The 71,548-nt window shown below is 48.6% G+C and overlaps 1 long non-coding RNA gene across 1 annotated transcript; it reads left to right on the forward strand.

Annotated features, from left to right (window-relative positions):
* Nucleotides 1–7,617: 7,617 nt before the first annotated feature.
* Nucleotides 7,618–11,052, forward strand: LOC125121228 (uncharacterized). Its single transcript, XR_007133408.1, has 3 exons — nucleotides 7,618–8,017; nucleotides 9,256–9,389; nucleotides 10,824–11,052. It is a non-coding gene; the product is annotated as an uncharacterized LOC125121228 (long non-coding RNA).
* The last annotated feature ends 60,496 nt before the right edge of the window (nucleotides 11,053–71,548 follow it).

Raw genomic sequence — 71,548 nt, forward strand, 5'->3', positions numbered from 1 at the left:
AGAACACCTCACTCACAGACAGATCAGATACTAATTTGGAGAGTGGAGAGAGAATGATGGAGATGATGCAGAGATGAATCTCCCTAAGCCATCCCTTGATGACACCCCTGACCCAGCCACCTCCCGTGTCTTGGCATTATCAGCTCCATCCATGTTATTGGCTGAGTAAGTCATTTGCCTGCTGTTACTGCCAGCATGTCATTGTTTTCCCAGTTCCTGGTGGAGCTGAAGATAGGTTATCAGGAGAACTTGCAGAAATTGTCTTGTCTCCTGTCCAATCTTTATAGCTCCACATCTTAGGCAATCTTGGCCCACAGCCTGTCAGGGGATGGGGCACTGAAGGTCCCTGAGCTCACAGTGAGAGCAGGTGATGGCAAAGGCTGGGGTGATATTCACAGCTTCCTTTGTTCTTGTGTTTGCCCGGCCTTGAGCAAACAAGTCACAATAAACTACATGACATTTGGAAATGGAGAAAGCAAAGAGAAAGTGTCTCAAGAACAATAAAGGAATCACAGCTGAGGTGGCAGTGCAGGAGGAGATTACATTGTCTAATTCCCCTCAAAGGCACAGGTGGTTTGGTTTCCCAAACAGGAAATGGTTATCTGAAGCCTGGGGGAGAGAGCCTAAGGTCAGAGTTTCCTTCTCACAACATTGACTTTATTTGACTGCGTGCTGACTTAGATGTAGGCACAGGCACCCCTTTTTGCTAAGCCCCGTGAGTGATACAAGAAGCTGCCAGGTCTCAGACGTACCAGCCTCACTGGGAAGGAAAATCAGGCAAATCAAAGCAGCCGGGGAACAATAAAGCCCTGAACCAAGCCACAGTGGCTCCAGGAGCTTGGACACCTCTTCCAGGAAGCCTCTGTCTGTCCCCCAATCAGTTGCTTCTTCCTTCCCCTCTGCCGCCCACAGCGCTTGGTTAGCACTTCTGCCATTGCGCAGAATGGGTTTCACCTTCGCCTGGTGAATTCTTTATGTGTCTGTCTCGGTCATTAGGCTGGGTGTCGGCACACCAGAGCCCACGTGGTTTTTGTCAACGAACGTTTACTGGAAGCTGGCCGCACTCCTTCATTTGTCTGTTGTCTCCGGCTGCTTTTGTGCTAGAAGGGCCCAGTTGGGTTCCTGCCACAGGGATGGTCTGCAGAGGTGGAAATAGTTACTCTCTGGACCTTTGCAGAAAAAGGTCACCAAGTCCTGATTAGACAGCAGGCTGGTGGAGGGCAGGGATAGGGTCTTATTCATATTTATTCCCCTGGGCACAGCGCTTGGCACAAGCTGGATTTCTCTTAATGCTTAATTAAGGGAAAAAGCAGGAAAGAAGGAAGAGCATCAAGGGGAAACAGTTCAATTACGGAAGAGTAGGAGTCTTTTTCAAGAATTTGAAAAGCCCTCAATTCCATATACAGAGTTGAGATGCTAACTGCACAACAATCTTGTCCTAACATTAAAGCAGCCCCTCAGGCCTCGTCAGAGACTCCTTGTTAACCCAGTTCAAGGAAACCTGCTGATGCCCAACACCAAAAATTCCATTTCGGAGTTCCTGTCGTCGTGGCTCAGAGGAAACAAATCTGACTAGGAACCATGAGGACGTAGGTTTGATCCCTGGCCTTGCTCAGTGGGTTAAGGATCCGGTGTTGTCATGAGCTGTGGTGTAGGTTGCAGATGTGGCTCGGATCCAGCATGGCTGTGGCTGTGGCATAGGCTGGTGGCTAACAGCTATGATTTGACCTCTAGCCTGGGAACCTCCATATGCCACGGGGCAGCCCTAAAAAAGACAAAAAAAAAAGTTCAATTTCTGTAATCCAGCCTCCTCTCTCCTCACCCCTCCAATCTCTCTCTAGTATGAATTAGACGTAGATAGGTCTTTCCTCTGAACCAGAAATGACTACGAAAATAATCTACCACTGCATTTCTCAAACTGCCCAGGCTGGTAAGCACAGCACCATTTATCCATTGTGTATTATAGGCCTGGTACTCGGGGCCCGCCAGCTTCCCCAGGGCCTAAGAAAATGACTGCCATGTAGGAATGTAAAACAAAAAAATGTTGCTTCCAAAATTAACATTCCTTGCCACCGAGCAAAACCAATATGAAAGTATGTTTAATTAAAAGTCTACTAAGCAAATGACATTGTGCGGTCTCCGACACAACTCCTAGAGTTATTTATAAATCACATCCAGTGGGAGGATGTGGTGCATTTTAAGAGCCTTGGCATAATGGAGGGGTGGGGCCTCCAGATATGGGAACAGGTACAGAGGAGGGTGCACATTTCGTGGGGTCCAAAGCCTGTGCAATTTTCGAGGTGCTCTTTAAGAATATAGCTATAGCACGGGGAGTTCCCTTCGTGGCTCAGTGGTTAACGAATCCGACTAGGAACCATGAGGTTGTGGGTTCAATCCCTGGCCTTGCTCAGTGGGTTAAGGATCCGGTGTTGCCATGAGCTGTGGTGTAAGTCACAGACGTGGCTTGGATCTGGTGTTGCTGTGGCTGTGGTGTAGGTTGGCAGCTGTAGCTCTGATTAGACCCCCTAGCCTGGGACCCTCCATGTGCCGCAAGTGCGGCCCTGGAAAAGATGAAAAAAAAAAAAGAAAAAAAAAGAATATAGCTATAGCAAGAGCTGACTTCTTCAAAGTTTTCTCGAGCATATAACAGGATCAACACTTTGATGGGGTCCTTCTAGAACCTTGGAATGACCTGGGCAGGCCAGGGACTCTGAAGTTTAAGTTCCGAGAGCCTGAGAGTAAATCCTCCCCTAAGTGGATGGGTGGTGGCTTGATGTCGTCAAATAAGCTTGGGAAGTGCTGTCAGCATTGTTCGTGGAGAATCACAGATGCTGGTAACTCTCTAAAGGTTCTGAGAAGTCTGGCAGTTCCAAACATTTGCTTCATTTGGCCTAGAGTTTTTGCTATCGAGATACTGGATGAATACTTTTGAACAACCGAGAGGCAGGCTGGGAAAGGCTGACTCTCTTGGACCTCAATTTGCAGATACCACAGGTCACTACGGTGCTTTTCGGACAGCAGCTGGTTGAGGAGAGCAGGTTCAGCTTGCAGGACAGGGTCAGACCTACTCATTAGGAATTTCTAATGTGATAAAACCCATTCTTCAACAAAAAGATTCTTCAGCTCAGATGTGCTCTTGCTCAAAATTCTACTTTATTTGTTTTTTGCTGCACCTGTGGCATGGAGAAGTGCCTGAGCCAGGAATCGAACCTGTGACAGCAGCAACCTGATTCTCAGCAGTGACAACACCAGATCCTTAACCCTGCTGAGCTAATGGGAAACTCCTCAGAATTTTAAAAGAATAGAGCGTTTTGATTTAAATGAGGGCAAAGGGGCTTGAGGTATGGGTTCCCATGTTTCACTTCCTATTTGTGTTTTGTTTTTTCTTAAAAAGAGTTTGGGGTAAGACGGGTGACGTCATTTGCAGGTCCCTATGCAAAGTGAAAATGCTGGGGGCCCCTGCTCAAAAAATTATTAAGTATGTCAGGAGAGTGATGGCAGAGCTTTAAACCACATGGGGGGCCCTTCAGAGCTTGGACCCTGAGTGGCTGTGCAGGTCAAAGACCCATGTCCCACGAGGCCAGTCCTGGTTCAGTGCATATTTGTGTTTACTGATTTCAAAGTTCAAAGTTCCGAAGCTATATAGAGTCAGTGTGGACGGTCCAGTGGTTTAAGAAAGGACTGTGATTTTAGTATAATGGACCAGAGCTGGGCACCTGGCCGTGGAGATGCGTTTCCACAGAGGTGGATCATTAATTGAACATTCTCAGCATCATGCGGCCTTTTCAATGATTCATCAGCTGTGCTGCTGCTGCTGCTGCGTAGTTCACATTACGGTTGTAATTAGCTGGGGCTTCTCAAGTGAAAACCCTCCTCTACCCTGGGTGTTTTCAAAAGTAGTGCTGGTGACTATGTATCCAGGTAGATGAGGGTCAGTTTGCAATAAGTCCCTCTTTTCCTGGCTTGTTATAATTAACCCCTTCTATCAGGGGATTCAGTCTCATTGCCTTGGCTGTAAACAGTTGGTAATTATGAGTACACCGACGAGGGGCGAGAGTGGGGATGGCGGAAGGGAGTCGTGCCTGTTTCCAGGTCTGCATCCCTGGCAGCATCAGAAATGCAGCTTGTGCCTGGAGATGTGGCAGCAGCAGAATCAGGGGCCAAACCTTTCCCTGCCTCCTGAGTTAGGCTTTCAGAGGGGGCGGTCCCTGCAGGTGAGGCAAAGCAGACCCTGTGCCCCAGTGTGGGTGGAGGAGGGGCTGGCAACCTACTCCATCGCCTCCACCTTCTTAATCCGCTCTGGGCTGAAGCCCCCCAGAAACCCGTCCCACATGCATGTTTGCAGGGCTTCTGCCTCCAGCTGTCTGCCTGGGGGATGCCTGGTCCAATGGCGGAGGCACCCTCTTGTGCCCCCAAACAGAATCTCCTCCAGGTCTGCAGAATTGCCAGTACCTCCCCATCCAAGAAAAGAGGACTTTGCCCAAGAGAAGTGACAGGAAGGTCTGGAGCTGCCAGGGACTGCAGAGATGGTGGGTGTGTTCCCTCTTTTCCTACCTCCGGGCTAGTGAGGGCATGCTTCCTGGACCCTTGAGCAAGCAATCCTTACACTGGACAAGTGTCCCCCTTTTCACTGTTAACCGTGTCATGGTCCTTGAAGAAGCTGAAGGGCGAGACGGGAGGGAGGGGAAGCTGGGGTCTGATTGGGGCCTGGGACCTTGCAGCCTCTGTCTGGACTCTGGGGCCCATATTGCAGTGGGGGCAACTGAGGCCCCGGAGGCGGGCCGGTTGCGGTGGTGGTGGTGGGCTTCGGTAAAATGCGTGAACTTGGCTGAGAGTTTCTTCCACTCAAGGAGGGAGACCCTTCCGCACTTATCCAGAAGCCAGGCTGCGCAGATTTGGGAAACCTTGTTCTCTACTCACCCCTGTGTTAGTGTGTCCTGCGTTCACTTGCTTGTCGCCAGAGCACGTGGTTGTGAGACAGCCTTTGTGGAGACAGATGTGTCACTGAGGGCAGATTGGTCACTAGGCTGAGAGCAGGAGTGTCAGCACGGGGGCAGTTTGTTTCTAATTGCAACCGAGGATCCCTAATTGATTAAGAAGATTCTGGTGATGGGGATGAATTAGGTCACCATCCACTCCTCTTGGAAGGTCAGCTTTAGCTTTTCCCTGATAAGCTGTTAGTACTTCTGCTTCCAAAGACCCAGTCTAATCACTCATTTCCTTATTGTCATAAGCAACTTGCTGGGCAGCTGACCTTCTCTCTGACCTTGGGCAAGATCCTCCCTTTCTTTGGGCTTCCTCTGTCCCATCTTTAATCAGAGGGTGACAGAGAAGCCCGATTCTCTCGGGGACCCTTTGTCTCCATTGCATGCAGACCTCTGCTGCCTGGAGCCCAGGCAAGGCTGAGGGTGTAGAAGCAGGAGGGCTTGGGGTGCCCCTTTGGGGAGGCTGTCCCTCTGAAAAACTCTTGGGCTGTGCTCCTAGAAACTTAGCACCTTTCCCTACTTGCCTGGTAAAATCTCTGTGCTGACTCCAGGCTGACAGTTTTCTAGGCAAGACTGATGTGCCTAGGAACAGGGCATCCTCCAACAGTTGCATATGGACAGTGACAGTGTGTTCTCACTAGGGTCCACCATGCCCCTTGTCATAGACATAATGAGAAATAATACTATTTCCTGAAGGGTTACAAGGTGAGGGGCTGCACTGAGGGGCCAAGTAGCCCATTTGATCCTCATTGCAATCCTTTCAGAGTATATGAGTATTGCCATTTTACAGAGGAGTGTGAAGTTCAGAGAAGTTAGGTAACTTGCCTAAGGCCACACAGCTAGTGAGTGGCAGAGATGAGATTCTACCCCGGGCCCTTGGCTCTGAAGCCCACACACACGCTCATAACTGCTTTGCCTACATCTTTTCATTAAGAGCCTAGTTAGAGATCTATTGACAGAACACTGTAAATCAACTATAATAATAAAAAAAGTCAATTAAAACTAGAAATGTCCCCCTTCTCTGAGGCACAGCATCCTTTGATTCATCTTATCACTGCAAGACTGAACAGCAAAAGTCAGAGATGGCCAAAGTGGTTTAAAATCTCCTTTTGCTCTTATAAAAAGTAGTGCAGAGTAATACCTTGGGTTTACCCACAGTGCTCAAGGCCTCCCTTGAAGGTAGGGGTCAGTCTTCTAACAGGATAAGACCCAGCATGAGTTTGCCCCCTCCTTGTTTGGGGGGGGCATGGCTGAAGTATGCCCAGCTTCTGGAGGGCCAGGCCAGTCTGGGGTTGGAGGTAGAGGGCAAGGTTTTATTCTTTCTCTGGCTTTTCTCAGGAGAAGTTGTGGACCAACAGTGGCCTCTGATCACAGCCCTCTTACATCATTGGGCCACCAGGGAGCAAGTATTTTCCACTCACTTCTTTTCCAGAAATATTAAAAGATAAGCAAACATGGTTTTTAGATTTTTCAAGGAATTTGCAAGCCTCACGCATTCCTTCCCTCCTGTCCAGCTTCTAGGAGAGGACACCCAGATCCAAGTAGCCATTTGTCTACTACAACAGATGATAGACATGGCTGTGGTCCATCCCACTGCCACCTGGTGAGGTCAGAGGGTCTCGGGCCCAGGAAGGGCCTCCCCCAGGGTCTCACAGCAAATAGCCCAACTCCTTATACGGAGGCAGTGTTTTCTGGCAAGTGTATCTTCCCACCCAAGTGGGCCTGTCTGGATGGAACTTTTGTGTATGTCTGGCAGGGTCTGCTTCCTCCCCTTGGGAGATGCAGAAGCTGAGGCCTCAGGAGGTGATGTTGGAAGGTCCAGCCGGGTGGAGCCAGCAGCTGTGGCAAGCCCTGGGTTCTTGGCGCTGATCCCAGGATTTTTTCCATCTGACCAGCTCTCATGCATGGCATGCAGGGGTCAGAGAAAGCCCTTTTATTTCTGGATTTCCCCCTCTCCAGGAGCCTTCTGACTCATATTCAGAAGCTCTGCCTTTTCATAGCTTGGAACTTGCATCTAGAAAGTTTCCGTGCAAGGCTGCTCCCTCTAAGAAGAATAGCAAGTCCCAGTTGGGCTTATGAAAAATGAAATCAGTCCCCAGCTCTGATCTCTCTGAAAAGTTGTTATTAAATTCTGTGCGTGGCCCTGACCTGGATTTAAAGATTTGCAAGAAGACAAATTCCAAACAGATGCCCATTAGGGCCCTGACAGCCGCAGCTTAAAGATAACATTTACATTCTGCCGGGGTTTGTATCTCTCTGTTCCCTGCTCAGCCCCTCTCTGGCCTCCAGTGGGATCAATACCTCGGCTGAGGTTACGTGGAGGTGGCCACATTCTTTTAAGCTGTTTGCTTAGCGTTTGGTTTGCTCTGCTAACATGCCAGGCACTTCTTCCAACAGGCCTGTTTGCCCAGTATTAGGGCTGTTTGCCCAAACACCTACCCCAATCCGAGGGGGGCTCAGCTTTCCAAACAGTTGGTCCCTGCATCTGTCAATCAATAACACCAATCGGGTTCCTGATACCGACAGCAAGTGTGGCCAAGTCCAATATTTGCCCAAACACCGCCCCCACCCCCCACCCCTGACTCTCCCGGGTTTGACAAGACGGACATTTGCCAACCGCATGGGATGCTGGGAAGAGGCAATGGTGGCAGACAGGGAGCCGATTCCAGGAAAGAAGGGCGCTTCGAGCAAACACGAGAGTGCCTTTATGAGAGGTAATTTACTGAAATACACAGCGATGGCCTGCTCAGCCAGCCCTGGTGTAATTAAAAATGGCAGGCCTGGGGCTCTGGCTTCCCCAGTGCTGGCCAAGGAAACTGGGCTTCATCTTGTGACGCTTGAGGTTGGATCCAGGGATTGGCTTGGAGTCAGAGGTGATCAGAGGGACCTCAGGATATTATCAAGCCCTGGAAATCAACTCCTGAGAAGAACAAAACAATAGCAAGAGAAAATAGACCCTGAAAAGAGGGGCATGTGTAATGGGTCTAGGCTTTTCCTGTTTTGGAACTTGATGGAGGTTGGTTCGCAACATGGTAAGTGCCCTATATGCCACTGAAGCTGTCACTTTAGAATGGGTACTTTTATGTTATGTGACTTTCACCTCAGTTGGGAAAATTAAAGGGTGAATCCCAATGAGCCCAGGACGTTTACATTGGAGCGGGCTCTACTGCTTAACTCAGGCTTTGGCTCTGAGTAAACGCTTAATAAATGTTTATTGAAAGAACAACCTAACATTTGCACAGTCAACAAAGTGCTTTGTTATACATGAGCTCACTTTGTCCTTAAAGAGAGAGCCCTATGAGGTGGGCAGGGGTAAGTGCCCTCACGCCGTAAATGAGAAACTGAGGCTTAGAGAGGACGCATAGCTAGTGGTGATGGTGCTGGGATTTGAATGCCGAAGTCTCTGGCTTTAATGTCTGTGCATGTAAAGCTACCATTGTGTCTCCCTCATGGCTTCCAGGACGGGAGAGAGTCTCGCATAGGTCACCACCCCTTCTTCTAGGGCATTTATTACTAAAAGTATTTTAAAACTGGACCATCCAATGAAGCTGCTCATTCTCCCCCACAGTTGCTAGCACAGTCTTGATAAATATTTGCTGATTTATTCAGCAGCCAAGACCCACCCCTGGTTGCTGTGGCGACCGTCCAGAGCAAAGCTCAGCAGCTTAGGGTATCAATGACACCAAAGCACTCTGGCTGCTAAGAGCCCAGGAGGAGGAGCTGGGGTCTCTGCATGGGGCCTCCTAGAAGCCTTTGCTGGTGCAAGGTGTTCCATGCACACTGGGAGCAGGGAAGTCTGGGGGTGGCTGTGCTATCTCACTATTGTTACTTGACAGCCTAGGTGAGGGTGGTGTGACCTCTTGTTCAGAAATTAGGACTTTCAAGATGGCAACAGCAGAGCATTAAACCCAGCACACATCCCTCTGAGGACAGGGCTTGAGAGGCTGCATGGCTTGCTGGTCATGCAGTGGGTCCTGGGACGGGCACTGCTGGGCCTCCCTGTGGGCATTTCTGCAGGAACTGTGTGTAGAGCCAGCAAGTGCTGGGGGGCAGGAGGGATAAAATTTGCCTCTTCCCTAGGGTGTCCCCCCTGCTGCCTGGGAGAGAATTCTAGTCCACCTCCGCCCTCACCCCATGATCCGAGCAGGCTTCGGACCCAGTTTCCATCTTGTCCCTGCTATCAAGAAGCTGTGTAACTTGGGATGGGCATTCAACTCCTCAGAGCCTCGACTCCTCGGTTATAAAACGGTGCCAATGCTTTTCTCAACAGGTTACTGAGGGGTTAAATGAGAAGATGCAGAAGAGCCTGGCCCGGTGCCAGATACACACTGACCCTCTTCCCAGATGCCAGCGTGTCTCGCACCAGATCAAGCTGGACTGAGTTCCCTCTCCACTCCACAAAGGGTATGAGTTGGCTTACAAGAATCTATAAATAAGAAAAAACACACATGGGTTGCCAACGCAAAGGCTTTCAGAGGCTAAGCAGAGAAGGATATGAAAGAGAGAGCCTGCCAGGCAGTGCCTAGGGTCTTGTGGGGACTGCTGTGAACCAGAGGTTGTGTGCCCTCCCTAAAGCCACCGAAATGCACACGGAAAAGTTTAAACAGAAGGATTCTGCAAGTTAGGCTGCATGTGAAGTCATTTTGAAAACCGTGAAACAAGCTGAATATTGGGACCAGCAAGGTATACATTAGGTGAACACCAAGGGGAGAAATGAAAATGCTGTAAGATCCTACAAGGCGAGTCATAAATTTGGCTCTGAGCTTCTTGGGACCAAAGCAGTAAGGCCAACATAATCAGTCATATGCTTTTCATTGTCTATGAAGGAAAAATTACATAGCATCTCCTGCTAACCAGCTCTGAAAGACACCTATGAGGGCTTCATTTAGGGCGTCTCGGCCTGTGTACTAAGCCTGGGGCACTGGGTACCATCATTTAGTGCAGACAATAAGCGATTGCAGAATAGTTTTAAAAAAGACACATTTGACTAAAATTTGGTCTGCTTTTATTGCCACTGAACACTGGCAATTGTACCAGTGTCAGTGATTAAATTCTCCTTCATGAAAAATCCTTCATTGGCCCAAGATGTAAACAGTTGTATTCGTAACATGGAGTTTAATAATAATAATAATAATAATATGCTTTACATTAGGACAATTTTATTAGGTATCCTATACGAGATGTTTTTATTGTACACAGAAGTTATTTAGAGAACTCCTAGTTACAGAATTGGCTCTCCAACCATGGACCAACCCAAGTGCATTTGTTTTTAGAGTCAGGCTTCAGAATTGTTTGCTAAAAAAAAAAAAAAAAAAAGAATTGTTTGCTTTCTCTTTGGGTACAGTTTGTGTCTCCAAACTGCTGTGGTATTGTGCATTCTTTGTACTTAAAACGAACAATGATAGTGCAGTGATTGTCAAGAAGGAAAAAGGTAACTTGAGTTCTCTTATTCAGTCATTCCAGGTAACCACTGGAGCTTATTTTTGTCTAAAATTTAAAGCGGTACAAGAGTATGAGCTGTGAGGTGTCATATTTTTGTTTAGGAAGTACATATTTTAGTTCATGCTGGAGATATTTTACTGAGTTTGAATAGCAGTTTTAAAATTGAAGCTTATAATTGTTTTAAAATGACAGAACAAAATCCAGAAAGCAGATTTATCAATAAACTGTACCTTTTGCTGACATTTTAGTTTTATTAAAATCCTCTTATTTGCTACTGGATAATTATTTACATAAATTATTACTATTATGTCAGATGGTAACCAAAAGACCAAAGTCTGAACTGGTAGGCATATGTAAAAACCATTGTGTAAATGGTTGTGCCTTTTTGTCCCATAGGAATTTGGAGTAACTTGCAATGTCTTGCATTACTGTGAAAACGGCAACTAACTCATCATTTTTCTGAAAGTCTAAAGAAATTTCAAGTGGGAAACTTGTGCCATCAGGAAATGACAGGAATTCAGTGGAGCTCAACTAAGTAAAATGAAAAGAGGAGGGAATCGAAATGTCTGGAGGTATTAAAATTATGCCCTGGAGTTCCCGTCATGGCCCAGTGGTTAACGAATCCAACTAGGAACCATGAGGTTGCGGGTTCGATCCCTGCCCTTGCTCAGTGGGTTAATGATCCAGCATTGCCGTGAGCTGTGGTGTAGGTCACAGACGCAGCTCGGATCCCGCGTTGCTGTGACTCTGGAGTAGGCTGGCAGCTACAGCTCCGATTCAACCCCTAGCCTGGGAACCTCCATATGCCACAGAAGCGGCCCAAGAAATGGCAAAAAGACAAAAAAAGAAAAAATCATGTCCTGCTTTCACATACAGTGGAATATTACTCAGCCGTAAAAAGGATGAAATACTGCCAGCATTTGTAGCAACATAGGTGGACCTAGAGATTATCATACTAAGTGAAGTAAGTTAGAAAGAGAAAGACAAATACCATGTGATATCACTTATATGTGGCATCTAAAGTATGACACAAATGAACTTATCTATGAAACATAAACAGACTCATAGACATAGAGAACCAACTTGTGGTTGCCAAGTGGGAGGTGGGTGGGGAGGGATGGAGTGGCAGTTTGGGATTAGCAGATGCAAATTATTACATATAGAATGGATAAACAACAGAACCCTTCTGTATAGCACAGGGAACTATAGGCAATATTCCATGGTAAACCATAATAGAAAAGAATATTAAAAAAAAAGAATGTACACCTATCTGAAACACTCTGCTATGCAGCAGAAATTCATACAACATAGTAAATCAACTCTACTTCAATAAATTTCAAAAATATGTACTGCTTTCAAATCATGTGTAGTTAACGAAGAAATGCTGACAGACATATATCTAGTAAAACTATACTGTTTTTATTCATTGCATTTCATGATGTTTACAGGAGACAATTTTGTTGTATGGAAGAGGCATGAGTTGAAAAATGATCTCCCGGGTACCAAGCATTCTAGTTACATTACTGATTTGCTACCTTTGGTTGGGCTACGTGGGCTGGTTGGGGGGTCTTGGTCAAGTGTCAAGGTGGGGCAAAGTCAGTTACCATCAGACCTGCTGCCTTAACCGGCTTCCACTCCCTTGAGACGTGACCTCCCTTTGGCTCTTTCGTTGTGAGGAACAGCACCCACTTAGCCTGCCTCAGGTCACTGGCGTTGGGCTGCTCAGTGTCCTGCTCCACAGGGTGTCCTGTCTTCTCACTGAGATGGCAGAGAGACCCAGGAATGTCACCAGTCCTGGGGATGCCCAGCTCATAGCAGCCCCTCCATATATGTATAGTCAGCTGGGTTTAGAGCAGGGTCATCTAACAGAGACAAATAGCTCCAATGCTTCTCTACAGGCCTTCTGGGAAATTCTTATCAATTTTGTCAACATTCTCAGCAAACGTGTATTAAGTGCCTTCTTCAGGCCCTTTGTCTGCTCAGCCCTGGTCAATAAAATCAGACAAGACTCAGGGCTGCCCTCACGGGGGCACTATGACAGGAGTGTGGCTGGAATTCCAGGAAGGGCAAAGACGGCTCTAAGAGAGAGGCAGGTGGGTGGTTGTCTAGGCCGTTAAAAGAGGCCCAGAGAACTTGGCTGAGGGGACTTTGGAAGGCTGGGCACCTTTGTAGAATCTGAGAGTGGAAGAAAGAACAGCCTTTGGGGGCTGACAGGCGGTCAGCCCCTAGAACCTCCACTCACCAGCTCTGTGATCTTGAGCAGCCTCCCTGCCTTCTGGGACTCAGCTCCCTCCTTGGAGAAGCTGGGGTAGGGGGCACGGGCCCTGCCTTGCGGCCAGATGTGGTGAGGACAAAGGAGAGTGATTGTGCAGCTCCAGCCCCTGCCCAGAGAAAGTATGGATGCCATGCTCCCGGGGCCTCCCCTGAGACTGCCCTTCATTGGTGGTTCTTGACCCTGATGTGTGGTAGAGTCCGGGGCTTAACTTGCAGCTTCCCTCTGGGAAGACCTTTCTGCAGGAGCTGAGCTAACAGGGGGTGTGTGGTTCTCTGGTGAGTGAACCTAACCCGGACTTGGCATGCCTAGAGGAACAAATGAATACCGCAGCCCTTGCACAACTTTCTTCAAATATGAATTGTCTCAGCAGAGCTTTTGAGGGAAGCTGGATAGCTCTTGTAAGCTATTAATTGTCATTTTTTTGGCTAATAATAATAATGATAATAATCCCTGGGCTCCTGCCCTGAGATCATGTTCTGTCTATAGGCAACTTTGATCACTCACCAGCATGTGCAGAATAATTTCAGTATTCCCTACCCCCAGAGCCTCATCCAGACTGTGCTCATGACCTCCTGACTCATCTCTAGATTGGTACCTGTACCAGGACCAATATTTCAGCTGCTTTTGATGAATCACCTAATTTGAATCCTATAGCACCCCTATGAGGGAGGTCGCCTTATCTCCACTTTACTGTGGCTCAGAGAAGATAAGTAGCTTGCCCGAGGTCACACAGCTTGTAAGAGCCAGAGCTGGGATTTGCATCTAGGTCTGTTTGAGTCCTGGTTCCCAAATTGAGTCTCTTTGGTATTTGAAGGAAACAGTTCCACGTCTGCGAGTTACACACAGGTCAAGGTGGCCACCCTAAAAGGCTTCTGAGAAAAGCCAAGAACATAAAGGTCTTGACCTAACTCAGTGACGTATCATATATTCAGTCACCACCCGAGTCAGAATTTGTAGAAGCCCAGTCAGGCCTGTGCTCCAGCTGCCTGGAGCACTCTCAAGGTAGCGCGAAGCTGTTGAATTAATAAAATGCATTAAGATGATGGCAGAGGAAACGTTTAATCCACAGAGAATAATACACTGTTTGGAGGCATTTTCAAGTACTTTCCAAGACACCCTTTTCCACACCAATAATTGATAGACTAACCTTAAATTGTTCTTATTTGTTCATTAACATAAGTCCCCCAAGGGCTCGCCATGCAACACTTTATTAGCCTGGATTGAGTAATATATTTTAAAGTAATAAAATGACATTATTTTAAAATTATTTTTTAATGTGGACTTTCCAGCCATTGACTGCCCTCTCTGATAGGTCTGAATTAGTGAGTTTTAATTGTGTGTAAAGAAGCAATAAAATAATCGTTACTAAGATGATGTGGTGCTTCATTCATGGCAGACATTGAGCTGGGCACATCACATGCATTTCCCCATTCAGCCTCACAAAAATCTTGCAGTGTGGGTGCCACATGCCTCCACTTCACAGACATGGAACTCACTCTCTAAGGGATTAAACTCCTTGCTCAGGGTCTCTGGGCTAATGCATGGTGGAGACAGGGGTCAAGTCCAGGCTTGTCCCCTCTTTCTGCAATATCCACTGAACATGGCCAAGGTGTGAGCACTGGATGGTACTGAATGAGGCTGTCTTTAGTCCAGAAGACCTGGGTTAATACAAATAGGAAAGTCAGTAATATAAAAGAAGAGAGAAATCAAGATACATCATGGCACATTAGGACTCCTCATTGTTTATCTGCTCAGGCTCGGCCACCTTTAAGTGCAGGGTGAGCGCATAAAGGTGAGTGAGGGGGGGTGTGATAATTTTATATGTCATCTTGGCTAAGCTATGGTGATCAGCCATTTGGTCACAAAGCAGTCTAGATGTTGCTGTGAATTATTTCATAGATGTAATTAACATTTAAATCAGTAGACTTTGAGTGAAGCAGATTACCCTCCACTCTGTAGGTGGGTCTTATCCAATCAGTTGAAGGCCTTAAGAGCAAAGATCAAATTTCCCAAAGAAGAGACAGCTCTCCTCAAGACTGCACTAAGGAAATGCTGCCTGGGTTTCCAGCTTGCTACCCTGTGGCATTTAAACTCAAGATTGTGACATTAATTCTTGCTTACATTTCCAGCCTGTCGACCTACCCTACAGATTTTGGACTTGCCAGCTCCATGATTGCATGAACCAATTCCTTAAAATAAATATACTTCTCTTTCACTCTCTCCCTCCTTTGCTTCCCCAGCTCCCAGTATATATACAGATATACATATACACATATATGTATGTACGTATATTACGTATGTATCTATCATCTTATTGCTGATTAATTCTGTTTCTTTAGAGAGTTCTGACTAATACAGATGGAGATGTGATCTTTTCCCTCAGGAAGCTCACATGTTAACATGTTGCTGGGGAATGACCAGCCCAGAAGCAGACAATTACAGGAAAGGATCAAGAGTTCCAAAACTCATTTCTGTTTAAGCAGTGGCAGCATTGGGCTAGGCATTAAGGACTCCCAAAGGAAGGTCAAAAGGGAAGGAAACAAGCAGAGTTGGCTCAGCCAGGCAACATAACCCACCCCTCAACTAAACCTGGCATCTCTTTCCCCCTGAGTCTTGAAGGCTCTGGTGTTTTGTTGTATCGTTCCAAGCATATATTCACTCTGGAAAGGACCTCAAAGACCATGAAGTGCAACTCTTTCATTGTACGGATGGGGAAACCATGTCTCTGGGAGCTTTTTATAAAAGTGACAAAGGTACCAGATCATGGCGATCCGGAAGATTTAGCCACAGAAACAATAATTTTTAGTCATATGCATTCGAGTACACTTTTTATGGCTGTGAAAAAATGAATTACTACTCCCACACAACTGGAGCTTTTACAATGCTTGACCCTTGGGAAAGTACTGAAGGAATTAAGGAAGTATGGACTCAGAACTAAGCTACTCCCGAGTCCATCAGATGCCCCTGGTCCCGCCCTGGGCAGGGTGGCCCCAGGCAGGATCCACAGCAGCAAAGCCATCTCCAAGCATGGCCTTAGCAAGGCTCTCTCTCTCTGGAATACTAGAAGGGTTTGTAGCCGCAAGAGTTGGAAGCAAAATAGAGTCTCATCTTTTAGACAATTAGTTCCCCAGAATGTGCCAGGGAATCAATTACTTCTCTGGAGTCCTCTTATTAGGGGGCATTGAGGCCACTCTTGCTCTTATCTTTTATTCAAATATCATCACTGTAAAAAGACCAAAGTCTTGTAAGAAACCCTGGCAGTACCCTCACCCTCCTCTTTACTCCTATGGAGAGTGGTGACAGGAAAGCGGAGATTGTTCCCATTTTACAGAGAGAGAAACTGAGGTGCAGAGAAGGGTACACCTAGCTTCTGACAGGAGCAAACCAGGAACAGAGTCCAGAGGAGAGAGACCTGCCGGCTCTGGTCCCAAGGAAGCCACAGGGTCTGTTTCTGTGGGCAGATGGGCTACCATTTAGCCTGGGCTTCCCAATTAGAACCAGCCCAGCTGTTCCAAAGAGGCCCAGGCCAGTCTTAGGTGAGCATGTGGACAAGCTCTCAAGTCATTTTTGTCCTTTTCTTACAATCCACCAAGACCCAAGGCAACTCTTTGTGGTGATGTTCTGTGACCCTCTGACCCCTTTCCCAGGGAAGAGAGGGGAGGGTTGCACCCTAAGTCTATTCTTGCTGACCCTTATTCCTGGGGGATAAGAATTGTGGGCATCAGCCACAGGTGCAGGAGAGACACCATCTGATAAGGTAAAAGGGGCACATGGGTCTGAATACCTGAATTTTAATCTCAATTATTATTTTTTTTTACTACCTGTGTAACCTTAGACAAGCCACTTAACCTCTCTGAGCCTCAGTTTCTGCTTCTGTAAAATCATTACCCTCTGGGGGCTGTCAGTAGTTTTAAATGAAATAATAAAGATGATATAGACTGAAAAGAATTGTACTGACATTAGCTATTATTATTTTTGATATGCCCTAAAAAAGATGTCTACCAAAGCCTTGTTGGGGCTCTGAGTGCAAGGACAGACAGATGGCGCAAGTCATCCCTGGTGTGTGACTTCTGCTTTGGAAACAGTGAAATAAACATACAAAGCATATCTTCAGACTCCCACAGGCCAGGGGAGGAAAAGGAGAGTTTTCCAAAGAAAAACCCCAACACTCTCATTCCCTGAGGTTAAGAACTGTGGGCTGTAATCATTTTCCCATCATCAAAAGTATGCCTGAATCACTTTTGGGTAGAATTTAGAAGACAGGGGACAGGGAAGTAGAGAATGTGTACCTACGTGGGCACCTTGCCCACACCCGGCTCAAACGCAAGTTTACTGCTGAAATGACCGGAGGATTCTGGTAACAAGAGTTGTCATTCAAGATAGGCTTTGACTCATTTCTCTCACAAAGAAGGAAATGGAAAATCAGCCATAGAGAGCAGATTCCATATCTAGATGCTCTTGAGTGCTGTCTCTCCTCCTTCCCTTCTACCAAAAATATTTCCTCCTTTCGTCTTACTGCCTTACATTTCACTGTTAGAGATTTATTCCTTCGGTGGTTCAGGCCCCAAGAGTTCTCCATTACAAAATTTCCCAAGAGAGACTACATGTTAAGTCTGGGCTGTGATCCAGCTCAGGCAATGGGGACCTGTGATTGTTTCCCCTGGGTGCCTGAGGGGACAAAAGGGGTAAGTAGAAAAGGAGGATGGGGACAGAGATTGTTGGCCCATTTTACAGATGAGGAAACTGATACTTAGAGAAATAAATAAAGCAAACAATTAGTAGTCTGAGGGAGTAGAAGGCCAAACCTCACTTCCTCACCTCAAATTGTGTGTCTTCTTCAGAGTCATTCAAAGGCAACTCCAAGCGACTTGTTTCAGAGAAAACAAGCATCCACTGTCTTCCTCCTTCTTACTTCCAGGGAAACCCATGGTGTGCAGGCAGCACATGGCCCCTTCTCAAGTGGTCCATTCATAAGCTGGAGGGTAACTATGACTTGTGTCCCTGGCCCTAAACAATAGGACTGTGTCAGTCAGGCCTTCTCTCTCTCTATCCTTTTCTCTGGAATTTGAACTGAGACCTGAGGGACATTGCAACTGGTATCATGCTGGATCTCAGAAGTCCATTGGACTCAAGAGTGGGGTACCCATTCCAGGGCTGCAGACCCCTCAACATTCTGCGTGAGAAGTAACCCGGGGAGCCAGCCAGACAGGAAAGAAAGGAGCAGAGGCACAAAGAACCATGGGGAGCGATACTCAAGGGACAGTCCCAGTCTGTCTGAGCAGGGAAGACGCCCCACTTCTGGGGCAGGGACCTGTAAAATGTCTGCCTCTGGGATGTCAGGATAACTGTGGAGCAGCCTCTGCTGAGACATGTGGCCCATTTATCCTCTTTCTAACTGGGTGTATATTGACATGATCTTACACTTAGTCTATCGCTGAATACTGAGTTGGGGGGAGGTGGGTTTATTCATTTGAGGCCATTGGTCTCTGGATTAAGAGGATCCCTCTCTGTGAGAAAGGGATTACTGCATCTTATTGGGGACCTCAACACCTCACCCTGAGGTCCTGCACCTTTGCTGATACCGCGCTGGGTGGGGGGACTTTGGGGCTGTGTTCCTTGGGGAGGGGTGAGTGTATTTTGCTTGTAGGAGGGAGAATGAGCTGAAAATGTTTGATGAGCAAACTAACCACTAGTCATCACGCAGCTGAATACTTCCAGCCCCTGGGCTTCCAGGAACCTGGTAGGATGGCACCTCCAGGGCCCTGGTGTGGGATGGGGCCATGAAACCTAATCTGAGTTGTGAGTAGACATTTCAAAGGTCTAAGGAAGCCCTTCTTTCTATGTAGCCAGCAACTTCCAAGATGGTGGTTGTGCCCTCCTTCCAGATCCCAGAGAGAGGAAACAGGGAGTACCGCCCCCAGATAATCCAGGTCCCAGAAATAGAAATTGTTACAAACTTTCACTTGGGGGTTGTTTGTTACCATGACACACCCTGGTGTGTTCTGACTGATACACTACCCTTCTTAAGCCTTGAGCATAGGGTCTTCTTGGCTCTTTTTGGAAAGTAGATAGGGGGGCTGCAAAGAGCTAGGGCAACCCCAGGGACTGGTGACATTCCATGAGCATCCCCTGCCAGCCTCAGTGCCATCCTTCAGGCTGTGGGACAGGAGTGCTGAACAGCAGAGGGCGCCAGAGGCCTGTGTCTGCTCTCCCCATCGCAGTGCCATCACGGTGCTGCCTCTAGAGGAGGGTGGCACTCAGGCCTTAGACAGGGAGTGATTGCAGGTCCTACCTCTCTTTAATGTCACTAGTCTTGGGCAGGAATTTGCGTGATGCAGCCTCACCCCTTGGGTTTCAGAGAACACTGTGGGTCTGGGAGGCGAGGGGCCCCACTGTGGCTTCTAAAGAGCAGGCCTTCCCCTCGCTCTTCCTCTCTTGGCCTGACTCTGCTTTTCTTGTCAGATGTCAGACCTGGAGTGAGGCTGGAAGTGGCAGCTGGGAGCCAGGATGGAGCATGGGGCACTGCTTACACATAGCCAGCCTTCCCCGAGGCTTCTGCTCTCAATGCCTCAAGTCTCCCCATTAGACTTTTGTCCCTCTAGCACACAACACAACTTTCATTGTGTTCAAGTGCAGCCTGTTTCTCTTTTTGGTGGGAGGATGCAGTAGAGTTTGGGGGGTGCAGGGCTAACCGCGGCTCTTTCCTAGACTGACAGCATGGTGTGCAGGAGGTTCTAGGTGCTCGATCAGCGCAAAGAGCTTTGTCCTTGGGGGGTGGGCAGCCGTGTGGCACCTCTATGTCCCTTCCCCTGCCTGGGCCTCAGTTTCCTTGGCTATAAAAAGGGGCATGGGGCCAGGAAGCTATGCTTCTGAAAGCAGGTTTTGCTCTTCAGGAATGAGGAGGTAGCCCAGCCCCAGGGAGGGGGTGGCAGGGAGGGGAAGGAGGGGCTACCAGGAGGGGAGGAAGGGGCTACCAGGAGGGGAAAGGGTATAGGCTAGGGGGAACTTGGGCCACTGGGAGTCACTAGATGGACGTGACATATGACAGGAGTGTCTGGATTGCCTGTGTCCATGTTCTTTTCTTTGGTGTTGGTGTGTGTTTCAGTATTTACACTGATCCAGATCTATAAAGGCTGAGGTCAGGGCAATCACTGCACCTAAACTTGGCTGGTCCAAAGTCAAACAGAAGGGGTTGCACCTGAGTCCCCCGCCCTCCCCACCTGCCACCCCTGGGTGCTGGTCCCAGCCTCCTGAGTCTCTTGGCGCTCCTTCCCTCCTACTTGGGCAGGGGTCTGGTCTAGTCTCTGGAGCCCTAGTTGGGCCTGTCTTCCAAAAGGCCAAGCAGATGGACCCTTCGGCCTGGGGTGTGGTGGGGACTGTCCGTCTTCTTTTTCTTTCTTTCTTTTTCTTTTTTTTTGTCTTTTTGCCTTTTCTAGGGCTGCTCCTGCGACACATGGAGGTTCCCAGGCTAGGGGTCAAATTGGAGCTGTAGCCACTGACCTATGCCTGAGCCACAGCAGCATGGGATCCTAGCTGCATCTGTGACCTACACCACATCTCACGGCAATGCCAGATCCTTAACCCACTGAATGAGGCCAGGGATTGGACCCACAACCTCACGGTTCCTAGTCAGATTCGTTAACCACTGCACCACGACAGGAACTCCAATGTCTTCTGCTATGAATGCCTTTGTTGCCCCTTTCCCCACCCTCACCTGCCAGGCAGGCTCCCTGGTAATGAAGAAGGCACCAAGCTTTTCCTAGCAAGAGCCCTGGCACATGGCATTGGCGCCTTCTGGATGGGGTTCCCCTGGAGCAGCAGTGTCACCTTCATCCCTTCCACCTTCCTTCGGCTCAGACCCTGGGGAGCTGGGGTGAGGCACAGAGGCAGGTGGCTTCCTAAGGCCTCCTCAGCTTTCCCCAGGGGCCCGCGCCTCTGAGCTCCAGAGGGAATCAGGCCCGGCAGAGCTAACTGTCGGTCATTCCCAGGTGTCGCAGGAGCATGTGGGCTGGTTCCAGCTCGTTGTAAACTGCTCAGGTCCTGGCAGAGAGGGGTGGCTGTTTTACCTCCTCCTGACTTGGGGCTGTCACCCTCTGGCCCTGGTGGCTGCCTCTGGGTCCCGTCCAGTCTACCGACCTGCACTATTCATTCATTCAGTCAGTCACCGAGGCCCATGTGGGCGTAAGGTCACCAGGGGCCAGACACGCAGAGACGAAGGAGCAGAACACGGTCCTTGAAGGGGCTGGGTTTAGTAGGTGCGGGACCTAAATAAGGTCTTGGGGTTCAGGGCGGGGAGTGCTATGATGGTGCCCTGCAAGTGAGGGGTCCCCAGAAGGTGAGGTTTAAGTTAGATATTACATATACACACTACTGTCTATAAAATAGATAACCAATAAGGACCTACTATATAGCACAGGGAACTGTACTCAGTATTTTGTAATAACCTATAATAGAAAAGAATCTGAAAAAGAACATAGGACCCTATGGGCCTGCCACAAGTGGGGCTCTAGGCCTTGTGAGCTGGTCATTGCTCAGGGCCTCATTTTCCCCTTCTGTGCAGCAGGGATTCCAACCCTGCATTCACCAGCATCTCTCAGGGATAAGAGGGGCTAACAGATGCCAAGGTGCTGTGATAAGGAGGAAGTGCTTTGCACAGGCCAGAGTTGTCTTCATTCGCTCACTCGTTCATGGATGCATTCCTTCAACAAAAAATGACAAAGTGCTCAGTAGAGGCTATGATGCTAAAATACTAAGTTGTTTGGAGACAGACAAGTGGGCAGATAAGAGCCTACCCCTGGCCCTATTTATGCCAGCCTCTCGCTCTCTGTGGGGGTACGGGAAGGATGGAGCTGATGGGTCGGTGGTCCTCAGTGCCCCAGGCTGGGGGCGGGGTGCGGCCACCAGCCCTGATGTTGCACTAGAGTCAGGAGGTGCTTCTACTTGGGAATTCCTTCTCGCTCTCCTCTGCTGGGAAGAGTTTATACTAAGGAGGGTCTAGGGTGCTTTTCCTGCTTTGTCATCTTGACCCCAGAGGCTGCCTCACCTGTTATCGGGCAGCAATGGCAGCTCCAATGGACACTGACATGGGCAAAGTCACTGTCCTCAGTGCATGTGAGAGAACCCCAAGGGCAGCAGGTGGTCATGAGAGGAAGCTTGGTGGACACAGGTGGCTCCTGGATAGGAAAGATGTGGGTTCAAATTGGGTGGGAGAACTTGGATGAAATGCTTATCCTTGGTCAGATCCAACTTCCCCTTCTGCAAGATGGGACTCTTAACACCTGCCCCATGTGCCTTGTTAAGACTAGGTGAGGTTGGAGAGATAATTTTTTTTTTTTTGGTCTTTTTGTATTTTCTAGGGCCATACTCGCAGCATATGGAGGTTCCCAGGCTAGGGGTTTAATCGGAGCTACAGCTGCTGGCCTATACCACAGCAACGCAGGTTCCGAGCCGCATCTGCGACTTACACCACAGCTCACAGCAATGCTAGGTCCTTAACCCGTTGAGCAAGGCCAGGGATTGAACCTGCAACCTCATGGTTCCTAGTTGGATTCATTAACCACTGAGCCACGATGGGAACTCCTGGAGAGAGAATTTTGAAATATGATAGAGACGCCTCCTCCTCCTCTCCCACTGATGTCAATTCATCAGTGTTGCCATCATTGGCCCACCTCTCTGGGCTCCATCCTAATCTCCCCTTCTTCTCATGGACCTCTCTTTAATGTGCCTACTCAGTAGGACTTCCATCAAAGAGTGTCCCCCACTTACACTTCCATGGACCTAAATGACCACTAAATGTCTGGCTTGCTGGGAAGGATTTGCTGACTTACTGTCATGACTCTATGTTATTACAATTTGTGAAGGTCGAAACCCAAAGGATTCTGGGCCTCAGAATCACAAAACATCGGAGCAGGAAGAAGACTTGGAGAGTGTGCGCTCTGGCTGAAGAGAACAGGTGGCTAAAAATTTCCTTGGATGGTGCCCCTCAAGTGTGAGTGGCTTTGTCCGCGATCCTGCTAGCCCTCTGCCCTGTAGTGAATCTGGAGGGTCAAGGTGGTTGTGGTTCATGTGGTTCACCCCACCCCCCACAGGTGCACCCCATCCATCAGCAGGCATTCATGCAGACGTTCCGAGTTGGGAGGACCAGCAGAAGATTAAAGAGGTGCAGAGGATCGTTGGGTTTTACAGATTAAGCTTTGAGGTTTAACTGCCCATAAATGACTTCAAGTTCCATTATGTGGGCGGGAGAGGAGCTTCTCATGGGCTCAGACCTAAGGCTACCCTAAAAGGCAGCCAGGCTTCCCCACGCCCTCTAACATCCACATCTCCTTTAGGGCCTCTGCCAGGCCTGGAGGTCTCTCTTTTGGGGCAGAGGGGAGAGGTCTGCTTCCTAGGAGCCGTGTTCTCAGCCGCCAGGCTCTGCACACTCTGCTGGCTAGTGGACAGCCTTCCGGGAGCAGGCCTAGACATCCAAATCAATTTGCTAAAAGCCAATTTGCCAAATGATCAATTCGCTGAATGACTCATTTGCCATAGGACCGAGGATTCGTTTTTTAAATTTCAGTTTCCCTGTGGCTTTGCACAGCAGTTCTGGCAGCTGAATTTTGCATCAGTGTCAAATTTCTGATGCTGAGCCTGATTCCGGCACTCGGTATTTTATACAGAAAGGATAGGCTTGCCCACCCCACTCCTGCTGCCCCTGCCCCCCGGTCTGCCTCTGTCTGCTCGGCTTCCTAGGGAGACTTTCTCTGCCAACGCGGTTTCTGTCTTCTCTTTTTTTGCAAGCCTCCTCCATGCCTGCCCTTGGACATGGGCAATGAGAGTGGATCCCTGATGGAGCAGATCCCAGACTCTGTCTCTGGGGGGGTTCAGGACCGTGCACTGGGGTATTTAGAGGAATGGGAGAGAGGGGGTATTTCTTGCATACTTGGGTTTGTGATCTAGAATTTATACCTGGGTTATTATTATTTATCATTTTCACTCACATTGCAATAGCTAGCATTTCTAAGTGAAGAGATCTAATGTTGTATTTATTCATTAAATTTTAGAATCTGAAATTTAGTTTAGGACCATCTCATTGCCTGCATAGAGGACCATAAAATTTGTTAATCACCCAAAATGAGAAGTTTAAGATCTAGGGTTATAGGAAAAAAATCAAGTTATTTCAACACGATTTTCTGTAGTTATTATCTAATTCTATTTCTACCTCTTTATCTGTCCCTACACCTACATCTATTAGTAGGCAATTCAAAAAAGCAGGTTAATCCCAAATATTTTCATTTGCTCTGGAATACATGATACTTTTTACTGCTAGATTTTCTTCCTTAGTAGGCTTCACTTATGTTTGCACCTATTTGCATGCTGGTACCTAGTGGATGCTAATGCTTTTCTTCTTTGTCTTTCCAGCCAGCCACCATGCTGTCTTGAATAGAACACCGAGCAGGTGCGCTCTGGGCAAGTTCATTAATTTCAGAGTCTCAATGGCTTCACCTGCAAAGTGGGGCTAAAAGCCCCTCCTTGATGAAGGTTCTGTGGGTATGGAAAGAGAGAACGGTGGGCGAACAGAACACTGGAGTCGTTCATGGAGTTGAGTAAATGCAGAATGTTAACATGGCATGAATTCAGGGTAGGAACAGCAAATCCCCGTGTCTGTTGTCCTTTAGAAGTGAGATGGTCCAGGCCAAGAAAAAAGTTGCCATGACCACATTAAAAAGCAGCAAGCCTTCTCTTATCTGAAATTCTTCTTGGGCTCCTCACCCACCCTGATTAGATTCTTGCTGCTGCTCCAGCCTCATCAAGCCCCCATTTCCTCACGTGGCTCCGAGCTCCAGCCATACTGATGCTCCACAGATTTCTGCAATGTTCCATGCTTCTTCCTGCCTCAGGACCTTTGCACAGCCAGTTTCTACTTTGCCGTCTCCCCGCTAAAGACCATCTTTAGGTCTTAGCTAAGATACCACTTCTTCTATGAACTTCCTGTGACCCTTCCACAGGTAAGCTCCTCCTGGCAAGTGTTCTCACTTAGTACCTGCCCTCACTTATTCCTCAGCCCCAGTAATAACAGCAGTTAATTCATTGCGCAATTGTGTGTTTAATGTCTGCCCTTTTGACGGATGTATAAACACTATGAAGTTAGAGGCTGTGTCTTGTCCTTTGTTGTGGCCCAGCATTTATCACTGTGCTTGGCACATAGTAGTGGGTGCTGGGTAAACACTTTGAATAAATGAATGAATTAAGCTGGGACAGCAGGGCACACAAGGATGAATGTCTGCCAGGTACTTCTTTCTCTGACTTGTCCTGACACTCCCTAGTGGAGCTTGGTTCATTTTCCCTCCTCGGTCTGTCCCCAGTTCAGGCCTTGGCCTCTGCTATAGGGGCTGGGATCTGTCCATCAGAAAATATTCCACAAGGTGGAACAGCAGGCAGCCTGAGTGACACAGAAGGTGCTCTGAGAGGGAAGCAACTCTAGGGAGTGGGGTTATTGGAGGGCTGCATGGAGGAGGTGAGACTTGCAGTTTGAGCAAATAAGCTTGGAGGGAGGCCTGGCAGCTCAGTCAGCAATCCCATAAGGACCTCAGCTAGTCCCATCCGCTCTTAGCACGATGCTGGCTCAGGATTGGGCTGCCTGGGGGAGCAAAGCCCCTAGTCCTGGCAGAGCCTGAGTTAGCTTGGCCCTTTGAGGGAGAAGGGTTGCTCAAACCTGGGAGACCTCAGGTTTTTCCTGTGTGTACCTTCTTTTTCCTGTGTGTACAGGATGGGTGGGTGGGGACGGGCTGGGCTCCCCATGGGGCTCCGGCTCACAGGCCTCCAGTGGGCTGGGAGGAAGGAGCCCTAATCCTCTAGTTTCTCACAGGCACCTCACCTCTTAAATCCATTTTCTAGCGTTGGGTTACTTCAGAGAGCAGTGAGCTGCTTCTGTACCTGCCCCTCTCCCCCACCCCCATGTCCCTGGATATAAAAATAGATAAAACATATAAAAAATAGACAATGTATAGAATTAATTGTGCTCCTCTTCATTGTCCCTTATTAAAAACATTCCATGGAACCAGGGAACGTTGGAGCTGAAGGGAGGCTAGGTCCCCTTCCCCTTTGCAAGAGAAGGAGGCTCACACCCCAGGTGGTAAACTGAGACTCCCCAACTCTCCTATCGTGAGTTATCGATGGGTGCCTTGGTTCAGAAATTTTGGACCTGATGCCTTAAGCCATTGTTAGGTGCTATGTTTTTTTTGGGGGGGTAGGGGCAGGGCCAATGACAAACAGATGAACATGGGAGGTGGGGCATAGCCCTCAAAAGTGCGAAGGAATCCGGAGACTGGGGGACTCCTCACAGCTGGGTGTGGAGAATTCTAAGAGTGGTCTGCCCCTTCGGAGTCTCCGTTTCTTCATCTGTTGTGTGGGATAATAACCTTGTCTCAGACCCCTACTCGCCAGGGAGTTTGTGGATGGAGCTTGAGCTGCCTGAACTCTGAAGTCACCCTGTAATTTTGAGTGGGTCGTTTTGGAGACTGGGCTGGAAGTAATGGGAGGTTCTTAAAGGCTCAAGGTCCAGAAAGCGAGCAGGGTGCGAGGGGTCACTCCCTGGGCAAAGGGGAGAGACATCAGCTTCTCCTGGGCCGCTGTCTGACTGGCCACATGTCCCAGCCTCTCTGGGCCAGGCTGTCTGTGGATCGGCCTCTCACGCAGAGTAATAAGGATTTCAAGCCCTGGATGCTCCGCTCCATCACTAGATTCCTGTTTAAAAAAAGCCTGTTGGGAGGAAATACACTGAGCTGTTTTTTCTTAAGAAAAACTCAACATTTCCTCAAACATTTGGTAAGGGAGTGACTGCATGTTTCTCAGCGCTGTGGGGACCTCCTGTTCTCACCCCTGATGTCCCGGAAATCCTGACCTTTGATAGAAAAGCACTATCTTAGCTCAGCATCGTTAGGAGAGAAGCTCGCAGTGCCCCACGGCACATCCCCAGCCCCTCCTCTCTGATAATCTCCCTCCAGACTATAGAGCTTTAGTCCTGCCAGGACCCCTCAACACCCAAGCAAGAAGGACCCTCTGGCCTGGCTCCATCAGCCTCTCCCACTCACCCAGACTGGCTGGCTTTTCCCTGGAGCACAGGAGTAGGGTACCAAGGCCTGGCTTGTAGCCCATCTTTCTCCCTCCTCTTCCTCAGTCTACTTCCCCTTCCTTTTCTCCTCCCTGTCCCCACCCTCAGAGATGAGTGAGCTAACTCTGTGGAGGAGCAATGGGGTGGAGAAGTGGGAGAGGCCAACTGGGCTGCAGTAGTCAAGGCAGCCTTCCTGAGCTTTGGAGGGATTGGAGAAGCCCTGAGGAGGAAGGATAAGCTATGGCAGAGTTCAAGGATGGCTGTGAGGAACCCAGCTTGAGACAGTGGTATAGCGGGGCAGTGGGTGGGGTACGTGTGTGGGACCAGGAGAGACAGGCTAAGAGAAGGTTGGGAAGCCAAAGCCGAGACATTTTCTTTGACACAGAATCCAGTGGTCCCCAGCTGCGGTCGCGTTAGCTAAATAAAGCAGTCACTGTGATTTTGAAACCGCAGCGGGCTTGTTCCACTGTGATGGCAACTAATTATGGATTGTAATTGTTTAAACACAGGGAGGTGTTTTGACCTGAATAGCAACACTGTGATGGGGCTTCTTTGGTGTCTTCCCACGGCCGGCCCACGAGCCTCGGCCCGTCTGCACATCCCCGCCCTGCTCCAGATGCTTGCGAGGATGAAGGTCAAACAGGGGCCAGTGTCTACCTGGCACAGGGAGCTATACATATTGTCTGGATCTCCACAAGACAGCCTGTTGTGGACCCTGTCCACTCCTTGTCCATACCCTGGGGCAAACAGCATCTACCTGGAAGGGCTGTTGTGAAGATGCAGCAAAATGCCAAGGGGTCCAGAAAAAAAAAATGCCAAGGGGAAGGAAGCTGCACATGGCAGACACTGGAGGTCTGAGGGCTGTGACAGCTGTGAGTAGCAAAGCAAAGTGACCTCATTTTACTGATGGGAAAACTGAGCCCCAAGGGAGGTTTGGCCGAAGTCACATGGTCATGAGAAGAGATGTGGGTTTTCAAAAGGACCTTAGCATCATCTGGCCAATGTTTCCCATCACTTGGAATCATCATGTAGACAAATGACCTCCCTGAGCCTCAGCTTTCTCATTTGTGAAATGGAAGTAATTCACAGCTATCCAGTGGCTCAGCTGGGAGGATGACTTGGGATGATAAATGCCAAGCTGCCCGGCCGCCAGCATGTGGAACATGCGGAGGAAGTTGTGGACCTCCCCATGCCAACACTGCTGTCCTCCTCGCATCTTGATATGTGGCATCATCAAAAATCACGTCCAAGGGGAGGTCCTCAGGGATGCCTGCAGCTACCCCGCCCACCCCTGCAGGGAGAGCTGTAGTCCCTGCAGTGGGATGTCCCTGGGTTGATGCCAGGCTGATGGATGTGAACTCCTCTGAACCCTCCAGCGGGTCTTGGTTTCTTTGCTGAATCTGGTTCTCTTCTTACAGTTCTCAAATTGTACGAGTTTCCTCTGTCAGTCTTATCCCAAAGCCCTGAGAGAATGGGGCTACGGCATAAAGGGCTATGCCCTCTCCCTGCCCCAGCACGACCTCGCAGAGGCCCTGATCAATATTTCAGAGGATCTGAGCGCAGAGTGCTCACTTTACAGCTGGGGAGGCTCAGAGGGGGATGTGATGTTCCTGCAGAGTCAAAACTGAAAGCCGTGTCTCCTGACCCACTTCAGGCTCTCCCTGTGGCCTTGCTGAATTCACAATAGAGTTGCCCCCTGGGCTGAGCTTCTGGTCCTCTACCTGGAGTTCTTGCCCTCCCCCCTTACTTATCTTGCTCCCATGTATCCTTTAGGCCTCAGCTTTAATGTGATGGCTTCAAGTCTTCTTCTTGACCTGGTTAAACCTCTCCGTGTTTTGCTCTCATAACATCATCTGGGGCAGAGACTGCTGGTTCCTTCCTGACATATATGATTACCTTCTTCTTTTATCAAATCCCAATTTAACAGGGAAACAATGTGTACAGTTAAAAGACTATCTCTCATAGCCTTCCTGACAGCTGGGAAATTGCTGAGTAGGGCTTCCGAGAAATTGAGAAAGAGCTGCCTAGTTTTTCTCTCTGCATTTTGTTCTTTGTATCTTTCTTTTAATATTCCTGGAACACAGATGTGATGGCTGGAGTTCTGGCAGCTGTATTGGACCTTTAGGATAAGGATTTTTTTTTTTAAGGATGCCTGTGTGGTAGAGCAGAAGCATGGCAAGAGTCTAGTCCCCGAAGGCTTTGTGGGAACCATCACTCCAGCCCTGGCTGCCTACTTCTGGACTCATTTTATGTGAGAGATAAAACACTTATTTATTTTCATCGTGGTAGTTGAATTTCTATTCCTGGCAGCCAAACTCAGTCTCCGTTGACAGAACATTCTTTGCAGTGCTTATTATAGTTTGTGCTAGTTATGTGCAAACACTTTTAGTGTCTATCAGACAGTGCACTTGATGAGGGCAGGGACTCCATTTGCCTTGTCTACACCTATGTCCCCAGCAACCAGCACAGTGCCCCACCCTGTTCATGCCAGTAGGTACTTAGTAGATTTTCTTCAGTGAGTACATTCCAAAGGGTACACGGTATCTAGCAGAGGTCCTAGAACCTTGTTCCAGGAAAGGGTGGCTCTGACAGTGGCCTTTGTAATAATTAAGAGAAGCAACTTTAGCTGCCAAAGATGCTAGAAGCACCTTTCTTTCCCCAGGACATTGGCTCCCCAATATCATCATTTCAAATTATAGTTTAATTTTTTTTTTCTAATTTGAATGTCTCTTTGAGGGGACTCTCCTATAGTCTCACTATCTAGAATAGCTAGGTACTTAAAAATACACAAGGAACAAAACAAAACACATGAGAAAACCATTTTTTTCCTTCTCAATCTTGCTTCTATGCAGCTGCTTTTCTCATTTAGTTAGACTCGTATAAATATTGGTATCTTTTCTTCTCCTCCAATATCATGACGGAATTTTCCCATTTTTTAAAAGCTGAACTAAACTATAATTTTTAGTGGATTGCCTGCAACCTGTTTTCCATTAAGGGGGATTGCTTAGCTTGCCCCCCTTCTGGCAGTTTTAGCTGGAATGATGCCAAGATGACTGTCTTTGTACCCACATTTTCCTGTGCTTAGGATTACTATTTCCTTAGAGGACAGTCTCAGAAATGGAATTATTTGATCAAGGGAGATAAGCACGTCCGAACGTCATTTTGCCAAATGGGAATCAATGTAAAATTAAAGGGAAAGAGAAACTCAGTCCTTTTACTTTTCTCTGGGCTCAGTTTCTCCAGCTGTAAACTGAGCAGGTCAGATCAGAGGACTCCAGATTCCCTTACAGAGTGGAAGTTCTGCTGGGGTTGGGGGTGAGGCCTCTGACATCTTTCAGGGCATGAGGTCATGAGATGGGGAGGGAGGCAGAGACCTGGATGTATCGGCCATTCATCCTGCCTGGAGCTTATCCCTCCTGTCAAAGTGGGTCATTGGAGCCTCTGGGCCCCCTCTCTGTGTCTTCCTCACCTTTACACTGTCCTCCAACTGCCAGCAAGCCTGTACTTTATTGCAAACTTAATTAACTCTTTCCTGGAGGGAGGAGAGCTTCTGGTCCCCACTGAGTCTGAGGGCCTGTGTGGGGGTCTCCTGTGGTGGTGGGGATTCACCTTTGAAGGCAGATGCAGGAGGAGGGCTTAACCTGAGGGACACCTCTGGGCCAGAATATCAGAGCCTAGCACAGGCCCCTAAGGGACCTTAGCCCAGCATAGCGATTAAGCTACTCATGTCAGGTGCTACTCATGAACTGAATCTCCCCACCTTCTGCTCCTGGAGGCTGCATTATTGCATTTCTTTGCATTTGGTGCACCACCAGACGATGAACTCCTTGAGGGCAGGGATTCGGTCTGATTCATCTCTGCACCAGGGACATAGCAGATGCTCAGAATGTGTTTTATGAGGGAAGAGAAATGCCCAGATATGATGGGAAGGGTTTTTGGCAAGATGGGAAGGGCAGCTAGACCTGGGACAGGAAGAAGTGAGAGGGAAGAGGTGATGGTGGGAAAAAGTCCCAGGCTGCTCCTTTCTCTGTCAAGGCATATGTGAACTGAACCAGCCCCCAATCACTGCAGCCTGACCCTCCTTGTGCATGAAAGTCAGAGGACCCAGGCACAGGTGTCTATGGAATGAGCCCTCAAGCACATGCATTGGCAAGGGTATTGGGGCCCTAGGGGTGGAGGGGAAGCAGGTGCAGAAACAGGAAGCTGGGGGCCCTGATGGCTTGTTTGTACATCACAAATCAGTAGTTTATTTGTTCACTCATTTTTTTCACTCAGTACTTTTGAACGTATGCTATGTTCTGTGTTAGGTGCTGGGTGTTTAAGAATAGAAGAGAGAGAGAGAGCTGATCCCTACAAAGGCCTAGAGCTCTCTGAGGAAATGTTGGTACCTAGGAAGGCAGTGGCTGGGTGGTGGGCATGGGTAGAGCATCTGGCAGGAAGGGTGGTGGGCAGTAGTGTGGCCGTGATGTTGGATGGGGCCGCCCTGGCTGGTTGTTGGGCACTGGGAGAAGCAGTGCTGTACCTTCCTGCAGCTCTCCACCATTGCAGAGGCACCAAGGGGAGCTGAGGAAGTAGAGAAGGGGAAAATAGGTGCCCCAAGTGGGCATAATGGGGTAGAGCTTTGAATGGGGCAGAAGGTCATGTGTGGGGAACCTGAGCCTGGGAAACATTGCTTACACATTAAAAAGTAGCAGATAAGCTCAAACAGCAAATTACAACCCAGTAGGTATACTGGGGTCGGGGCTGTATACAACTACTACTTGGGGAAGATAATATACAAATAAGAAAAGACTACAGGACTGTTGATCACATTGAGTACAAAGCTGAGTGATTTGTTAGATGGTTTTAAAAAGTTATCTCACTATATTTGTAGTGGTAATTGTATCATAGTAATAATAAAATCGAGAGGTAGAACAATACTAGATCTTGTGGAAATAGGAGGTGTTTCCTTGCGATTCCTTTTCACACAGTAAAAGGGTACCCACTAAAAATAGGATGGGATGAATGCCCTCTTGGTCTTCTCTTGTGGCAGGTGGCAGGACAGTGGGGACCCCCTGAGGGAAGCCCTGATACTACAGGTGGTCCAGCTACATTTCTGCTGCTCTTGGGGATTAACTGAGCATAATTTGTTTTCCTTCACAAGCACCTACTAGCTAGTACCCCTCCAGAGTCAGCAAAGTAAAAGCTGTGTCTGTGTTGTCCCTGTTCTTTCTGACTAGTGGTTGGTATAACTGACGACTTCTAGCTGCATTAGGGCTGATAGCACATCAGAATTGCTCCTCTCCTGTGACAGGAAAATGGAAAAATGTGCTTACATTTGCTCTATGGTCTTTAAAAGTTTATTTGTGCTTTCACCATGTCTTTGCTGGGGTTGAGGTTTAGCTTGATGGATGTTTGTTGAATGACTAATTATTGACTGGTAGTCTAACAGCTTCTATTGAAGTAGGCTGAGCAAACAAACCGCGGAGTGGAACTTGGTGTCTAGGTTACACAGCTTTGTCATCTGCTGATCACCGGGACATGTTACAGGTTATTATCTGAAACTCTCAAAGGAAGCACGAAAAATCTCCATGGAAATGCCAGGAGAGGAAGGAGTCCAGTTTGACTGGGGGTAGGGAAGAAGATGGGGTAAGATACTCAGTGATGAACAAGTGTAGTCCAGAAAACATGACACTTCTTAATAGGTATGTTGGCCAATAACTGTCAGAATCAGAATTATAGACTTAGCTTCCAATACTGATGATGATGATAAAAATTTTTGAAAGGATATGAGGAATCTCATTGAGCCCAAGAGCAGAAATGGCAACTAGTCCCCACGAGATGCTCAAGGTGAAACTATTGGAAAGTTATCAGAAACCCAGACAGCTGCTTGCCTGCAGTCTGTGTCCCTCCTTCTCTGGGGCCTTGTGGTCTTTTACCTCAGTCTCTCTTGGCAGGTCTCTTTCATTCTTTTCTCGGCAGATTGGCCTTCTCTAGGTCCAGAAATGTTCCCCTCAACTGGGATGTGATCTCTCATCTCATGGACCAGATACCAAGAGTCTGAATCCAAATTCCCAGAGGAAGACATCTGATTGGTCAATGGCCAGCCAATCGGATGTCTCTCCTTAGTCAGTGTCTGTCTCTGTCCCAGCAGGTTGCTTTCAGGTGATAATCTGCCTGCAGGGATCACTGCTGTGGGTTGGAAGGTGTTCTTCAGAAAGGGGGACACAGACTTGGCAGCACATTAGCTAACGTGTCTGCTCTGGGGGAAAAGTGGAATGACTTGGCTGTTAAATAAAACTATTTCACCACGTGTAGAAAATGCCAACCACCTACTTTTAAAAATGAGTGGTTTCTGAAGCTTAGAGTTTGGGTTGCCATAGGGCCTACATAATAACTGATTTCTGAGGAGTATCCCTCCTTTTCCAGGTCTTTGGAGAGAGCAGTTAGTAGAAAATGTTAATGACCAATTTTAGCAAATGACTATTTTGGTGCTCCCAGGCCACTAGGCTGTCCAGAGCTAATTTTTAGAATGCCCCCTCGATGATTCTGGCAACTTGTTTAATGTTGACCTAGAGACATGCCACAGGCCCAGATCCAAACATACAGCGAAGACTGGCTTTGCTTTACTGTGGGCAAGGAAAAGCCACCCCCATGACTCCACAGGGATTTCTTATCTGTGAACATTCTCTGGCTTGTCTGGTCTTATGGGGAGCTGCTGGCGGTGGCCGGGCAGGTAATCTGAAACCACATGAGGTGACCATGAGTGATTCTCATTTAAATTGCTCAGGAGCCCCGCTTCCATTTTCCATTTCTTCGTTTTGTTTCATCACCCCTGGAAGGCAGGAGATACACCTTCCTCTTCCATCACCCTGTGGCTTGTGCAGACCTGCCTCCTGGTTTCTCTCCCCTGTTCCCTCTCTGCCTTGGAGACGGCTCTCAGGAAGAACCTGAACCATCCTTACACTCAGCTTTCGTCAAATAGTGGCGGCTGCAGTTCCTCTCCTGGACTTTATCGTTTAAGGCTCTCTCACTGTGGCTTATTCAATGCTGGTTCCTGTTAAAGGGACTTGAGCCCAGCTGGCAGGGACGGTGTTTTCTGAGGACCTGGTTGGTCTCAGTTTTGAACTTGGGGCCAGGGGCTGGCTATTCCCTTACTGCCAAGACCAGCCCCATGATGGAGGCAGTTTTCCTAAATCTTCATCATTCAAATGTGGCAGTGGATTAGCTTATCCACAAGGGCCCTCCCACCCTAAGGGTCCTAACCTGGGCCGTGTCTGGCACCTAGTAGGCCCTCACCTCGTGGGTGCTTGGTTGATGGGTGGATTCATCGCTGTACTACTTAGTCATTGGGAGCCAAAGAAACCCAGACCTTGCAAGCCTTTCCCAACCGCAGGGCTTGGCGGATAGCCGGGAACTGCCTCGCCAGCTCTTTTCACTGGCCACCCCTCAAAGGACAGCCTCCCCGTAACCTTTCTCAGTTGCTCCAGCTTCCCTGGAGTGTTGACTTAGCTGGAGAGCGGAGAGCACGCTCCTTCTCTAACCTCTGTGTGTTTGCTCAGCCGAGGAGCAGGCATTAGGTCTGCTTGACACCAGGAGCACACAGGTTCCTCTGTCTTTACAGCAGTGTCCTCCGGGGAGGGGGTGCGGCCACAGGGGAAGGGGGGTGTCGGCGAGGGGGAGGGGGCGAAGCTTCCTGTTCTGCTGCCGGTTATCACAGGCTGTTCTAATGCTGCTCAAACAATATTGAGAATAACCCTGGCTCAATAGCACCAGTGTTAGGCTGCAGAGTCAATATTGGCTGAGCAAACACGGCAAATAAGGAGTTGCTATTTGCGTAACTATGAGAACTTGTGGCTCCGGCTGCCTCGACAGGGCCCTTGGAAATGAACGGGAAAGGAGGTGGTGTCTGGAGGTGGAGGGGTCGGGGAGCAGGGCTAGGCCAGGGTTTCTCATCTCCGGGCTATTGATAGTTGGAGGGGGCGATCCTTCTTTGTTGTGAGTGCCTGTCCTGGGAACGGTAGGGTGTTGAGCAGCATCCCTGGTCTCTACCCACTAGAAGCCAGGAGCTCCCCCTCTCCAGGTGTGACAAACAGAAATGTCTCAAGACATGGCCCAACGTCTCTGGGTGGCTGTCTCCCCTAGCAGAGACCCAGGCCGAGGAGCAGGAAGGGGTCAAGGGTGAGACCTTCCCACTTTCCCGCTCAGATCACTGGTCTCTCGAGAGCACCCAGAAAAGCCGGCCTCTTTAAGAAATAAAGGCCATGTCCAAGTGCCTCTTCAATGTAAGAGGCCTTTCAGCCTGCCGGCTGGGCTGGGCTGGGCGTCTGCAGCCACCTCTTCACCCTTGCTCTGTCTTGGAACCCATTCCCGTCTCCACCCTGAGAGGGGGTGGTTGTGAGATCCTTGGATAATTTACATCATTCTCTCTCTTGCAGAATTTCTAGCATGTTTCACTCTGGCCAGTGACCTTCTCAGTCACACATGCCTATTTATAACACTCTGTCCCTGGCTCTCTGTCCTCCTCTTTGCCACTGGGGGGTTGGCCTGTGTGCACTTGCATCCAATAAGTACCCTAGGCTGGGCCCCTGGGGAGGGTACGTTGGCCCCAGGGGCCTCCCTGGGTACGGGTGGCTCTGCAAGGTCACTTCCAGGCTCACTTTTGGCCCTCCTTTGGGACGGCGAGAGAGAAAGTGTTTACAGCCCGGGGCCGGCACAGACTGTGTCGGGGTTTTCTAAGTGTCGTAACTCCGGTCCTTTGGGGCAGGAAGATGGCCAGAAAGCCCGCGCCGAGTAGCTGGGTCTCGCCCTAGTGCCTGGAGCCTTCCTCTCCAGGCTGGGCTCTCAGGACGGCCTCGCTGGGGTGGATTAGCAATGAAAATAATGACACTGGCAATGGGTACATCGAAGTGTGGTCCATTTCTGCATCTTGATCCCTTTGCCGTGATGGGAGCAGGAGGGGGCCCCATCCTGGGCAGCTCAGACCATGTGGGTCCAGGCCACCTCTCACATCAGCTTTGGCTCCAGGAGGTAGCATCTTAGGAGGGAAGATTCATGTGTGCTCAGAGGTTAGAGAAGGAAAGAAAATGCTCACTGTCAGGAAGGAAGGAGGCTGGTGGAGTGGAGCCGGGCAGTTTTAGCCTGTTTAAGCAGCTGCAGAAAGGTTTTTGTTTTTTTGTTTTTTTTCCTTTTTCTTTTTCCATAGTTAACACACACACTTCTCCCTGCAGCACCCCACGAGACAGGGGGGCCTTGCTTGCACCCTGCTGCCCTCCTTCCTCACACCCCTGTCCCTGACACAGGATTAGGAGAAACCAGCTGCATACACACCGTCCCACAGGGACTTGTTACTGACACGCACAGGGCGATGGAAGGCCTTCCAAACTTTTCAGCCCTGCTGCCTGATGTCTTTAGAGACTTGGCCGGGGGCTGCTTAGCTTATTCTCAACTCCCTGCCAGGGTATTTCTCTTTCTGCCAAGAAGGGGGTGTGAAGAGGGGCTGTGGATGGAGAGGCCCCAGGGGTGGTGGGGTGGGGGACAGGGAGGGCGGCTCTGGCTTCTGCATGGTGGCTTCAGCCAGAGGCCTTTGATCCCCTCTCCCCTGCATCCTGAGGTTCTCTGTCAGATTTCAGTGGAGTAGAGGCTTCTGTAATTGTAGTGGAAAAGGATTTAATGCTCAAGCCAGGGGTAACTGGATTCTAATTCATAACCACCCCCCACCCCTACTTACTGGCCATGTTCCCTTAAGGTGATGTAACTGTTTTGAGTGTGAGTTGTCCCACCTACAAGGTGAGGATAAGGGACATTAAGCATGCAGGACTCTTAGGAGGATGCAGTGAGGCAGCATGCAGCCGTGGTGACGGGGCTGTGCGCAATGTCACAGGAAACGTCCCTCCTCGATGCTCCCTGCCTTTCACCTGCCTGACCCTGCCCAGCTTCCCAGTCCAGCCTAAGCTCAGCCCTACAGGGCCTCTCTGATAACCTCAGTTCTCCAGCCCCTACTCATCTCTTCCTTCTTTGAGAGACAGAGAGTAATAGAAAGAACATTGGCCTTGAGATCCAAGGACCTGGCTTTGCATTCCAACTCTGCCACTTAAAGCTGTGAGACATCAGGCCAGTGACTTAACCTCTCTGGGTTTTGTTTCTTCATCTCTATCATGGACTTGACAACACTTTCCTCCAAGGTAACAGGAAGTCAGGGAAAGGCCGGGCTTCAGAAATGTTGGTCTCATTATGCAGATTTCTTGGCCCTTCTACCCAGAGCTTCTGATGCGGTTGGTCTGGGCAGAGCCCCACAATCTACAATCTAGATAAGCAGGCGGGGAGTGTGTGTGCGTGTGAGTGTGCACGCGTGCGCTATGTAGGCAGCCACAGAAATAGCATAGTGTGTGTGACCCCAGCATCCCAGCGAGGCCACCACACGGCATACACTCTTCTTCCTTCCAACCGCAGGACTCGAGCCTATACTCCTTGTCCCTGTCCCTGCTTGCCTCTCACTGCACCTGTCCACAGAACTGGAGGGCAGCTTTCATTCCCGCCACTCCTGGGACCACTCACACACACACACACACACAAACACAAGAAACTCATTTCTTTGTGTTCATTGAGATGCCTGGCAATCCTCTTATGAGTTGTCAGCCCCATGCCCCAGTCCACCCCACATCAGCCATTTCTAGCTTCCACTGTTATCTTCAATCTCCCATCCCAGTACCCAGTGCCTCGTGCACCCACTATGTCCCAAGCATGTCAGACAGGGCGCTTGCCATCCTGAAGCTCAAGGCCTAAAGCGGGAACCAGACAAGCAAACATTATCGGCATCTTGATTGCAAAAAAGGCCAAGGGCAATGCCGGCCTGGCTGCCTTGAAGGGAAATGAAGCCATGAGGTGGGACCTGCTTTCAACCAGCAGCCCTGCCAGATCCACTCAGGGTCTGCACACCCACGATGCCCACCGCCCCTGGTCTCCTTGCCCTGTTCTCATCGGAGGAGGTGCCCTTCCTGCTTCACCATCACCCCCTCTTCTGCTCCCTGGGTCTCCCATCCCCTGTGAGGGCCAAGGCGATCTGGTCCCTCTCAAATGTCCAACCTATTCTTCTCCATTACCTGGTTCCTTTCTGCTGCATCTCTTCCATAGTATTACTGGTAATACTATTAACTGTTTGCTGAACCTCACGCAGATCGCAGATTATGCCACAAAGAATCAGCCATAAAATGAAATGGCTCTTTGCTTTGTGGGGGAGGGGACTGTAAAAGGGCAGAGAATCAGAGGCCTGGTAGGGGAGGAGAGGGTGGCCAGGCCGGAGCAGAGCTGCCACTGAACTGATTCTGTGCTTTTCAAGTACAAAAGGTGTTCATTCAAGGTATCAGAGGCAGAGGCAGCGGCTGTAGGACTGAAAGTCAGGAAGCCATCCCTGAAGGTCAGCCTGCAGGTTCCAGAGTAGATGGGTCTCCAGAGCCAGCCTGGGGCTGTGTGGAACCTTCTGGAGGCTCGTGCAGACCCCTGCCGCTGTGAGCAGATGGGGGGCAGGTGCTGGCCCAGAAGCAGCTGCAAACCTCCAGCCTGCCAGTGGTTCTGCAGGTCCCTCCAACTGCTTCTGGAGAAGAATGGCCTCTCCCCACCTTTGCCTTCCAGATGCCACATGAGGTTTTCATTGGCATAGCTCCTCATGGGGACCCTGGGTGGAAGGGGACTCTGAGAGCCCCCGGTCCTGGAGGAGACTGTGGGGGAGGGGTGGGAGGGAGGTCCAGGCGATGGCTGACAGTCCAGCAAGGCTGCTGCCGGCCAAAACTGGGGTCTGAACTCCGATTGGCAGGGCTTTCATCTCTCCGCTCCATTTCCCAAACCACGCTGATGCCTGTCCAACTTTGAAAGAACTTGGGACTCTCTTGCCCATGCCGCTCTAAATTGTCTGGAATCCCTTCAACCATCAGAGGATGTGAAAGGCTACTTGATGCTTTGGGCTACTTGACCATGGACTCCCCCTTTCTTGCCCTTTCCTTTTTCTGAAATAACGCTTCTTGCTTTAGAATCAGACTCAAACACTAGAGGTGTTTGTTTTCAACCTGTGGTTTTTGAGGTTCTTTCAGAAGCAGAATCTTTCACTCAGATGTGATACCGAACGCCACCCTACATGACAGGCCCCGGGGACTGCTTGGTTCTCTGCTGACTGTCCCTCTTGTGTCCTGCCTGGGTAGGCGTGCCTAACACCTGGTTTTGGAGGACAGCAAGCAGAAGGGGGAATAAAGACACTTCCTATCAGCCCAGAAAATCCTGGCAAGTGGCAGAGGATTGTGGGAAGAAAGTGCTAAGAGAGGGCCTTCATCCCTTTCCTTCCGTTTGGCAGGGGGCTTGTACAGGGCAGTGACCAGACTTCTTCGGAAGGGCGTGGAGCCTCAAAGTGTAATAATATGGGAATGGGGCTACAGAGAAAGTTGTGTCCCTTTGACTGTAGTTTTCCATGAGCCTCATCATCTTTTCCTGGAATAGCGTTGTTCTGAGGACTGGGGACATTGTTGACATGGAACAGTGTCCTGGGCAGCGTGGGGCCTTCGCCAGGGGCTCTCAGAGTCCACAGTTTTGTTCTGTCTTCCTTTCCTAGCTCCTGCAGACCCTCCGCTCAGCATTTGTGTCTGTGCGCATCTGTGTATTCACTTAAGTGGGAAAGACACCGGATCATAAATTTTTTTCTTGGTAAATTGCAAATATTATGAGATGTATTAACACTCTGGGCCAAGACAAATGTAATTTTGGATTATTAAGTCCACATGACAAATGAGTGCCTATTAATTTTTATTTATCTTGAGTGAATTAACAGGAACTAGCGATGGAAAAAAAAATAATTGCCTTTCTGCTCCTTTGTAGGGAACAGCTGATTTGGAGAAAACCCTAAGAAACAGTAGCATAACATCACAGAGTGTTGAAACCAAGAGGAAACGTTTGCTCTAATTCAACAAACATGTATAAAGCATCTCCTAGGTCCTGGAGATTCAAAAGCAAACGAGAAACTGTTCCAGTCCTCAAGGAGCTGAGTCTTGTAGGGACAACTAGTGGGGAAACGGCAACAATGGGTATCTGGTCAAGGAATAAAAGTCGAATAAGGTTAGAGTGGGCTCTTATTAACTCCTTGGGGATGAGGAGAGAGCCAGGGAAGGCTTCCTGGAGGAAGCGATATCTGAGTTGGGTTTTTGCTATATCAATAGGAGTTTGGCAAGAAAAAAATGTTGAGGAAAGCGTTCTTGTCAGAAAGAAGAACAAGGGCTTATTAAATCAAGAGGTGAGTTCGAAAACCACCAGTCTGAAGGTACTGAGTGGAGGAAGATGAAGAGAGAGAGGGGAGGAGCCCATCCCTGAAAGTGAGCTGATGACGGATCTGTACTTTTCCTTAGTCCAGAAGGCACAACCAAAGGCACAAAGCAGGGGAAATACCACCTAGCTGGTACTATGGATGATGTAAGGCTGAAAGCAGAAGACCTCTTGGGGGAGATTGCAATGGATGGAGGATAGATGCTAGGAAGGGCCAATGTGAAAGGAGAAAAGTTGATGGACTCAATTTCTTTTTGCTGCTGGAACAAATCACCACAGATTTAATTGCTCGACACACATAAATTAATGTTTCTGAAGGTGCTGGAGGCCGGAAGTCCAAAATTAGCTTCACTGGGCTAAAGTGAAGGTGGCAGGGTGGTTCCTCCTGAAGGATCCAGGGGATCTGTTCCCAGCTTGCCTTCTCCAGCTTCTAGTGGCTGCCTACACTCCCTGGTTCATGGCCCCTTCCTACATCTTTAACATGCATCACTCCAGTCTCTGCTTCCATCATCACTTCACCTTCTGTCTGATTCTGAGCCTCCTGTATCCCTCTCATAAGGACCGCCGTGGACATCCTGGGCCCACCTGGATCATCCAGGACTGTCTCTCACTTCAAGGTCCTGAATTTAATCACACTGCAAATTTCCTTTTTGCCATATAAATGGACATTCACAGGTTCCACAGATTAGGACATGGACATATTTGGAAGGCGATTATTCCAGCCGACAACGAGGGTGCAAGGGATTTGGAGATGTAGAGACAGTACAATTTGGTGATTTGCCTAGGAGGTGATGGGGGAGAGAAAGGAGAGGTTGAAATAACCCCTCTGGTGACTGGTTTTGGCAAGTGGATGGCGGGGCTACCAACTGAGACAGAGAAAGGAGGAGGAAGAACAGATTTGGGAGGAGATGGAGAGCAATGAGCTCTGTGTTGAATCACATCAACTTTGAGATTTCCAGGGGGCCATCAGATCAGTAGAATTCAGCGAGGTGTATGGGCAAGAAAGAAACCTGAGTCACCAATGCATAGTTTATAATTGAAATTGGGTGGTTAAGGTAACTCGGGAGAAGATATACAACAGTTCTTGATATCTACGGTACATCAGGATCACCTTGGGCAAGGGTTGGTGGGTTTAACAAACAAAAATACAGGAGGCCCCCTTACGTGTGAATTTCAGATAAATAATCAGTAATTTTTCAGTATAAGTATGTCTCAGATGGGCCATGAGCCTCTGGGCATCCTGAATTTTACCTGGAAACTCAACTTAGGGAGCTTGTAAAAAGGCATGCTCATGGGCTGGCTCCACTTGCAGAGATTCTGGTTCAGTGGGTCTGGGGGGTGGTGAGGCCTGAGAACCTGCATTTTGGCACACTCCCCTCTAGGGCTGCAGGCAGTTAGAACTGTGACAGACACTGAGGGAGAATGAGGCGGGGAGAGGGTTCAGGGCAGACCCCAGGGATCTTGGCACTTAAGGTGAAAGCAGAGGGAAGCCAGCAAGGGAAGGATGAGCAGGAGGAATATGGGGCTGGGTGGGATTGCTGGAGATCCCCCGGGGGAGGTAGGTGGTGAGCAGGGGTAGCGGGGCAGTGAGAAGTTGCAGGGGGTGCACTGACAAGAAGCCCTGAGTGCCAGCGTGGGGTCAATGATAACCCTGGCAAAGTTGTGGACTCCCTTCTGCAACTCCCCACCCCAGGTTCCCCAGGGCTGTCCTGCCGCTTTGGGCTGTTCCTGGAGCACAGGGACAGTACCCGCAGTGTTAGCTTCTCTGCTTCAGGGCTTTCCCCAGGGCAGTTCAGCTGCAGGTAGGCGTAACCTGGAGATGCCAGGGAGTGAATCCCACTGTGGGAGGCGACTGGGGGGGTCAGTGCCTCAGGCTTCCTACCTTGGTGAGTCCGGTCCACTCAGTTTCCTGGGGGAGCCCATGGCATCGCTCTCAGTTGTGCTGGCCAGAGCCTGGGGCAGCGTAGATGCTCAGTATGGAGCTAAGAGAAGACTGGCTGACCACAGGCATGAATGAGTGAAGGAATAAATGAGTGAAAGACAGAATTCAAGCCCAAGCATGTCTGCCTCTCAACTCAAGCCCTGGCCTCTCCTGGACCACGTCACCTGAATTCTCTCCAAGGGGTAACGATGATGAAATGCTGATGGTGGGAGGATGAATCACATAGCTTCCCCCTGTGCTGGGTGTGTTGGCTGCTCTTCCCTCAGCCTCTTCCTCCAAGCCTAGAGCCACAGTCCCCCACCCCGCCTCCTTCCAGAATTTTCCCTCACTGCTCTTGGGGCAGCTCCATGCCAACTCCACAGCTGTCCTTTTGAAGATGCTGTTTGCTTTTCCTGCCTGAAGTTTTATCCTTTTCTCCAGGAAAATATTTGTCTTCCCACTACTTGAATCATGCCACCCCGGTCCAGTGGGGAGACCTTCGAGGAGAATTAGTCCTGTGCTTTGTTTGCTGTACTGGGAGAACAAACAGGCTTGTTTGACTTACCTGCATTTTCCCAGTAGGTGGACCCCAAAACACAGAGTAGCCCTGTCTCCTGCCCCTGGGACCTGAGTTGACTGTGGACCATTTCAACCCAAAGGGGTTCCCTCAAGCTGGGCTGGGTGGGTCAGGCTGTTCTTGCTGGTTTACTTCAAAGCACACGTTCCTATCCATGTCCAGGGTGCCTGAGCCTGGATTCAAGCTCCTTTAAAGGCCAGGAAACATTCCATCTTCCTCACATAGCAACCTGGCGCCGTAACACTTCAATGGATTGAAATGAGAGTGAGACTTCACCATGAAAGGGTTCTAGAGGTGATGGGTGGCATTGGCTGGAGGGGCTGTGACCAGGAAGAACTGGAAATTTGTGGGGATGCAAGGGCCCTGGCTTTAGGGCCAGATGGATCTGTCAGTAATGGGGAAGGTTTGTTGTGTCTGTGTTGCTAAGAGCTCAGCTGGTACCCATTTATTCTACACACGTTCAGTGAGCACTTCCAATGTGCCAGGTGTGAGCATGCATCAGTGGTCAACACAGGTAATAGTCTCTGGCCTCTGGAATAACAGTCCAATGGAAGAGGACAGACAACATAATAAATAAGAAAAAACATGAAAAAAGGAATGAAAAAATCGAGTCAGGTTAAGGACGAGAGGGAGGGTCTTATTGATGGGGTTGTGGAATAAACAGAGTGGTCAGGGTGGGTCTTGTGGAGAAGGTGTAATTAGAGTAAGGACTTGAAGGAGGGGTGGTACTTAATTCAGGCACGTCTGATTCTAAAGTCCAACTCATAGCCTACATTCCCAGCTGAACAAGACCAGAGAGCAGGATATGTAATAAAGCTTGGCAAGTTTGTCCCATACCCACTCCTCTTCCCCATAGAGTCTTTTGGGCATTCATCCACCAGCATCCTTGGGCAGCATCCTTAGAGCAAGGTGGGGGCATAGAGTGGTGAGCCTGGGAAGCAGGCAACCACAGAAATGGCCATGATTGACCCTGAGGGCTAAGTTAACTCTGGTTGGGGAGTGGACTTCGATTGGGCAGGGCCGGGCCCATCTGGGAAGGAAAAGCTCCTTCAGTGACATTCAACTGCACTCCCCACGTTTGCCCTGTAGGCAAATGCATTAAATGAGCATTTATTGAAGGCCTACTGGGAATTAGGATCTTCAGGGTGCTTTCCTATCTGTCAGTCTCACAATAGTCCTTTGCAGCAGCAATGTCATCTTTGTTGACAGCTAGGAACATGAAGTCTCTGTAGTTGAAAAGTTTACGTGCTCCTGGCTGGCTAGGATAGAGATCTGGATCTGTCCGATTCCACACACCAGTCAATTTTCACATCCTCTTCACTATCAACTTCCTCATCTGAAAAACCACCACTATCACCATCACTGCCCCCACCACAATCATCGTCAACGTTACCAAGATCATCAATATCAGCATCATTGTTAATACCACCAGCATCTTCATCGACCTCCTCTGTGACATCCCATCGATGGCCCCGTGATCACAGGCATCTGGGTAACAGTCTGATCAGAAACTTGGTAATGGGTCACAAGGCTTTGGGTAAGTCAGATCATCTGTCTCCACTTCAGCTTCCTTATCTATAAGATGGGATAAACCTATCTCCCTCTGAAGGTAGGTGAGATGCTGAAATCAGCCTTGGGTTTCCTCCATTCCTCTGAAACTGCTCGTGTCGATATCACCCATGGCCTCCACAGCTGTCGTCATGATAATGCCCCACCCCCACAAAAGGATGGGAGGCGTCTGACCACTTCCTCCTTCTTTGTGCCTGGCTTGTGTGACACTCGCTTGCTGGCTTTCCTTCTAACTCACTGATTCCTCCTCCTCTTCTGGCTCCATCACTTCTCCTGGACCTCTGAATATTCGAATGTCCCAGAGCTTGGATCTTGCCCCCTCCTGGCTTCATCCAAACTCTCCTACTGCTTTCTCCCTGGTCTGTGCAATCATCGTGAACCCCTGGGGACACTATAATGACCCTCATGTCACCAGGGGATGGTCAGGGAAGAGGATCCTGAGGAAGGAGGGCCCTTTCTCAGGCCCATCTGGGACTAAAAGCAAACCATTTCAAGGAGGAAATGTAATCCTGAGCAAATGTGTTTGCCAGCAGTTTGAGAGGCCACGGCCTCTGGCATCTGCCTCCTTTTTAACTTTCCTGGCTTACTGGGTCTTCCTTGTCTCAAGAGATCAGAGCCCTTGGATTCCTTCTGCCCCAAATATGTCCACACCTTGCCAAGGACAGGACCTCTTAGAGACTGGCCCCCATCACCGAGGGGGTTCCTGTTTAGCGAAGAACTAAGCAGAAGGCTAAAGAGAGCTCTGTGGGTTTGGCTGGGGATATTCCTGGGCCGCTTTGCTGGCAACTCTGAAACAGCATCCCACTGGGGGCTACTGTTTCTGTCCCCACGTTAGGCCCATCCTGAGACAGATTGCCCCACCCCCATTGGGCTGTTCTCACGCACTCAAGAAGAGAGGTATTCTTTTAGGTCCTCTTGGCCTCAGGAGCATTTTCAATCAGATGCCAGTGTAAACAGATTGCCTACCCCTTATTCTGGGGGATGTGGGTGGACAGCTTTGAGGGGCGCTCTCTTCCAAGAATACATTTTCGCTTCCATCTTCAGGATGCGATGGCTCCACTCTGTGCTCTTTTGAGGCTGGTGTGAGTGTGAGATTGTTTGGGGGATAACACTCATGCTGCCTCTGCCTCACTGCTCAGGAGAGACGGGGTGAATGCATCACTCTGGCATCATGCTTTGTGCCCTGTGCGTAGGGCTGCCCTGTTGGAAACACTGCAGTCCACTCCCCACTACCAGATTATCATTCCCAACATGGCTTGGTGCAACTGGGCCATGCCCCTGCTCTAGAACAATTTGATGTCTCCTGCTGCCCCTTGGAGTAAAGTCCCAAACTTCACTTTGGCCTTTAATCTCCCTGCAGTTTGGCTTTCATCAGCTTTTCCAGCCATGTCCCTCCTTCCCTCCCTCCCAAGGTCACATCATTGACCAGTGTCTGCCACCATCATGGCCACCTTTACACCAGCTCTTGATTAAAATGCCCCCTCCCTTCTTCTTCTCATCTGTCTAAACTTATCATTCCCCCCAGACAAACTTTCCAAGGCCTGCCTCTTCCCTTGGTCCCTTTGTTCATTCACCCCTGGCCCCATAGGACCACTGATGCCTGTCTTGGAAGACTGACCACCCATGACTTTATCCCTTGAGGAGGATTTATTCACAAAGGGACCACTTTCTAAGGGGTTTTCAGGGAGTGGGAGAGCCACAGGGGTCATACAGTCACTGGGGGCTAGTCACAGGAGAGAAGGCCTGCAGAAACCAGGGGAGGAAACTGCTAACAACTCCTGAAAGAAATGGGACCCATGGAGAAAGAGGGGCTGTGAGTTTCCAGAAGATAGGCAGTCAGCCCAGGGAGCTCCCAGAGAGGGGTCCAGAGGTCCAACACTCAGACCTCAGCCTCCTCTTTCTGGTTTCCTACCTACTGGGACTTGCTGTTGGCTAAGGCCATGCTGAAGCCAGAGGACAAGGGAGCCCATTACATAGTCCCTGTTGGCGGCCCCCGTTCCCGCCACCCAGGGCAGGCAGCAGAGCGTAGGACAAAGAAAAGACTCAGAACCATACTTTATGAAAATTTCATTTTTTTCGGCCACTCCCACAGCATTCAGAAGTTCCCGGACTGGGGATCGAACCTGTGCCACAGCAGTAACCAGAGCCACATCAGTGACAATGCTGGATCCTTAACCTGCTGAGCAACCAGGGAATTCCGGGACTATACTTTATACCTTAGATTGCTGATGAGTGAGTTGGGAGAACTTTGAATGTCACAAGGAGAAAAGTTCTTAGCATCAAGCTGTTCACCTGAATTTCACAGATAGGGACATGGAAGCTCAGAGAAGTTTGGTGCTGGTCTGAGACGACAGAGTAAGTTAGTATGAGACCATAATCAGGGTGAGTCTGAGCCCCATAATTCATTAGTAAAGTGGTTCTTTTATGAAAAATTAGAACAATTATACAGTTTCACAATTTTGAGACATTCATATATATTACCCTTTAGAGCTCACTACGGGCCTGGGATAGAGCCAGGGCAGGGGTTACTGCATCCAATTGTCAGAGGAGGGATGGACTTCAGGGAGGTCAAACAAATGGTCCAAAACCCAAGTGGGGAAAGGGATGGAACCCAACAATGGGCTTGGCTCTGAAGACCAGGCCCTTTAGATAGGCCCATATCCCGTCCCTTCCTCCCACAGATGCTGCCTTTTTCAGAATCTGCTCCTATTCTTTCTCTCTTCTTCTCCCAGCTCATCCATTTCGTCATCTCCATCTTCCCCATCCTCTCTTCCCCATCTTCCCCTCTCTCCCTCTTTTCCCCTCTGCCCTTCTCCTGAAAAGCCAAACTTCTCTTTGGTCCAGTAAACCCATAGCACTGTTTCAGGGTCTTTCTTGCTTGCTTCTTGGTATCAAGGGTGGCCACATGGATGTATTTGTTGGGAGAGCTTCTGCCTTCATGGAGAGAGCAACTAACTTAGTGACTTTCTGTTTCTCATACCCACCAATGTGTTGTTTGCAGACAATACATAGAAATTACAAGCCACATAAGTTGTTGAGCAAGCTTTCCCTGAACCAATTAGATTCCGACATCTGCTTACTGTTTAATTATCTTCTCACTGAGGAAATGGAAAAGTTGACAAATAGTTTAACCCAGCAAGAGTCAGGTTCCTTATTCCCCCCCCCCCCATTTGTGAGCGTGTTTATAGAACACTGATCGGCCAACATCTCCTAGTCTCTCTGGGGCACTGGTAAAAAAAAAAAAATATATATATATATATATATATAGACAAATATTTATATTCCATGAACTCAAGATGGTTTTCATATTGTTTTCATGTTTAACTGATTTCAAATGAATGACAATGGCCCTTAATGTGGTTACAAGAATTTGCCATTAATTTTCACTTAAAATTGGATCCAGCTGGTATATATGCCTACACTGTTTTCCAGTCCTTAATGCTTTGCCTTCCTAAAACATTGGCCGCTGGCTGATTGGCACAACAGCTTAGTGGGGGTATTAATTTCCTATTCCATGTGAATAAGAATTAAGTTCAGAAAACCACTCCTATTTTGGGGCTTTTTGCCTGTAGCATTTGAGGCAGGCAGCTGGGAAACTGGGCAAAGGCCATGGGAATGAGGCTGGCTCCATGCACCATCCTTTCCTGGTGGTGAAGATGGAGATAGGAGCTGGGTTACCAGGGCACCCAGGAGTGGTTCAAGGTCTCAGAGCATTTGAAAAGACTTCTTGGTCTTTCTGCCTTGGCTTTTGAGTACATCAGGGTAATGTCCTAGGTTCTTGGTGAGGTTTCAAGTCTTTCTTCCCTGGGTCTGAAACATTGATGTGGATGGGGGAACAGAGATGGACTGGGATGAAAAGAAAAGAGTTGAGCTAGAGAAATAAGATTCTGCACTTAGGGGATGTCTTTTCACCGTGGTGGCCCTCAGTTTCTGTTTAATCAATGTAACCAGGTACTCTGAATACTTTTGCGGGGGATAAAATGTTAAATTGGCTGGAGAGTTGGGAAAATAGGCTTAAAAGGGAGATAAGGTCCACCTAGGAATAAAGCACGGTGGTGGGGGGGGGTAGGAAGTAGGTTTTATATCCATATTAACTCCAAGAGTGGGTCCTGGAGTCGTGAAGGATAAAGCAGCTCCTTCTAAGCTCAGTGAAAAAGAATTCCCTGATTGATTAGCAATGTCTGCCTGGGTCTCTGGGAAGGGAATGGCAGTACCTATGCTAGGTAGTCACCTTTCTGGACTGGAGGATCTTCAAAGGCCCTTTCATTCTATTGTTGTGTGGGGAATAATTGCTAACCTCTCTCTGGAGGTTGAGATCTAGAGATTCAGCCCAGGAGGCCTAGGGCAGTGTATCTCAAACACTTGAATTTTGTGAGAAATGAATCTGTAGGTCTGGAGCAGAGCCTGATAGCTTACATTTCTAATAATCTCCCGGATGATGCTGATGCTGTGGGTCTGTGGGCTGCACTTGGAACAGCAAGGATCCAAGGCAGCACCTTGAACCTGGGGAGTGGGGGTGGTGCCCCTTCACTGCAGGCTTAATAGCTTGCACATGCAACTGATGTCTGTTAAGGACCTTCTGTGTATATGCTCCTTTCCAAGGATTTTTCACACATCATTTAATGTATTCCTCCAGACAGCCTTTTGAGGTTGGGTAGATTATTTCCCCACCCACCACCAATATTTGTTTTTATTTTTAAGTTTTCTGTAGGAGCGGTGGATTTTACAGCTTAGCCCAAGGTCTGTATATGGCAGAGTTGGGACTCACCCCTGCACCTGTCTGCCCCTTTCAGCCCCTAGCGCAGAAGCGTAATTGTAGGGCTAATGTTGCGACTGCCCTCAACTCAAATGGGGCAGCTCTTAAAGCTGTGCCAAGGGACTGGCCTGATGCCAAATGTGCCCTCAGATCATGTCTGAAGGCCAAGTTCTGCCTCAGTGATCACTGGCTCCACCATTTGAGATGGTCATTAAGGCAGGTAGGAAACATCCCGTGATTCTGGGTTCATGGAAAAGAGCCCTCTTTGACCTCATGGGGGTTGGGGAGCCAGAGAGATGCAGGTTGGAATGTAGCCACATTACCTGACCTTGAGCAAGTTACTTAACCTCCCTGAGTGAAGAGCCCCCCCACTTGTTAAAAGAGGATGATAAACGTTCTTGCATTTCAAAGTTGCTGGGAAGATGGAAATTAATAATGCAGTCAAGTGCATGATACAGTGCACAGCACAGATGGAATACTCGATTTCCCCTTTTTGCCCTTCTGATAACTTCAATGGTTTAGTTTTTGCTTGTCACCAAACATAACCATTTTAGATGCTCCTTCAATGCAATGGCATAATCTGTAAAACTGGGTTCAACGTAGAGCTTTAATGTGGCACCTTACCCACATGCAATAAAACAGAAAACTGTATTAAACATGAAATATTCTTTCCCATAGAACAACAACCCCCCTATGTAAACAGATAACAAAACCTATACTCTCAAGTAAAACAGGTTGTCTTCATGAGCTATTCAGTCCACAGACAAATTTGGAAGTTAGAAGCAAACGCCTCCCTTGTGACTTGGCATTCGCAAAGTCATCAATAAGTTTAGCAACTTCTGTTGCCTTGTTTCTGCAGTGGGTGCTGTTAATTCTGTTAAACGTTGTTGTCGCAGAGTGTTCCTTAAATAGTTTTTAATTGGTTTTAATTTAGAGAAAGAACGTTCTGCTTAAGATACAGGGGTAGGAATTATCGAAATAAAAGGAACAGATAACATTCTACAGAAAAACATGTACACAGGCCATACCCTTCTGACCTCCTTTGGCAAATACAGGGATACTTTCAATTTTGTCAGTTTCACTGGTTAAGGATTTTCACAAAGCAGTGGTTTAATTGGTCATGCTTCTAATGGGTCACTGGGACATTTGTTTTTCACCTCCTCTGTGTTCTTCACGGTGGACTTTTCACCCTCCTGAATTAATTAGGAAGGTGGAAAAAAACGCAAACAAGTCAGCAACTGCACTTAACCCTGAAACTTTAGGTCTAGTATGGTGATTAATGTTATCAATTAACCTGTGAAAAAAGGATCAGCCATGTAAAATCTTTCTTTAAAAAACATTGCTGACATTCGAATTACTGTCATCCCGACACACGGTAAGTAAACAGGTGGAGCGAATGATGCAGCAATCTTTTTGTTCTCATGGTATCTTGGCAAAATATCAGCTAAAAATCAATCTTTCTTTTTTAAATTTGAGGAATATGGTCGGAATTTTGTCACCTGTCTTTTAAGGTATTAGCATAGTTCTGTATGTGTGAATTCATGATTCCATTAAAGAATTCCAAATCCCTCAGTTAAGGAAGCTACAGTGGTTCTGCCAGCCGAGTTTGCAAATGCCAGCCCAGGTGCCCACACTCTCTTGATTATAAAGACAGCAGAGGTCACAGTGCTTTCCTAGGAAGCTGCTAAGTATGGCCAAAGAATAGCCCTAGTCTCATTACATGTAGCTTCTCAGGCAAGCCAAATTCTCTTCAAATGGCATCTGGCATAAAATATGTATTAGAAGCATTTTTCCCCCCAAATTAAAGTCGACCTGAATTATTCAGGGGGAAATTGACAAGTACAGGGATCAAGGTGATATATCTACACTTAGGTACTATGTAACATGTCCCTACATGGGCTTAACCAATAAGATACAAAGAGATGGGATTTGAATGTTCCTGTTGAACAGGCAGAGGTATCTATGTACGACTTCATCGGTAATTGGATACGGGATATATAAGCTTGACTATCAATGGAATTTTTCTCACTTGTCATGGAAGCCAGAGAGGAAATCTATTCAATGCTGCTGTTTATTCACCAATTCATGTGTCGTATGTATTTAAAAGCCAGTTGTGTGGTCACCTGGCTGGTTCTCGAGGCTCTTAAAAGCCTCCCACAGCTGGTTCTAGAGAAACTTTCAAAGTGCGGGCGACCCTGAAACAGGATAGCGTCCTAGTTTTACATGGGTCCCTTGGTTTCCTGTTCTGACAGTTCAGACTCCTAGTGATGAAGCTGTCCCCAGGCAGGCCCCAGCCTCAGCTCCCCTGACCCGGAGCCTCCCTCCAGCCCACTAGCCTCCCCAACCTGAGCAGGACTTGAGCTCTTCTGCCCCTTCTCTTTTGCCTGGTCTTCTGCAGTTTTCTGAGGTTCTTTTCTTCTCTGCCTGCATTAACCCTACTCATCCTTTAAGAGCCATTCCAGACCCTGTATCAGCCTGGATCCTGGCAAGAAATAGATGACGATGCATCAGAAAGGATAACTGAAGAGCACTAAGGGAAGACTGTTTAAAGGGATGGCTTGGGTGCAGGGGAAGCAACAAGAGATGCTGCAGCGCTCAGGGCCTGCTGACAGCTGGGAGCCACTAGGGTCCTGGCCAGAGAGGCCAGAGTAGGGAGCATTTACTGGACCCTGGGGAGAACCATGGCTGCAAGCAGGAACCAGCCTTCACCAGAGGGACCTGGTCATGACCAACCCTCCACCTGGCAGGCGGGAAGCAGAAGAACACGGAGACCCGCCCTTTCTTCTTACCGTCTGGCCCCTACCTCTGCTCAACTTGGCCAAGCCCAGCTTGCAAATAGAGGCCAATGTCCCTCTTGCATTGGGAGTTTGGGGTTAGTAGATGCAAACTATTACATTTGGAGTGGATAAGCCACGAGATCCTGCTGTATAGCACAGGGAATTCTATCTAGTCACTTATGATGGAACATGATGGAGGATAAAGGAAGGAAATTATATATATATATATATATACACACACACACACACACATACATACACACACACATACACATATATATGTATAAATAACTGGGTCACTTTGCTGTACAGCAGAAATTGACAGAATGGCAACTATAGTAAAAAAAAAAAATTAAAAAAAAAAAGAAAACTGAGGCTTGGGGCCTCATTGCATGATGACTCACTAGCAAAGGGAAGATTTTGAACTGAGGCTGTTTGATAGTAAGACAGATACCTACAGATCAAATCAAACAAACAGAAATGGGTGTGTTTGTTTGTTTAGCATTATTGGATCCCTAAAATCTCTAGGATGTTCTGGACCAGGCTGTACAACCGTTCCAACCTCCCTTGTGACAAGGATCTTAATGAGCGTGTGTTAAGAGCTGGTTCCCCCGGCAGGGCGCTGAATGTTTTATTGTCACCTCACAATAACTCTATAGGAGGATGGCATCATTGTTCCCATTTTGCAGATAAGGAAATGGAGCCTCAGAGAGAGGAAGGCGCTTGCCTGATGTCACGCAGTGGTGAAGCCAAGTTTCTGTGTTATTGATTAAAACTGTTACACCTCGTTCTGTGCCGTTTCCTATGTCTTATCTAACCATCCAGGCCCCCAAGAACATCATCTTGGGCTTCATTGGAACCCCGCAGCAGGCCCGGCATGGGCCCAGACTGAGGCTCGGTTGCTAATTGGCACATCAATTTCAATAAACTGTAATAAAAACATTGAAAATTTCTTCAGCCCTGATTATTGACTTTAACATTCGCTCCTCAACGGGGGTCTTGAAAACAAATCCAGGAGCACTCAATCTTTTGTCTTTAATTAAGAGCAGAGCTGGGAGAAGACTACGGTCCAGGAGATTTTTAGGATCTCCAGGATCTTGGGCACAGAGAGAAGAGGTTGGATCTTGTTTGGGGAGGCTTCAAAAGTAGGGAGACCATGACCTACTCTGAATGTAAGCATCTGCAGAGTGGAAGCTGGGGGGGTCCTTGGCGAGTCATTTATACCCTGGGAATTTCGGGCTCTCCACCTGAGACAAAGCTCTTCCTCTCCCACAGGTGGTCTTGAAGATGGAGTGGATCTAAAGACCCAGGGCTGGGACGGGGTGCCCTCAACAAACACACGCTGTCCCCACCCCAGGCACCTTCCAGGTCACCCCAATCTCTGTTTAGTGGCAGGAAAGGAACTCTTGTTGTCTGCACCACCCATTTAAAAGAATACTACAGTTGTGCTCTAGGAATTATACAAATGATGTTAATCTCTACCTTGAATGGAAAGTCTCTTGTTTCCTTGTTCATTTAATAAGACAACCTAGAACTGCAGATGGACAGACTGCCAAACCCCGTCACACATCCCAGCTATCCCCAGAGTTGGATCCTGGCTCCCTACCTCCCTGGTGACCGTCTGCTTACCACCTCCTGGTTGATGATACCAGAGAGGCACTGAGATAGTTTAAGGGAAAGAGAAAAATATTTGAGAACCTGTGTAGTACTGGGGCAGAGGGGAGATGATGAAGACAGCGAGGCCTGAAGTTAGTGGTGACATCAGCCCAAAGAGGAGCTAGGGTTCACCAGTCTCTCCCCACCTCCCCCTCCAGTCTCTCAACAGGTTATTTCCTCTGGAGAATCCCAGCATGAGCTGGTTTTTCCCAGGGTTAGTATTTGGGGTCTGTGGGGAATTCTGAGCATCCCTGGGTGCCCAGAATCACTGTGTTGTCTGAAAAGACCAAGTGACAAAGTGTTCAATTCCTTGACCTTATCGCCAAGCGGGTCAGGGCATGGCAGTTTGGTTGGGGAAAGTTCCGATTTGAGAGTCAGATGCCCCTGGGCTCCAATCGTGGCTCTATTATGAGCTGTGGGTCACTGGGCACGTACTTAAACTCTTTGATGTTTTAGAGTACCAGTATTGGTATTTCCTATGGGGGTTTTCACAGAAGTACCTTGTAATTATCACAATAAGGCTGATGTGGGTGATCGTATTCCCATTTTACAGATGGTGAAACCAAGCCTCTTGGAAGGAAAGTGACTTCCTTCCTCCCTTCCTCCCTCCTTCCCTCCCTCCCTTTTTCCCTCCTTCCTTCTTTCCTTCCTTCCCACCTCCCTCTCCCCCCTCCTCCCCTCCCTCTCCCCTCCTTCCCTTCATCACCCTCACTCTTCCAAACAAGTTTTAAGTGCCTGCTAGTTCCACCTACATCGTTACCTTTAAATATATTTTTGAGTTCAAATACACCTCCTTGGGCTACTTTCCAGTCTGCACCTGGGACCTGCTGGTCGCTGCAGGTCGGCTCTGTTTTTCCCAGGGAGAAGGATGGTCCCCACGGGAAGGCATTCCCAGCTTTCTCCTCAAAATCAGACATGCATATTTTCAGCCAGCTGAGTTCCCTCCCACCTAACTCTGGACTCCTGCTTCAAAGCTCTGCATTAGCCACAGGGGGAGAGACCCTGTGATAAGTCACTTGTGGGCGTGTGGCCGCTGGTGTAGCTGTTGGTGGTCACCAGGTGTGGCCATCACCCAGGAGATAAAGGCTTCGGGCTATGGTCAGGACATAAACCAAGGCAGTAGAGAGAGGCAGAGCGGAGCCTGCCCAAAGCAAGCATTCCTGGCCTTCATCCAGGCTTTGGGAACGTTTTGTTTTGAGCAAAGTCTAGGAAGTGTCAGTGCAGGTTAATGGGTGAGCCCGTGGGGACGGCTCTGTTCCCCTAGCTCTTAGATGCCTATGGGAACCCCAAAATGAGGCATGGTGGGTTTTTTTGGTATTTCTTAAACTGAAGAATACTTGATTTACAATATCGTGTTAGTTTCAGGCGTACAGCAAAGTGATTTGGTTATCAGTGTATGTACTTTTTCGGATTCTTTTCTATTACAGGATATTGAGTATAGTTTCCTGTGCCGTATAGTAGGTCCTTGTTGTTTATTTTAGATAGAGAAATGTGTATCTTCTCCTCTCAAAGTCCTAATTTATTTCCTCTCCCATTCCCCTTGGTAACCATTAACTGGTTCTTGAAGTTGGTGAGTCTTTCTGTTTTGCAAATAAGTTCATTTGCATCATTTTTTTAAGGTTCCACATATAAGTGATATCCCATGACGTTTGTCTTTGACTTACTTCACTTAGTATGAAAACCTCTAGGTCCCTCCTTGTGGCTGCCGATGGCATTATTTGGTTCTTTTTATGACTAATATTCCATTGCATAATGTACCACATCTTCTTTATCCACTCCTCTGTTGATGAGGTGTGTGTGTGTTTAAAACATCTACTGGTGAAAGAGTGGTAAGAAAGTTCCGGGATCTTTCCCTGAACAGAGTGAAAAGCCAGATGTAGTGGTCCTTCTGATTTTCACTCCTTTAGCAACTTCCTGGGCACTTAGAGGTTCTCGGCTGGTCAGCAAACACAGGGGATGTTATTTCAGCCTTGGGCTATGTTGGCGGGATGGAGGTTGAAACCAAGCCCTACTCCCAAACCAAATGTAATGTACACCGTACCCTGCGCAGTGTGTTTCTAGGGGAACCACAGTTGGGACTCTCCCCTGCCGTAGCCTCATTTTCTACCAAGCTTCACTCACATTGGCCAAAGACCAGGATCTGCTTTCAGAAGCTCCTGCATTGTCTATGGCCTTATTCTTGCCTCTCTCCCTCTACTTCTTTGAAAGTAATAATTACTTATTCTTATGGTTAGAGACCCTTACCCAGTGTGGTGAGGAAGGTGCTAACTGAGGAATGAGCCCAGAGAGGGGAAGGGACTTGCCCAAGGTCACACAGCTTGTTGGAGTAGGGCTGGGGCCAGACTTTCTCCGACTCCCAGGACAGAAGGTTTTCTTCTCAAGCTCTTCACCCGCACCCCTCCATCCCCTGACCCTCCTAAATTGTGCTGGCTGGAGATGCTAGGCTGCCTTCTTGGCTTAAAACATCATCACCTAAAACCATCCTGACTTTTCAGACCTCACTGAGAACCAAAAAAAAAAAAGCAAAAAAAAAAGCAACACAATCAAGGCAACAAAACCAGAATGTAATAAAATCCTCCATGATTCCCCAGCCCTGATGTGAGGTTTGGGATTGGCATATGCACAATGAGGTACATGGAACGATTGGCCAAAGGGGATGTGCTGTATAGCACGGAGAACCCCAGCCAGTATTCTGTGATAATCTATGTGGGAAAATAATCAGAGACAACGGATATATGTCTATGTGTGACTGGGTCACTATGTTGTACAGCAGAAATGATCACAGCCTTGTAAATTAACTACACTTCAATAAAACTTAAAAAAAAAAAAAGCTGCAGGAGGCGCTTCTCCACAGCATGCCCTGATCAGGGTCATTTTGCTGGGAAGGCAGCACACTGGCAATGACACCCCACCTGCCTTACCAGGAGCGATAGGTTTGTCCATTTAGGTTGGACTGTCCTCGAGTGTGCCGGCTCTGCTACTTGTTTATCTTGGGTTGTTTTCATGAAGGCATTTCCCCACCCCCAGGGCAGAGCCGGGGATGTCGCTGCAGCTCAGGGTGGTTATCTCCCCAAAATGAATTTCATCTCTCCCGGCTGGCTGTCTTTGCCACAGCAGCAGCAGCAGTGGCTGAGCCATCCTTTTGTTGGGAAGTGAGACCGTCGGGGTCTGTGGTGTGACCCATGCTGATGGCCTTCCATGCACTGTGGGGAAAGGTGTCCTCCATGGGGCTCCCTCGTACTTTTGTGAATGGTAACATAGGCCTCTAGCCATCAAGGGCTGAGATCGCCTTGTTTACCCAGATGCCCCCTAGCACCTGGCCTGGGTCTGGCCCAGAGCACAGGAAAGGTCTGTTGAGTTAGAATGTTCTTCCCTGCATGTCTGTTCCACTTAGGTTGGTCAACCCACCGGCTCTCAAGCCTGCCATTTGCTTCCACGCTTTTGCTCAAGCTGTTCCTTCTGCCTGGGGTGCTCTTCCCCCAACTTTGTACTGCTCAGAATCTGGGCATCCCTCCAGCACCACTTCCACCCCTGACAAGATGGTACGCTCCTTAAGAAAAAGGTTGAACGGATTTATGTTTGTATCCTAATGCAGAAGGGCCCCAGCACATGTGTGTTGCATGAATGCAAAACAAAACTTGGATTCCTTTCTTTACATTTTGCCATTTCGATTCCTTTTCAAAGAAAGACCTTCTCAGAAGCCCCTCCAGCCCATCAGGATCTCTCCCTCCCATTGGGCTGACCTCTTGTTTGTGCCTCCGGATGCTTTGATCTCTGGCTCCTGCCTCCCAGGCTGTGCCTGCCTATGTTGGAGAAATCCTCTCTGTCTTCTAACCCTCTTTGTCTTATTTCTCCCAACTAAACCAGAAGAAGGGCTGTAAAGCAAGCTGGCCAAGGTTACCCCAGAGGGGCCAGGTGATGCAGAGAAGGAATCATTGGTCCAGGTAGGAAAAGAATCAGGTGCTGGAAACAGCCTGAGACCCTGAGGATGTGAGGTCAGACAGGTACCACAGGTTTTAGAGCTTAAGTCAGTGGGTTTTTCCATCTCGAAGGTACAGCATTCCCAAGGGCTAGCCCTGGCAGGGAACTGCTGTGCCAATGACAGTAGCTTTGGTGTCTGGAGCTCAGCTTCCCAAGGTAAAAGCTCATGGCTCTCAGCTGAGATCGGTTGCTCTGTGCTAGACCTGGGGGGCTCCTGACCAACAGGAACTGGCAGTGGCCAGGGGATGGCCAGAGGCCTGTGGGCCACTCCTGTTGCTAACGTAGATAGTGGCATTTAAGCCCCTTGAGGGCTGGGCTCCTGTCACCACTTCATCCTAGGTTTTGCCTAAGTCCCATTAAATCAGAATCCATGGTGTGGAGCCTAAGAACTTTCATCTCTAACAAGCTCCCAAGGTCAATATCAAGCCTGCTAACAGGTAACAACCACTGCCTCCTGCTTCTGCGTTGGACACATTATAGGTCCAACATAAGTATTTCATACGATTGAAGTCAGGTTAAGTGTTATGTGTGCTCCTCTCTGCCTCTTGAGATATGGGTAACATTGGCCTAGACCCCCAAAATTCCTCCCCCTGGAGATGGGGGACCCCCAGATTCCTAAGATGCTTGGGGAGATCCCATTCTATTGGCTCCCACTTCCCCTGCCTCTTGCCTTCACCCCTGCTCTCCTAATCTCACAGCTCATGGACCCAGATGGGAAGTTCAGCCTCTTCTCATTTTCCATACAACAACCATGGCACAAAGCATTTGTGGGTGAGGCAGATTAATTTAAAGATATAGGATGGGGTGGGGGTGGGAATGAAGAAGGTTTTACCTCAAAGCAAGGCAAACAACTTCAAGTTGAACATTAGGTATTTCTGACCTGAAAATGTCCTCTGGCCAGCCCACCACTGATGCTTGTCTCTTGCTCTTGACTCCTGGCAACTACAGGCTTTGCGCTGCCTTCTGCTCCCCAATCCCTTCTATTTCTGATTCTCTCACTCTCTTCTCCCTATCCCCATTTTAAGCCATCCCCATCCTCTCCACAGTTCCTACAGAACAGGCTGAATTTTGCCTCTATGCCCTTGGATCTGGCACACACCCCTGCCTGCAGACCTCACCATCTGTTCTTTGAGGCATCTCCCCAGATAGAGGCCTTTTGCTCCTTAGAGGATTTCTGGGACCAGCTGTATGTGATAGAGCTTCAGCCCATTGCCTGTGTGTGGAGGACAGAAGCTGGAAGGGATGGCAAAGATGCTAAGTCAAACTCAAGTTGGACAGCCATTGGCCCCCAGGTCTCTGGCAGGTGAGAAGCAGAATAGAAGCTAGAACCCAGGCCTACTGCACCCACTGATTGATTCCACGAGTAACTCAGGCTTGCAATGCACTCTTACAAGAAATGCAATTAGGAGCAGGCTTTGGGGTCAGACCACGTGGTCTGAGTAGACCTCCTGATGACCCCAACTGGTGCTTGTCCGTCACCTCACCCTGATTCAGAAGGCAGTTCCCAGCGGCATAGCCCTTCTGCCTCTGCATTTGGGCTGACAGAGCCAGGATTCCTATTCATTACTATGCTGCTTGATCTTGGCCCTGAGTTGTCTTCCCTTTGCGTCTCAGTTTACCCACCCTTAAAAATAGGTCTGTCAGGCACTGTCCTAGAAATTTGTGGGAATGTCTCAAGGGTCCTCGAGGGATGGCATATTCAACTCCATGTATGCATGCGGGGTTGGGGTTGGGGAGGAGGAGATTCAGAGCTTTTTACCCTTAAGCCCATGGGAGACAGCTCTACTCATGTCTCTTCTAATGCCTGGGCTTTCATAAAGGCTTCTCATCAAAGAAAGATTTCCAGTACTTAAAAAGCACTTGAAAACCTCTGGAGTAGCTGACCTCTGGGGTCCAAGGCTTTGGTGAAACATAAACCTTCCTGGCTGCAGTGAGGGGGACTATCCTGCAGGGCCCTGCATGGCCATACCTTCCAGGTGGCCGCCATTGGCAAACTGGGACATCTGTCACGAGGCAGCTGGGGCAGCTGGGTGGATGGCTGAGTCCCCACCATGGAGGCTGTTTTGGGGACTTTCTGAGCATTGGCAAGTGTGAATCAGGCCCCAGGGTTTCCATTTCCTCTGCCCAATATGCTCTTTCTTAAGAAGGTGTAAGCGTGCGCTTTGGTGAAATGCAGATGCTGAAAGTTCCATGGTCCAAAGCGGGTGTGGGCGAGAGCAGAGAGCTTGATGGGCACCCAGCATTTCCACCGTGGGTGGTGTACTGCGGATGAAGCCCTTTCCTGCTGCAGCCCTTCCCAAGAGCAAGTCCTGTGCCCTGTGTCCCTTGCACGTCTCTTCTTGTCCTAAGTGTCTGAGGTTTAGACTGTCCCAATTGACTGGCAAGGCAGGACATAGGCAGCGCCTGTGTGGATAAGGTCCCACCCGGTCAGCAGTGTGGGCCTGGGCCCCGCTCACACGCAGACACGGCCGGCCCACCATCCACTCCCCTTGGTCTTGTATCATGATTGACAGGCACAGTGAGTTCTAAGTACAGTACTTCAGAGTTTGTCCAGAGCTTTCCAGTCCATGATCTCACACAGCTCAGAGAGGGAGGCAGGTGGGGACCACTCTAGGTCTTTGGTGTTTCATTCAGTGCTCTTGGCTCTCCATGATCCCTTTGAGAGCTGTCATGTGGCAATTCTCTTTGAACTTCATAGTTAAAAGTCACAGTGATCCTACAGTTCATTTGGATCAGGGCTGGTCTCACAGGGCCCTCCGGCAGAGCTGCTACCCACAGACAGGCAAACTGATCAAAGGATTCAATAATTATGTTGGCATGTGGTGGCAGGCGTTTTCTGTTTCATTCACCTCTGTGTCCCCAGTGCCTAGATCAGGGTCTGGCACCTAGTGGGTACCCAATGCTCAGTGATTGAATGAAAAATGGATAGGGAGATGGACTGATGGGCAATCCCGAAAGAAGACTGGGCAGCTGACTAGCGATAGGTGTCCTCCTGACCTTTCCTGCGGGCCTTGGAGTCATCACGGAGGGAAGAAGAGTAAAGCTTAAAGGTGGGTGGAGAGAAGAGGATGTCCAGGAGGCTGCAGCCTCCCAGGCCTCCACTAATAGCCTGGTAGAGGCTGGGCTTGCAGCTCCTGCCGTGGGCACACTGAACGGGCTTGGCTGGTGGTCTCTGTGCTGTATGTTTTACCTGCATGATTTTATTTGAACCTCATTTTAATCCTGGGAGGCTAGTATTATTATCCCCATTTTATACACATGACAGTGACCTCAGGGAGAGAATAAATTGTGCCTCTAGTCCACATAGCTTTTAAACAGAAGAGCTAGAATTTGAAAAACCAGCCCTGTCTGAATCCTAAGCCCTTGACCCTGAAGCTGTGCGCTACAAGTGTTTCTCTCCTCAAACGTCTCCCCTTAGTAGAAAGGGAAAAGTCTGCTTTTGCTGCGTATGCATCTTGGGAGGGGGCCCAGCTCTGCCCCTAAATCATCTCCTGGCTATGAGTGTGGTGGTGGGAACAGGCCATTGCCAGGTGATAGATCCCCAGCGTTCATCACACCCCCATAGCACTGATACGCAGTGCTGGAGTGTAATCAGAGTGATGGTGTCCTGATCGATGGGGGACGTTCATCATCCCAGGGCTGGTACCTTGACATAGGACCTTAGCTGGCTGTCAGCGGGATGGCTCCTTAATGTATTTCTGTCATAGATCACCCACCGGAGGTGGCAGAGAAGGCCCGCCGATGCCAGCTGGCTGGAGCCCTTCCCACGCATCTCCTCAAGTTCTTAGTCTCTAAAAAATTCATATGTGCTTATGAGTTTGTGCGAGCTTAGAGAGTGAGCACCTAAGAGAGGGAGGCAGAGAGAGAAAGATGGAGGGAGGGTGAAAAAAGAGAGGCAGAAAGCAGCATCCTGGGCCTGCCAGATTTGGAGGCGAGCGCAGATGTCTTGGGGACCTAGAGCATGTTCTTTTAGCACTTGAGGAACATTGTACCCCTTCTGGCTCCCATGGTTTCTGATGAGAAATGTGTTGTCATTTACAGAGTTTTTCCTAAGCAGTGGAGGTGTTGTTTTTCTCTGGCTTTTTTCTTTGTCTTTAGTTTCCAGAAGTCTTGGTATAGGTTTCTTTGGCTTGGTCCTATCTGGGGTTCACTAAGATTTGGGGAAGTTTCCAGCCATTATTTCTGCACACGTTTTCAATCCTGTCCTCCATCTCTTCTTCTGAGACTCCAGGGACATGAAGTTATTTAGATCTTTTGTTATAGTCCCGTAGATCTCTGAGGCTACATTTATTTATCTATTTAGCCTATTTTCTCTTTGCTTTCCAGGGTGTGTTTATTTATTCTATCTTCCAGTTCACTAATTCTTTTCTCTGTTCCTCCTGCTCTGGAGCCCATTTCCTGACTATTCAATTTTGGTTATTCTATTTTTCAGTTCTAAAATTCCCTTCTGTTTCTCCTTTATATCTTCTATTTCTTTGCCAAGGCTACTTTTCTTTTAATGTGTTTCAAGCATGTTCATAACCTCTTACTGCAGCCTTTTATCCTGGTTGCTTTCAAATCTTTGTCAGATAATTCTCACATCTTTTGTCATCTTGGTGTTGGCGTCTATTGATTATCTTTTTTCATTCAGCTTGAGATGTTTCTTGGTATGATGAGTAACTTTAAATTGAAATCTGCATACTGAGTGAAGTCAGTCAGAAAGAGAAAGACAAATACCATATGATATCACTTATATCTGGAATCTAATATAAGGCACAAATGAACCTTTCCACAGAAAAGAAAATCACGGACTCGCAGAATAGACTTGTGGTTGCCAAGGGGGAGGGGGAGGGAGTGGGGTGTTTGGGGAGCTTGGGGTTAATAGATACAAACTATCGCCTTTGGAATGGATTAGCAATGAGACCCTGCTGTGTAGCACTGGGAACTATGTCTAGTCACTTATGATGGAGCATGATAATGTATGAAAATAGAATGTGTACATGTATGTGTAACTGGGTCACCATGCTGTACAGTAGAAAAAAAATTGTATTGGAGAAATAACTATTAAAATAATAATAATAATAAAAAATTGAAATCTGGATATTTTTGTATTCTGTTATGAGACTCTGAATCTTATTTTAAATCCTTCCAGTGTAGCTGGCTCTTTTGGACACCATTCCAGCTAGGGAGGGGTAGAAAGAGAGTCTTATTACTGCATAGTGGGGTAGAAGTCCAGGGGCTTCACTCAGCTTCTACTGATGTGGTGGCGGGGCCCTCAATACCCCTGGGTGGGTGGGGTGTTCTGAAAGCCTCCTTTGTTATGAGGGGTGGGTAGCCTTGTTGCCACTGAACTATGGCCACTGGAGTTTCTGGGTTGTTGGCTTCTTCAGCTCCAAGTCTGGGATGTGTGAAGCACAAAGAAAATCCAAGGAACTTATCAGTGTGTAGTTCCTTGGGTCCCAGGATCCCCAGTTGGTCTGCATTCTAACCATCTCTCAGAGTCTTTCTCCCCCCATTTATTTATTTATGTATTTGTCTTTTTAGGGCCACACCCACAGCATATGGAGATTCCCAGGCTAGGGATCCAATCGGAGCTAAGGCTGCTGTCCTATACCAGAGCCACAACACCACCAGATCAGAGCCGCATCTGCAACCTACACCACAGCTCACGGCAGTGCCCGATCCTTAACCTACTGAGCAAGGCCAGGGATCCAACCCACAACCTCATGGTTCCTAATCTGATTCATTTCCACTGCGCCACGACAGGAACTCCTCCCCTTGTTGTACGTATAATGTCCAGGGATGCTGTGGTCCTTAGCAGGGAGAATAGGGGAAAGCATGTCTGCTCCATCTTTCTGGCAGCAGAAGTAGATCTGACCTTTACTTGCAAGCTGCTGAACCCTTCCAAAAATATTGTTAAGTGGAAGTCCAATATTTTAAGCAGAAAAAGTGGAGTTGTTCCAGCTGAAGTGAGGGTGGAGCCTGCAGCCCTGACCACCAGCTCCCTGGCCCCATAGCCCTCAAAGTAACTCCCCAAGTCTTGGATTTCCATGGGGATGCAGCTTGAAAACTAGAGCCCTAAGGGACCCCTTTTATCCCCCTACAATCCGGGACATCTAGGGAGAGATTCAATGCAAGAGGGGAGACTTGAGACTTCGGAATATAGGTAGATTTTGGACAGGGAGGAGCTGTCTGGCTACTTCCCAAACGAGCCACTGTTGCTCACAGTAGCCACCTGCCCATTAACGCAGCCAGCGCTGGCCACTGTCCCTTCCCTGCTTCACTCCGGTGCTCCCTTCTTGGCACTTCCTGCGATTACCTCTCAAATGAACTACTTTCCCTCAAATCCCTATCTCAGTGTCTCCTTCTGGTGAGAGCCAAACTAAGACAGGACACACAGAGGTTTAATTACTATAACCAGGGCTGTGTGTGTGAGTGAACAGTGATGGGCTAACCGGGAAGTGACATGCAAGGGTGATCTGTCCCCCTTGTCCCATCCTCTGAGTTCAAAGGGACCATAGATCAGCCCATCCTCCAGAGGGGCCATGAAAGGGGGTTGTAGGCTGGCTCAGGCTGAGGGTGGCTTCAAGTTCAGGGGCCTGGCTGAAGGAGGGAAACGTAACCCGTTTGGTTAACAAGTATTTTGTTCCATTTGATTAGCGGCGGCAAAAGAGTTCAGCTAATCATTTATAAGAAAGGGGATGGAATCTGCAGGGTCCGAGTCTGCTCTGTCATGGGTAAACGAGGGCACATCGTGGGTCCTGGCTGAGTCACACGGGTGGTGATGAACTACCTTCTCTGAAACACCAAGTGTGGGGGAATTTCTTTAACCCTCGCTATTTTCTAGGATCACAGGTTCAGTCTTGTCCTGAACATGGAATTGAACCCTGCAGGAAACATGAAATAGACCTGGAGTTTCTCCATGAGGACAATGGGGGGTCTTAGCAGAGTGGGCTCCCCAGGTGCGCTGCTCCCCTGGGAGCTCCATGGCCATGGGCTGGGGTTGAGGGGTTTCCCAGGCTGAGTTCCCAGGCGGCTCCTCCCAGCTCAGAGCTTAGTTTCCCTCCTCCCATTCCCCCACCTTCCCGGCTCCTGGCCACCCCCTTCCGCGCCTGTCACACAGCTGTTTTGCCAATATCACTGCCTGATTATCTTTCAAGTAGCTTCTTGGAGCAGATGTTCCCGGCTCCTTCCTGCCTCGAAAACAAACAGGCGCTGTGTTGTCATTTGCTCTCCTGGGGAAAATCCCTCTGCTGCCACAGATTCTGCTGGAGAGGTTCAGGGAGGGCTGTGAAGTCTCCGTGAGGCTCCTTGCCAGGAATTTGCCTCCAGATGGATGGTGCGGGCTCCTCAGGTCTCTCAAGGTGTGCGTGTGTGTCCCCTTGAGGGGTGGGGGCTGGGGAAGCACACTCCTAACAGAATCAAATTCCCTGGGGAAAGCGAGGGTGGGCCTTGCTCCTGTCACTACCTCCTAATATTATTTAACCTTTTGAAAAACATAAACACCTCACCCACTTTGGTTCTGAAAGATTCCCCAGGGGTTTGTCCCCAGCCGAAAATCTCTTTTTGTTTCCAGCGGCCTTGCCAACAAGAAAATGCTGTTGGCTTGCTTTTTGAGGTTCATGTCATGAAACAATAGGTTTTTGGTTTCCGTTGTGTGAATATGAAAGTCTAATATGCCATTGAATGTGTGTTTTAAAAGGTGCCTCTTTTATCACCTTATCGCCACTGAGCATCAGGGCTCTGGATGGACCAGGCAGCTGCTTGGGGAGTGGCCAGGATGACCTACTGAAAAGTGGCTGTGTCTCTAAGCTGCTGTGTACAAGGCTTTGCAGCCTTAACAGTTCACTCCTGGGAGGTGGGGCCTGAAGATTTAGATCACAGGGGGTCCTTTGGCACCTATACCAGTTGGCTGCATCCTATAAGTGCTCCAGAGAAGAGGGGAGAGACAGAGGCTGGGAGCCTGCCTAGGGAGGGAGATGGGACGCAAGGGGAGGCCTCAGTGGCAGGGTCTCTTGGGAGAAGCAGGACCACTGAGGATGGTAGGAAGGCAGGGAAAGGAGCCTTCCTGGTAATGTGCCAGCATGTCTGCTCCCCTAAGCCAGAGGATTCTGGGAACTGGCACCAGAGAGGATAAAATCAAGTGTGCAACACATTTTTTTTTTTCTTTGTAGGGCTGTACCTGCAGTGTATGGAAATTCCTAAGCTAGGGGTTGAATCAGAACTGCAGCTGCCAGCCTACCCCACAGACACAGCAACATCAGACCCGGGCCACATCTGCAACCTACACCACAGTTCACGGAAACATGAGCTCCTTAACCTACTGAGCAAGGCCAGGGATTGAACCTGCATCCTCATGGATCCTAGTCAGGGTCTTAACCCGCTGAGCCACAATGGGAACTCCAACATAGGCACTCCATTTGAGGGGCTGTCCCCAAGTGTTCCACTGCCTTGGACAACAGATCTTGTTTGTTGTCCATTTCCATGCCCCCACCTTGTTGTTGGAGCATTCGTCTTGTTCACACCACTCTGACTTTCCCAGCCCCCACCTCAGAGGTGGGCCCCTTGCCACACCCCACAGGCACACTTCTAAGGCTCATCCTACTGGCCAGAGTCAGGCTGGTTTGACCCTCTCCTCTCTTAGCCTCTGAGATGCCATTTGCTCCTGATTTCCCTTCTATTCCTCTGGCTGCTCCTTCTCTGTGTCCTTTGCTGGCCACGCCTTCCTGATGTGCAGACGCACACAGTTCTCAGCGACCGGGCTCTGCCCTCCGCTGTTCTCTCCCCAGACCAGTGTTTTGCACATTAGACGGAATCCAAACACTTGGGTGTTATGGCTAACCATGCAGCTCCTGAGCCCCGTCCCTAGAGATCCAGTTGAGTGGCCTGGAGGCCTAGAAATGTGCATGTTCGGCAAGCACGGGGCGGGATTCCAATGCAAGCCGTCCACGGAACACGCTTTGCTGAAGTTCTGCATTGCACGACTGCGTATATGATCCATCCAATCCCAGGACATTGCCTAGTATTTATGTGCTGACATCTCATCAGATTATTGCTCCGACTCAGATACCTCCCCCCCCTTAGAACTCCAGGCTTCTATCTCCAAATTTGCCTGACATCTTTATTTGGACATGACCCAAACACCTGAGCCTTAGGGTTTGAAAGAAAACTTTATTTCGCTCCTTAAACCATCTCTCCTTAGCCTCATCTTGGGAAATAGAAACACCAACTCCCAGGAGTGCCTTTGCACAACCCTTTCTGCCAGCCCTAGGTCTCCAGCACTGGCCAATCCCTGGGCTGTGACTACAAATATTTCTCCACTTGGCTGCATCTCCCCTCCTCTGGTGCCACTGCCACTCTGCTCCCAGCCACCTACATCAATACCTTATTGGCCACAATAGATGCCTATGTGGCCTCCCTGTCATAATTCATTCTTTTACTGCAGCCAAAGAAAAAACATGACACACACCGTAGTTACTGTTGCTCCCGTTAGTGCCTTCTCATTGCACTTAGATAGAGATCCAAACTCCCCCCAGGCCTTCTGACATCTGGCCCCCACCTGCCTCTCCTGTCACTCCAGGCCTTGCTCCCTGAGCTCTGTTCACACCGAACATCTTTCAGTTCCCCTAAACAGGCCAAATACTTTTCTGCCTCAGGGCTTTCGTATGTGCTATTTCCTCTGCCTAGAATGCTCTTCCCTGGTTCTTCAAGTGTCTCTGTCTCCTCCTCATTTTTTAGGTCTCAGCTTTCCTGACCTCTTTATTATTAATATTATCAACCCCATCCTATTATTAATCATATGGCCACCTATCCATTCTTTCATGATATTTCATGGACACTTGTGTTTTGTTCTTATATATTCATTAATGCTTACTTGCCTTTTTTTTTTTTTTTTTTTGGTCCCTTTCACTGGACGCTATAGACACTATGTTCTGGAAGGGCAGGACTTACATCTATTTTTTTCTTACCTAGCATGGATTAACACCCAACAAGTATTTATTGAGTGAATGGGGTAAATTTTATTATATCCACTTATAGAACATTTAGCCTCAGTCCTGTTAATCCATTGTGCTCTCTTCTGTTCAGACCTATCTGTTCCATCTTGTTTTTGTCTGTTGAATTCTATATTACTTGATTCTATTTTATTCTCTTCTAGTCTTTTCTATTCTGTTCCATTCTGTTCTAATCTGTTCCATACTGGCCTCTGCTGTTCTTTCCTGTTCCATCTGATTCTATTCTGTTCCAATCTGTCCTCATAAAGTTCAATCTGTTTTGTCTGTTCCACCCTCTTTCATTCTGTTCCATACTCATCTAGTCTGTATTTTTGTTCTCTTTTTCACCTGTGCCATTCTATTCTTGATTCTATTCCATTACATGCTGTCCCAATTCATTCCATTAGCCCTCTTCTGAGAGATTCAATGTCATTTTGCCCCATTCCACTCCATTCCACTTTACCCATTGCTTCCTTCAAGATTTTTGAAACACCTACTTTGTGCTCAAGTATTTTGATAGGGACTGATGAGATTCTAAGAGAGGAAAATGTCATCCTGACATGAGAAAGTCCCTCTAAAGAGTAAAGGGGAGAGAGGGGAGAGATTGTGATCTAAGCTGATCCATGATGGGGAGGGTTTGGGGAGGGCACTGACGTGGGAGAAGCAGGGAATGGGCCTGAGGGTGAAGACACCTTCCTGGGAAACGTTAAGAGGGAGCCCAGAGTTAGGGCAGGAGCAGGTGCTGAGAAATGGGAGACGAAGAGGCAAAGGTGGGTTAGTCTCCTATGGGTTGATTGGTGATTTGATGTTTTCCAACAAGAGAACGGCCTTGGTTTGGTGATGACTTAGGACATCATCCATGCTGCTGACATCAGGAGAGGCAGTATGGGTATGGGTACTAGCCTTTCTGATTCTCAGTTCCCACATCTGTAAAATAGGGATATTAGCCCTTACCTTGAGTTTTGTGAGGATACATAGCTTATACTCCTTGATCAAGCATTCAGTATCACACCTGACCCATCCCAAGTACTCAGTAAATGCGTACTGTCTTCCGTCTTGCCCTCATCTACCAGCTCATCCCAAATCGCTGGTTTAGTTTGGAGTCTCAGTTTCTCCAATGATAAAATGGGGACCGTGGGAAACAAGCACGAGGTACTAGGCATGGTAGAGTTATTGTTGCTTGGCTCTTGAAGGGACTAGATCCACAACCGATGTTTGTCAATGAAATGATGGATTGTAGCTCCCTTACACCCATCACAGCAACACTTAGTGTAAGGCTGGGAAGACAGAGGCACTTAATAAACACTGTTGGCTTGAAGCCCATGCAAAAAGAACCTGGAAGAGTGGCAGGTGGGTAATCCCCTTTCCGATGCAGCTCGGACAGGGGATGCTGGGACTGAGCTGATGAAATTTACACCAGACCTCCAAATATATTCAGAATCAGGGAATTAGGAGACAACGGAGGAGGCTGCCAAAAAGAATTTATCTCTGAAGTGGAGCTTGGGGAATAGCACTAATATTTTCGGAAATTGAAACTCCAACCATGAAATTGCCTATCATTTATCATACATGGTCTCTCAAAGGGGAAACGGAAAAGCATTTAGTCTTATTGCTTTTTAAACACATGATTGCTGAGCACAGCCGTCTGGGCTGCGGTTTTAGGAGATGACGTGTCTGAAAGGGTTCGGCGAGGAAGCCCCTCCAGCCTAATGCAGGGCTCCTCTCAGCAACTCTCCTGGGTCAAGAGCCCTGAGCCAGGCATGTGGAGGGTACAGCTCATGTGGGGTTGATCAGCTGGGTGTGGTGCAAATTCTGGCATGTGTAGAAACCTCCCACTCTTCTCAGATCCCTCTCAACCCCTTCCTAATGCCCATCGTTTTATCACTGTTAGTCATCCTTACATGAAAACTTTGAAAGGGACCCAGGTCGGGTTCTGCTTCTACCCATGTGCTGATGGTGATCCAGTTCTCTTTCCCCCAGACCCATCAGGGCTTTGGGACCTCCATGTACAGCCCCCCCCGCCACCCCCACCGCCCGGCCTCTCCAGCTGAAGCATCTACATGCGCATCGGATGTGACAGGCTTGTTATCAATGCCATCTTCCCGTGTATGTTGTCCAAGGCCACAAGGCTGAAAGTGAGACCATGAGATTCTCACCCAGTCGTCTGATGTCCAGCACCGTGACCTTTCCCCTGAACAGAGGAGGGCCCTGGGACAATGGCAGACATGGACAGTCAAAGGGCATGAGTTCGTGCCCTTTTACTGCAGCCACTCACTGCCTGCTGCTCCAGCACTTGGGGCAATGAGGGTGTTTATGAGGTAGCCCCTCCTGAGACTCCATTCCCATCCTGGCCATTGCACTCTGGCCCATGGCTCCAGATACCATCTCTGTGCCAATGGTGCCCAGACCCCCACCTCTCACCAGACCTCTGCCCTGAGCTTGGGGACAAATTGCCAACTGCCTCCTGGATGCTCTCCCTGGGAATCCTATAGGCACTAAGCGAACACACTCTTTGGGAAAGTTTAGGTCCCATGCTGGAAACCATGATATCTGGACCTTATTAATTTCACTCCCACAAGAAAGGCTTTTTTAGAGTGAAGTTTTAGTGATTTTCCTCTCACATTTCTTTACGAATCACTGCCACAGATGGTTACATAATAATATGTCCTTGCACAGTGCTGATCTTCTGCCTTTGTAGAATAAGCTGTCCTTTACTCCAAGAATGCCTCTTGTAAGACTCGCTAAGGGCCATGCCTGTAATAAGCAGTCCTGGTCAGGGATAGGGGTGGGTGGACTTGAGATCTCCTGAGATATTTTTCAATAAAAGTATGCTAATAGTCTTCCACCTATTAAACATCAGGATGTCAAAGGTTCCCTTTATATCTTGGTTACCAGGAAGCTCGGAACATAAAGAAATGCTCAGTCTTAGTCCTGTGATTAACCCACCCTCTAATATACATTTTCTTCCTTTTGTATCTTTTTATTATGGTGGTAAAATAGACACTGCATAAAATTGTCCATTTTAATCATTTTAAAGTACCCAGTTCAGTGGCATTAAGTACATTCCTACTGTTGGGCAACCCTCACCACCATCCATCTCCAGAATTCTTTTCGCCTCCCCAAACTGAAACTCATACTCCTTAAGCAATACCTCCCCATCCCCCACTCTTCCCTGCCCCTGGCCACCACCGTCCTTCTTCCTGTCTGAATGACTGTGACTATGCTAGATGCCTCATATCAGTGGAATCATACAGTGTTTGCTCTTAGTGTAATGTCACAAGCATACCATCGATGGTGTCATGTGTCACAATTTCCTCCCTCTTAAAGTGGATGAACGTGTTTATTCATTCATCCATTGACGGACTCTTGAGTCGCTTCCATCTTTCGGCTATTGTGAACAATGCTGCTATGGACCTGGGTGTACAAGAATGTCTTCAAGTCCCTGCTTTTAATTCTTTTGTCTATATCTGCATGTGAATTGTGATCTTCTCTTTCAACAGCTGTATTGGTGCTACGCCTGTCGATATAAGCAACAAGTACCTCTAACCTGTACTGAGTAGCTCTGTATGCCTGGCACAGCTCTAAGTTCTTGAAATAGGTTCCACCTTTTGATCCGTTGTAATGTCTATTTTACAGGGGACACATTGCTTCTTTTTGGAAGAAGGCAGAGTTACAATGATAAAGCCATTAAGTAGCTAATCGAGCTGCCTCTGCTTTCTTACTCCTGACTCATTGCCCAGAGCAGTGCGCTCCCTCCACCTCGCACCTTATGGAAATTTCATTGGCAAAGGTCACCACTGACTTCCATGTCGCCAAATCCAGCAGAAGCCTTTAGTCCTTCTCTTATCTGCCATTAATATTGACTCCACTGACCACCCATCCTTCCTGAACCTTCTTCTCAGGCCACTGGGATACCACTCTGTCCTGGTTTTCCCCTGTTCTTTTTCTCCTCTCTTTGTAGGCTTCTTCCTTCTGCTGAGCCTCCAAGTTGGACCCCCTCCATGGCTCTGTCCTGGAGCTGCTGCTCTTCTTGCCAGGTGACTCCCCAATCATCCTGTGGTCACTTTGGTCCCCACCCTTCCTTGCTCATGGCTCCCAAGTCTCTATCTCCTGTTCTGGGACCCACCTGGAGTGTCACACTCATGTCTCCATGCTCCAATCTCGTGCTTTTCTCCCCCAAATGCCCCATGGTTACCTTCAACTCAACAGTCCGAAGTGGAGTTCGTTACAGCACCCCCACCCAGTGCCTCATCTTAGCCAAT

The sequence above is a fragment of the Phacochoerus africanus genome, chromosome 2, assembly GCF_016906955.1.
Source record: "Phacochoerus africanus isolate WHEZ1 chromosome 2, ROS_Pafr_v1, whole genome shotgun sequence".
Taxonomy (NCBI): domain Eukaryota; kingdom Metazoa; phylum Chordata; class Mammalia; order Artiodactyla; family Suidae; genus Phacochoerus; species Phacochoerus africanus.